We start from the raw sequence: 72,089 nt of genomic DNA, 5'->3' as shown, positions 1-72,089 counted from the left end.
TGGTTGCTCGTGAATATCAAAAACATCATTCTCAACACACACATTGGATTTAGAATTTTTACAAGCAAGTCTCAAGAGTGATATTTAGCGTTCTAGCTCTTCTCTCCTCCATTAGAGCTTCCCAATTAGCATTAAGAGATTCAAAAGTTGTATGAGAATGAGGCTCAACAAAAGAAGAAGAAGTACAACCAAGATTGGAAGAATCAACATTAAAAGAATGAGCATATACATCACATTAGGGGATAGGGCCACAATCAAATTTATGAGATTTGTTAACTTGAGAATGCACATCATTATTATGAATAAAAGGAGAAATAAAATCGAAAGCATTTGTACTATGTTCAACTATTGGATCATGTGACATATCATGGGAAATCATGCTAGTATTAGAAGAATTAAAACATTGCACATCAAAATTAGAAGCACGATTACCCCTATTATATACTTCCCAAGAAAACCAAACATAAAATTCCCAAGCATCATCAATTGAAAATGCTCTAAATCTACCATTATGCATTCCTTCAACTATATCCCTAGTTTGCTCATTTAAACCAAAATAACAAATCTCACAAGGCTCCCAAAGACTACAACGATGAAAGTCAACAAATCTCTCAACTCTATGGAAATAATCACAAAAAGGCTCATTGTCAAATTGAGGAAAAGATAGACATGCCATTTTTTATACAAATCAAACAAAAATCAAATGAAAGAAAAGTATATACAAAGACCTAGACTCAAGCAATAAAAAACACTCAAACATAGACACCGCTCCCCGGCAACGGCGCCATTTTGACGAGGGGTGAAACTAGGTCGTTGAAACTAATCCTCCCTTGGTCAAACTAAATTTATATACACTTAACAAACCTATATACAAGTATAGAGGCAAGTCAAGGGTCAAACCCAAAGGAAAGGTAATGTTCAAGCACTCTCAATTATGCGCCTAAGATAGGTCAAAGTCTAAGGATTAAAGGTAAACACTAACCAACTAACAAAACTAAGAACCAAAAAAAATAAACACTTGGAACGAGGATCAACAAGTAATCATGACAATTGTAGCAACTCGAGAACAATATGCAAATCAATGGTTGTAAACACTAATGGCAAGCACAATCAAAAGAGCCAACAAGCTATCTCCTAGAGGTTAAACTAGCGCCAACTACGAGAGACTATAACTAGGAGCATCACTAATTAAGCTCAATCGACAATTACAATTCCTAAATCAATGGTCCATATCATTAGAAACTACAATGCAATCTAGCATAATTCTCAAGGCCTAATCGAATTACACACATGCAAACTTCCATTAATCACTTTAAACAATTAATCAACACAATCCCAAAAATTAAGCATAATCAATCAATAATACAAGTTTCACCCAATTCCTAGCAAGCAACTACTCTAACATCATCATCTAATCAACTAACAACTAAAGAAATTAAGAATCAATTAACAATATATGAAGAACAACTACACTAATAAACAATCAAACATCAAATACAAAACAAACAAATATGAAATCAAACAAAGCAATAAAATGAGATAGAGTTAAGAATGCTCATTGATAATAGAGAAGACCTTCAACACAAATGTCACCATTGAATCTTAAATCTCTCAATCATCATTGAAATTCCTCAATTTCTCTCTCTAAAATCTACTCCTAAACTAACCCTAAAACAAGAGAGAGAAGCTCTCAACTTATCTAAGAATATGATCTAAAATGTGAAATGAAGCTTATTCTAAACTTGCCCCAAAAATGTGAAATGAAGCTTTCTTATTGCCATGAGCTTGCTCCAAAGGCTTCCTCCACCTTAGTAAATCACCAATATCAAGACCCAAACCTCGTACAATACCTACAACCACGAAAAAAGGGCAAATAAAGGAGAAAAGACTAGAAAAACCATAGAAATGCAGAAAAGCTACAAAATAAGAGAGAAAAGGTAAAACCAAGACCAAATGCATAAAACTAAGCGTTTATTAAGCATGAAAGCTATAAAAAGAGGAAGAAAATAACCTAAACGCTCATCAAATGGGTGCCATTTATGACACCCATCAAACTTACATTGGATTATGGAAAATATTAATAAGGGATGAGATCTACTTCCTTTAGCTTCGAAAAACAAGAAAAACTGAGCTTTCTAGAGATAGAAAGGGTCAAAAATGGTGAAGCAAGAAGAGAGAAAATGCAAACTGAAAAACGCTCAACCAAATCTGTTGCGCGTGACAGACCTGTGCAACTCTGAATAATGCGCGCGCCTGGCCAGCGCGACCTACTGAGTTGCGCGCGGATACTGGTCACTAAAATAACCGGTATCTAGATTTTGATTCGTTTGATCATTTTTCAACGGCTTTTGCTCGTTATTAGACGTAATGGCGAGCAAATTATCAAAATCATTTAACTGCTTTGCATTTTGTAGTTTATCTTCTTCTTTATTAGTTTTTTTATCATTTTTCATGCGCACTGTGATTTGTGCCTTCCTAAGCATACGTTTTGAACATTTTTCGTAAATAAGTCTTAAGACATTCCGTAGTGGGGCTTTACATGAAAGCTGACATAGACAGGTTTGTCATTTTTACTGTACTGACGTTATAAATGTCCGAATTTTCTTCTATTTTCACGTCCAAACAAAAACGGAAGGCGTCATCATGCAGCTTAAAAATGCAAGGCGTATCGTACAGCGTAAAATTGTATGGCGTAGGTGTTGCAGAAAATTTCTCTTCAGCCCAAGCTTTGCGAGATCTACCTCTCGGAACTACAAGGTATAGGATTACATTACGCGTTAGCTCACGAGTCGAAAAGCGCGCCAAACCATTAGGAACAAACACTTCTTGATTGGAAGCAAATACAGTAATTAGTGAGCGTACTAGCTTACTGGACAGTTAGGGTGTCCGTCCACCCCCTGTATAAAGAGCGACGACACGATGTCGCACCTATATAGTCACGTGCCCCCAGTCCTGAGACACGTGTACTCATCTTGTGGACAAAAGTGCTGAGAGAGTTGCTGACTTTCTTCTCTCTCACTTGATTTGGATATGTGCCTCCAGTCTTGAGACATATATTTATATCTTGTGGACATCTGGCTCGAATTCCGAAACATTTAGGCTCGAATGCCGAAAATGTCTAGGCTCAAATGCCGAAAACACATTTTTCATATTTTTACTTTGTTAAAGTCAGGATAAAGTTTCAATGACATATCGAGGGTCTTTAGACCAACAATGACATGATTGAAAAGAAATCATCCCCTTTACTCCCTTTTTTAAACCGATCTCTTCTCATGATTTGACATCACCCAAAACACCTTTAGTTGTAAATGTCATATACAAAAGCAAAGGATCAATCTAGCTTCTTTAGCGAGTTAAGACTAGATATAACTTTTTCTGGCCTTAATAGCTACTTGTTTCATACACTTAGCGAATCAAGGATCATTTTTACGTCCTTAACATTTCTGAAAGATTCTATGCTCTTTGAGAACTTCGCAGAATGAGTCTCGGATTTATTTCCTTGACTACTTTGATCCTTGTCTATTCTAGATTCAATCAAAGTGGGGGCTAACTGTAGACATCTACTTTTGGCCTCCTATCCCGATAGGAAGTGCAATGACAATAAATAAAACCATCTTCGTGTTGGATCGAAGTGAAGAATGCTTACGGATAACTTGTTAAACCAAAAACACAAAAGACTAGCCAAAACCAAGAAACAAAGTCCAATTAACTAAATCCGATCATAAATAGGCTTAAGCCCGTGCTTAAAACCAAATAATTACAGATTTAGGAGCGCCTACCTTCCCTTTATGTTAAGCCAAAACTGAGCGCCTAGGTTAAAATAAGCGCTGCCACAGAAAATAACGCGCGCATCTCAAGGAGTCGCCCTGGGCTAGCGTGCGCAACCAATTTAGTTGCGCGTGACACTCAACGCAACTGCCAGAGTTCCGCACGTGAAAGATTAAAAATTTAAAAAAAATTGGAAAATCGAATCTTGCCAAAAAGTCGCGCGTAAGACCATTAGTTGCGCAGCCTATAGCAACGCAGCTTAATCACTTGTGCTGGGTTTCCGCACGCAACTCATCCAATTGCGCGCGAAACCTGCTGTGGTAGAACGTTCAAAACCCTAAACCTACCCATTCCCTATAAATAGAGGCTTAATCCGAGGCTTAAACAGACAGAAATTAACCCTAAACTCTGGCGAAAAACTTGTGAACTTGTGCTACCTAACCCCTCTTGTCCTAAACACTTACCTCTTTTGATATTTTGTTACTACGGTGGAGGTTCTTGAACAAGATGGAGTCCATAAGTATTCTAAACGGAGATCTAGCAAAGAGAAGTGTTAAATTCCCGAGCATTTAGATCAATCACTTTTACTTTCTTGTTTAAAAGAACTTTAAATTAATTAACTAGTGTTGCTTAATCACTTTAAAAGGTTTAATTGATCAATTACACATAGTATCTTGCGTTAAATAAGATTGGAATTGAATAATTAATTGTTGGTTAATCACTTAAGCCAAGGCGAATATTGTTTTTTTCTTGTCCCATTCACGAATTTTATTAAATAAATAATAACGACGTTGCAATGTAATTCCTACTTGAATTGATGTGTGTAAATAAAATCAATAAACTTAGTTTTAGGTATCGCGTTGCATATATTGTTTGGTGATGAAATTTAAAAAAGGAAGAGCTAGTAGAGGTCGCACTAGGGCTAGGATAGCGATTCCCCCCTAAAGGAAACGTTATTTTAGTACCCTCGCTCCCGAACTCATTTCTTGTTTATGTAGACCAATTTTGGCATGGGTAAACTTAAGATTCGTGCTAATTATTCCATGAACTCCAGAAGGAAGAAAGGCGTGAACGAGGTTTATGAGTTTTCCTAAAACTCATTGGCGACTCCTACTTGTTTCTTATAAAAAAGCGTAAAGATATAATCAAATCTAATTCAAGGTCCCCTAAACAGTCAGGAATTCAAATCCTACTACACCTTAACAAGTGTAAAGTCCTAGGATTTTAAGTGGCCATGGGCATCTAAGGAAGGACCCCCTTATGATGGGATCACCCTCCTTACAGGTAATTCTGGTGGTGCAGGCAATGTTATTAAAATCGCGATTCGGATCGTAAAATCTTATGATTCTACGATCTTAATTCACCTAAACAATGTAAATCGCCAGTGGAATCGTTATGTCGTAGAATCGCTCATAGAATCGGTAGAATCGGTTAGAATCGGTGGAATCGGTACCGATGCTACGATTCCATACTGATTCTACTCCTGCAAAAAACCTGATTTTTCGAAACCCAAAACTTTTGATTCCAAAGTCAGAAATAGGCTTATAGTATGTCATTGGAAAGCTCTTGAAGTCTACATTCTAATAGAATTGGTTTCGTACATATATCATTTATATAATTTATGTTAGAGACTAAAGAGTGTAAGGGTGTCATAGTTGAACCTAACTTTAGTCTATGACTTACATATTATTCAATCTAAATCATAATAAAGCTTATGAAACATCAATTTAAATAAACTTTAAGATTCTATGCAACCATATAAATTTTGTGGGCATAAGAATGTATTCATGAGTCTCATGCACTCAACTTTGGGCATATAAAAAACACTTTGATAACATGAGTTTGTTGTAGTTGTCATTCTTTAGCTATCTTGCTAAATGAACTAACTTGACACTTAGTTTTCTATCTTTATTGGATTTTTTTTTTATCATGCATGGGTCTAGGGAAAATAACTTTACGAGTCAACAACGTTATTTTTTTCATAATTTAACAACAACTGTTGTGTACTCTCATGGTTAAGAATGTGTACCAATAATCCGACTTTATAGTTTATAGTGTATTGTTTGAGTTATGCGCATGCGAAATTACTTGAAAAACTATTTTATGTTTCTATGTCAATATTATGTTATTAACAATATATATTATTATCATTCTCATTGATATAAAATTATGTATGTAGTCATTTATTACATTTTGAAGCCCAATTTTACATTTTGGTAGAATCGTACAATTCTACGATTCGATTCAAATCCACTCATCGATTCAAAGTAGAATCTTGATTCTGATTACTTTGGGTTCAGGTGGTAGCGGCGGTGGTTTAGGCTTCCAGAATGATGAGGCGGATGATTAACCATGTTGAGCTAGTTCCCGAGCCAATGAGGACATTGTCTAATCTTGGCTTGGGGGAGATTTTTTTATTTTTGTATCTTTCTTCTTCTCTTTCTTTTATTTTAGGTGTGTGTTAGTATAGTTTTATTGCTTTCTAGTATAGCTTTATTGCTTTGATAAAAATGAAAAAAATACAAAAAAAAATTGAAAAATAAAAAAAATACAAAAATACATTCCAATGAATTGTAAATTATGCTTCCCTGTGCCCCATACTTGAAAATTGTTTTGATTCTTTGTCTATGATGATGAGCATTGTGGATAGGTTAGCCATAATTTGATACTTGATTGCGTGCATACCTTAACATGCGTCAATTTTTCCCAACTATTTGTGAATATAGTCCTTGACTAGTTGATTCGATTCGGTTAGGAATTGTGTGTTAGTTCCAGGTATGTCAATGAATTTGAGTACTGGTTTGCAACTTTGAGTAACGTATGTATGGCTCAATATTATGCACATTGAGGAGGACGAAGGCATTTTTTCTTTAAGGTTACCTTCAGATGACTGTAGATACATTTGTTCCCTTCTTGCTATCCATGTTTTTGCCTTTACTTTTTGTTGTTTATTAGCAACCTTACAAGCCGATTTGCCCCATTGAATTGGTTACTATTCCCAAGCTTGGCTCAGGGGACCTATTAGTGACTGAGGTGAGGGAGTTTTGTGGTGTGCATATTATTTGCACAATTTGAATGGATATGAAAAGTTGTTTTTGTTCTTGATTGTGTTTTATTTTTGATGATCTTGAAAGTTAAATTTCTTTGAAAAAAAAGTGTGATGATATGAAAAAAAAGAATTTAAAAAAATAGAAAAAAGGTGAAAGAAAATGAGTGAACTTCAAAAAAAATAGAAAAAGAAAGAAAAAGAGTGTAGACACCCATTTATGTCTCCCCAAAACCAAACCCGATGAAGAATGCCTTTCGTGACGAATCATAATCGAATGAAATGAAAGTATGGAAAGTCTAATGTTGTGGTTAGTTTTTATTAAAAATATTTCTTTCTGTTTTCAAAAACCTGCTCTATTTTATGAAAATATCTAATCCAGTTTAGTTTGGTCCATGACGAGGGTCCAATAATGGTGTAGTTGGATGGGGTTCGAAAATAGATTTCCAACGATAAATTATAAGCCCAATTCCAATGAATAATGAGGAAGTTATGGCAAAAATAATAAACTGGGTCCGGTTTGGTTCTTATATGCGGCCCAATGATCTAGAGGAGAGCCTATTATAAATTATCATTCCTAATGCAATTAGGATTGATTATAGTTTTCTAAAATCTTCTAGAAGGTTCTTTTAAATCCTAATGGGATTAGGATTGATAATTATGTTTTATAAGTTTTACTTGAAATAAAAGAATTATTTGTTATAAAATTACGATTTTACCCTTCGTACGGATTTTACGAACTGAGTTTATCAAAAAGTAGATTCCGTGTTGAAAACGCGTGGAAAACCTTCTACATCGTAAAACGACAGGTTTGTCGCCTGGCGACAGAAGCGTGTTTTATTCCTTTTCAAACTCTAATTCGTTTTTATCAATTCCGGACTATTTTCTTATAAATGGGGTCCCTGGATCTCTCCAATTCTTCTCTCTCTCTACGCTAAAGCTTATTCTCTCTCTCCCTCTTTCTAGTCTAGCCTTTTACAAACATAATTCCTCATACATTAGCATTAGAAACACCTAGCCAAGTTCAAAGTTGTCTTTGCCCTAGACGTGAAAGGTTTGGTATTTCTGAGGGTTTGGTCTCAAATCTCTATTTCAATTAATTAATTTAATTCTTAGATTTTATTGTTTTCCTTGAAGTTACTAACGCGTGTATTTTGTTATTAGAAAGAGATACAAGGCATCCAAGTAAGTACTTTAATTTTTTTATTGATCTTTGATATAGAAATTATGTTTAGGTTGTTATTTTGATTCCTAGTGTTATGTTAGGATCCTTTTCCTAGTATCATGTTTAGGGTAATGAATAAGTTTCTTATATCAGTTATGATTTCTATGATCCTTCTTATTTTCTTTCCTAGTATCATGTTAGGGCTAAAACTTTGATTTTTTATGTTTAGTGACATGCTGCGATTTGTTATAATCTTGTTACTATCATGCCTAGGATCTTGCTATTATTATTATGCTTTATTTTTAACATGAACACAATTATTCTTAATTATAATTGTTATGATAATTATTTTGATGATGATTATTATGATTATTGTTATGATTATTATGTTGCTTGATATTTATTATTGTTATTGCTTGATCATGCCTTTTATGCATGTTTAAAGGGAATTTGTACTTGTAATCACTCTTAATAAGATAATTAATAATCTTGTTAGGGTTTATTTGATTATAATTCAAGTTATCGCCAATAATAGTTTTTTTTGTGCATTAATATTCAACCAACATAGATAAACAGGATTATGGTTAACCTATTGATTGCATGTTAGTAAAAAAGCGCACATGAATACGAGAAGAATAAAGTATTTGCCTATTATTAGGGCGGGTTCTTTCTCTTTTAGATTTGATTTTTACCTTCATCCCCGAACTTCCAGTCTTGGTTACAGACCTATTGGAGTTGACGTTCTCATGGATCGTTAAGGGGTGTAACCTTCACCCTGTGAACGGCTTACAAGTTCCTATAACTTTTTGGCGACTCTTTTGCTTTAGATTCTTTCCCTTTGGACGCCACCATGCTTAAGTGTATGATCACAGTGGGGCTCAAGTTTGGGATAGTGCTTGAAATATTCCCTACAGTTTTTGGCGACTCCACTGGGGAGAATTTCTATGTTAATTCCTTAAATTTATTTTGGCAATGATTTAGAATGAGTGGATGAGACTTTAAATCTAAGTATTTTATGTGTGCAACTTTGTTTGTTATTATTGGCATAAGCATAAAAAAGGTTCTCATTAGAAAGACCATCCGTGATTAGTAAAAAACATAGGATTTTTACACGTAGGAAGTTTAAGAAATATCTTTCACAACTATAACTGAAATAATACTGCGAAAATCGGAAAATTCTAAGAACACAAAAAGCAGCTGAGGCATGTAAGAACTAGCGTCTAGAAAACAGAGTGATGATCCGTGCCCTTTATGGCACCTTTAGGCTATGTTTTCTTTATATTTCTATGCTAGTTTTTAGTCGTTTATGTCGTGTTTTAGGGAATAATGCTTGATTTGCGTGTTTGTGTGTTAGTTTAGAGAAATGCGTGCTTTTAATGGTTTTCTTATTATTTTATTCATTTCTCGACTATTTCCCTCGCTTCTCCGTTTGTTTTACTTGTTTTGTAGGTGTGTCGAGCTTCCCGGGATTTAATCATCATGGAGGGAGCTCAAGTGCATTCAAGGAATTTAACGGAGCCAAGTTAGGGAAGCCAAGCACGCAAGTCAAGCCAATCCAAGAAACAAAGGAATATGAAGGCTTGCAAAGTATCAAAAAGGACTTTTGTGCATTGTTTCGACCATATCTTGAGTTCTACAGATCTGATTGAGATAATTCAAGTTGGGTTAGAAACTAGACTTGAAGAAATTTCCAATGATAGGTTGCACACCTTCATACAATTCATAGATTGTGAGTTACAGTCTTCCAAATTTGGCCCTCAAAATCTGTCGCAACCTATTTCTGCCGATTTTAGGCAGTAAGTCCCCGAGGGCTGGCTGATAAGCCGTCTTATCAAGGGTTGAGAGAAGAGTTTTAGGGTGTGTTTTGATGTTGTGCATGAGTTTTTAATAGCTTTTGTGAGTTTCGGGGCGGTGATCTCACTTGTGTGCAAAAGCCGGGATTTATAGGTGTTAGTGAGTGAGTTCGGGAACTAATGAGGAGGATTATAGAGTATGGACCTTAGCTCGTGATTTGAGAAGCGTGATGGAGCTTGGAAGAGCAAGGGAGAAAGCTTGAGTAAAGGTGAAGCAAAGCTAGAAGAAAGAGCAAAGAAGACAGCAGAAGACAGCAGAACCGCTGCCAGGGCCGCTGGCAGCTGGCCAGAGCCGCTGGCAGCTGGCCAGAGCCGCTGGCAGCGGGTCAGCCAGAGAGGACGAAGTGTTTTGCTGCTTTAGCCGCTGCCAGCGGGTCCCGAGCAGCTGGCAGCGGGTCTTCCAGATTTCGGGGCCTGTTTTGGTTATTTTTCAGCAGTTTGCTTTGTCTTGGCTCGTGTTTTGTATTTATTTATTATTTTTATTATTGTTTTATGTTATTTAAGTATGGAAACATATATATAGTCTATTTTTTATGAAGAGTTAAAGAAATTAATTAGTGAGAATTAAGTTAGAGAGAAGTAAAAGTTTTCTAGGGTTCTTGGCAAATTTCAGAAATCTTTGTTTTTGAATTAGAATCCATGGAAGCTTAATCTTCCGGATTCTTGGTTAAAGATTGAAGCTTTTGGCTACGAATTGTGAGATTTCTCTTCTCTTTATTATCTATTGAATGTTTATTATTCCTTTGAATTATTTCATGATTTGCTTTAATCAATTGCTAGGTTAGAATTGTTAGATTCGCTTGCATCTAATTAATCTTTCCAAAGTAGCAACTTTGGGTTATGAATGCATGCTTTTGATTGATAACTTAAAGAGGGAATAATATTATTGAAGAAATTAGACCACTTGTGTTAATTTATTCAATCCTTGTTGATTTCTCCGTTTATGTTCTTCTTGTGGATGATTTAGAGCGCTTGTCTTAAATTATACATTAGAAAGGGTTAGAAAGGAGCGCTTTGCTATTTCTAATTAGCTTATGAGAATTTAGAATTTAGAATTCTACAACAAGGTGTTCAATAGTGTTTGATTGAAGAGGCTTCTATGATCAATTTGTATGTTCAATTGTGGATTTCGCATAACCAAGACCGTTATTCTCATTGATTGCATACTATTTACGTTCATTATTCTGATTTAGTTTAATTGTCACCATTGCTTGTCAAAACCCCCTTGTTACTTAGATTACTACGTTCCTAGAGTAATTCCACTTAGGTTTGCAGTTATTAGTCCCTTTTTCCCTGTGGATTCGAACTCGACTCCCCTAACTACGTTTATTTGCAGTTAGCTTAGTTGTGATATTTTTGGTTGCATACGACTGAGGCACACCACTGGCCGTGGGCTCCCCGCGGGCGCGGGCATTGGCTGCGGGCGCGGATTCCGAGGTGTTTGTTCCCCTCCGCGGTCGCGACCGATTTCTCTGAGGGCGCGGGCGGTGCGGGCTTCCGGGTCTTTTACTATTTTAAGCTTCTTTTCTCCTTTTGTTTATAGATAGTTTTTTGGGTTTTGACATAATTCATTCATGTAATTCTTAGTTTTGAGAATATTTTTCTCTCTTTTAGGTTGAGATATTCTCTCTCTAGATTTGGCTAGATTAGGAGTAGTTTTAGAGAGAGAAAGTGAAGGATTTCAATGGTGATTGAGATATTGAAGATACAAGGGTGAAAATTGTGTTCAAGATCTTCTCTATTATCAATGAGCATTCTTAACTCTATCTCACCTTAATGCTTTGTTTAATTTCATTTTTGTTTGGATTGATTTTGATGGTTGATGCTTGATTAGTGTAGTTATTCTTGATATTTTGTTGATTCTTGATTTCCTTAGTTGTTAGTTGATAGATGATGATTCTTGAATAGTTGTTTGGCTAGGAATTGGGTGAAACTTGTATGATTGATTAATTGTGACTAATTTGGGAATTGTGTTGATTGATTGTTGAGATTAAACTGATTAATGTAGGTTTGCATGTGTGTAATTTGATTAGGCCTCGAGAATTATGCTAGATTGCATTGTAATTGCTAATGACACGAACAATTGATTTAGTAATTGCAATTATTGACTGGTTTTGATTTGATTCTCTTAGTTTTTTATTCATAGTGAACCCTAGCTTAACAATTAGGAGATAGCTCTTTGATTCCAATTGATTACTCTTATCATTAGTTTTTTACAACCTTTGATTGGCATGCTCTTCTCAAGTTGTTGCAATTGACATGATTACTTGTTGATCCCCGTTCCTAGTGTTTTATTACCTTGGTTACTTGTATCGTTAGTTGTTAGTATTCACTCTTACCTTCGTCTTCGACCTAGCTTAGGCGCATAATTGAAAGTGCTTGAACATTACCGTTCCTTTGAGTTCGACCCTTAACTTGCCTCTATACTCGTATTTTGGTTTGTTAAGCGTTTATAAATTTTAGTTTGACCGAGGGAAGATTAGATAACGAACTAGTTTTCCCCTCATCAAGTGCGTCGCCTCAAAAATGGCCTCATTGCCTGGCGAAAATTTTGTTGTCTGGCGACGAAGCTATTTTCTGGCGACAGACTCTGTTGTCTAGCGCCGAGTTCTTCCAATACCGAGCCAGAACTCTATCTTCTTGTTTTTACTGGTTCTAGCACTGTTGGCTCGATTCTACTTCCTGATTAAGATTTTCTCTCTTTTCTGAAAACCATATGTGTTCTACATATGCACATAACCATCTGGGAATTCATTCTCCATCTACCCAATCGAACGATCTTGGAAACGAAGGGTACATCCGAGAATGTTGAATTCACCAAACCATGGAAGCGATTTTAACTTGCGGGGTCCCATCCACACGCGCCAAACCTTCCAAAGGTAAGGCTTCCGCGCGGTGCATCAGGACTCATAACCACAGACCCTCTTTAACTAACCCAAATCCTGAACTTTAGAGAACTGGATCCATGGTTAGGTTACAAACTCATTGCATCATGTTGTGACTATTTGACTACTTGTGCATTATTTGCTTGTGCATACTTACATGTGATTAAGCTAACCGTTTGGTTTGACTTGTGTTTGTAAATAAGTCTTAATAAACTAACCAATGACTAAAGGACTGTTCTTAATTAATTGATTAATTAATTTGAACTAATGAATAAACCTAAAATCGAGTCATAGTTCCTTTAAGTCAACCTACACAAGCGTCAACCTGTTTTGGTTATATCCGGAGTTCTAGGAAGTGTTATGAGTCGTACAACCTACGGATCTGTAGCCCCGAGTTTTATCTTTAACTTGGAGTTCGTTGGTTTCATCCCAATCAGAGTCACATATCAAAAGTTATGACTAAAATATTACAGTCTGTCCAGTTTAATGTATATACATGAAGTCTTAACTTAGTCTTTGTTCGAGTCTAGTCACATTGTCTAGCCACATGGTTATGACATAAGTCTTAACATATCACCTACACTCACAAGTCTTAGCACACACTTTGTACATACTCTTTTCACACCATGACCATGTCTTAGGTTCATGCATGAGTCGGTTTTTTCCGTCATTTGAGTTGGGGGTACATTCTATTCCTAATTTTTTCATATCTCTCCATTTATATCATCTTTCCATTCTCTACATGCTTTCTCTATATCACCAACTTCATTCTTCCTACCTTCTTCCATCCATGCATGTTGAATCGAGTTTGAGTCATGTGATTGACATAAAAAAATGAGGGTAATGATGAAACAAATGCACAAGGCAAGCTTCTCACCAAGATTTCATGCTTTCTTCTTCTTTTTTCAAACCCTTCTCCAATAAGTCTAGCATAATCACCCTTCATCCTCCTTGAATTTATTTCTTAGAGTTTGATTTTTACCCTTCACTTTTTAAATAAAATGAACATTTATTTCCTTGAATATGACCATTGCATATATATATATATATATATATATATATATATATATATATATATATATATATATATATATATATATATATATATATATATATATATATATATATATATATATATATATATATATATATATGTATGTATGTATGTATGTATGTATGTATATAACCATGCCTAACTAAGAACAAGGTACACCAATGATTAGAGGCACCCCTTGTAGCCTATCATATCATCTTCCCCCTTTCAAATACACAATCCTTTCTTGATAAACCACTTTGAGCATCGTCTAACGATAGACCTTTCTTTCTTCAACCCACATCTACTTAACCTTGGGATGTGAAACTCATGTAATTTTCAAAGAACAAAAGCTTGAATGATTCAAAAGATTAAAATAGCAAAAATAGAAACAATAAAAGTGTACAAAAGGGCAAGTGTTCCAATGTTTTTGATATAAAAATGTCTTTGACATGAACACGTCTCAGATTGCGTATCTTATTGAGCGCTCAGTACCGTGTCTGAGAAACATGAATGCCATGTGAATGATAGACCGCATGATCGGGATTGCCCACAATTATAAAAAAAGACTCAAACATGAAAAATGCAAAAGCAAAAAAAATAAGAGAGCAAAAATATAAAAGTGCTCATTTTCTATATAGTAATCCTTTTTTTTCACTTTTCTACATTGTGCTCCAACATATATCACTTTCAACACTATAACCCCAATATATTTTTTGTTTCTATACGGTAACCTTGTCGTTATCCTGCCGTTAAAAAATTCTGTTAGTGGGGCCCACTCTCTATTATTAATATTTTTTTATCGATTTGTGCGTTGAAAATTATTCCGTCAAAGGTTTTAGGGTCTATTTTGGCCTTTAGGGGTCCAAATTGAGCTCAGATTTGGCAAAATAATAACGTAAATGCCTCATTTTGCTTATTAAGAAATGTCTCGATTTACGTGTTCACATTTTAACACACAAAACAAGGCATTTACGTTATTTTCTTTTTTGTGAAATCTGAGTTCAATTTGGAGTCCTAAACAGCCCCCGAAACCTTTGATGGAATATTTTTAAACGCTCAAATCGACGAAAAATTATTAATAAATGGAGAGTGGGCCCCACTAGCAGAATTTTATAACGAGAGGATAACGACAAGGTTACCTTATGTAATCAAAAAGTATATTGGGGTTACAGTATAGAAAGTGATATATGTTGGGGCACAACGTAGAAAAGTGAAAAAAACAGGGTTACTATATAGAAAAACCCAAAGAGAATTTAAAAGTGAGAAACCTCAAGCATAATAATACAAAGAATCAAAAGCAAGGTTGCACACCTTTGGGGCTAGTCTAGGGTCTTGAGCTTTTAGCCCTTCTTCTTCAAACCTTTATGCTAACCACGTTACAACCCTTAAAAATAAATTTTTGAGGTGTACACACACTTGTGTGAGGTTCGGCTAGAGCTACATTTGGCCTGATTCCTAACGGATACGTAGGCAACCTCACATCGAGGTGCAGCCGTAATAAAAATGCATTCATATTCACATTCACACACTAACACCATGATCATATCAAGGGATCCCTTGTTCTCATCCCTATTCATGTAGAGATAGACTTGGGGGCTTGATCCTTACATTATTAGCCTACCCAGCCTAAGAGTCACCAGCATTTGACTCTTTTCAATATATTTTTTTCACACACTTAGCCCTTGCGGCCTAGCCTTAGTGTCACTTTGACACACTGCAGAGATATATGACCAAATAGTCCTTCCCTTAGGAACCCTTTGTCGTGAAATCTTAACACAACGTTGAAGCACACTTTGTCATAACAAAATCACTCATCACCCATCATTGCACCACAAAGTATGAAGTACTTAGCCTCCGCGCCTAAGTCACCTAAATACTTTCATTATCAAGTCAACTAGGATAGTCTAAGATGCTACAATCCTTGTACTATCAGAGACAACGTTAATGGATTAAGCCCATTCAACATGCACCTTAAAAAACTTCGCTTCTTTCTTTTTTCGCGTCTTTCTTTTTCAGGAGAAAGTCGAAACCCTCCACAAAAATGACGGAAATTTTTGTTTTTTTTTCTGCATTTTGAGTCATGTACATATCGAGCTTCATGAGTCAACACTATGCACACACGAGTCACACAAAGTAAGTCATCATTCAAGTTTATACCTTGAGTCATGTCAAGTCAGTGAGTCAAGCAACACTAAGTCATAGGTCAACCCTAAAGAAAGTTAAGCAAAGTCCTATAGTCCAAAATATAAATGCAGGTATATTCAGGTGAGCTAGAACATTCCCGGATTTTTTTCGAAAAGCCGCGAATGAAAACCTGACTCCAGCGTCAGACGACAAGGCTGTCGCCTGGCGACAGAGTGAGAACGCGGCAACAATATGTTCTTGCGAGCGCCGGTGCAGTGACCAGATGCGTAGTCCCATATTGGATTATGCGGACCTCATAAAGCAATTTTGGGTTCCTTGGTACGCCAATTAGCCCCTATAAGGAAATTGACAAGATTAGCCCCTATAATCTTTCTTTCTGTATTCGAAAACCTGCTCTATTTTATGAAAATATCAAATCCAGTTTAGTTTGGTCCATTATGAGGGTCAAATAATGGTGTAGTTGGATATGGTTCGAAAAGATCTTTCCAACGATATATTATAAGCCCAATTCCGATGAATAATGAGGAAGTTATGGCCAAAATACTAAACTAGGCCTGGTTTGGTTCTTATATGCGGCCCAATGATCTAGAGGAGGGCCCATTATGAATTATCATTCCTAATGCAATTAGGATTGATTATAGTCTTCTAGAATCGTCTAGAAGGTTCTTTTAAATCCTAATGAGATTATAATTAATAATTATGTTTATGAGTTTTACTTGGAATAAAAGAAGTGTTTTTTATGAAATTACGATTTTAACCTTCGTACGGATTTTACAACCTGATTTTATCAAAAAGTACATTCCGCGTTGAAAACGCGTGGAAAATCTTCTGCATCGCCAAACAACAGGTTTGTCACCTAGCGACAATTTCGTCGCCTGGCGACAAGCCCTGTTGTTGGCGACAGAAGCGTGTTTTATTCCTTTTCGAACTCTGATTCGTTTATATCAATTTCACACTATTTTCTTATAAATAGGGTCCCTGGATCTCCATTTTCAATAACCAATTCTCAACTAGAATTCTCTGATTCTTCTCTCTCTCTCTAAGCTAAAGCTTATTCTCTCTCTCCCTCTTTCTAGTCTAGCCTTTTACAAACATAATTCCTCATACATTAGCACTAGACACACCTAACCAGGTTCGAAGTTGCCTTCTCCCTAGACGTGAAAGGTTTGGTATTTTTGAGGGTTTGGTCTCACATCTCTATTTCAATTATTTAATTTAATTGTTTGATTTTATTGTTTCCTTGAAGTCACTAACGCGTGTATTTTGTTATTAGAAAGAGATACTTGGCATCCAAGTAAGTACTTTAATTTTTTATTGATCTTTGATATAGAAATCATGTTTAGGTTGTTATTTTGATTCCTAGTGCCATTTTAGGATGCTTTTCCTAGTATCATGTTTAGGGTAATGAATAAATTTCTTATATCAGTTATGATTTCTATGATACTTCTTATTTTCTTTCCTAAAATCATGTTAGAATCATGTTAGGGCTAAAGCTATGATTTTTTATGTTTAGTGACATGCTAGGAAATGTTATAATCTTGTTAGTATCATGCCTAGGATCTTGTATTATTATTATGCTTTATTTTTAACATGAACACGATTATTCTTTATTATAATTGTTATGATAATTATTTTGATGATGATTATTATGATTATTGTTATGATTATTATGTTGCTTGATATTTATTATTGTTATTGCTTGATCATGCCTTTTATGCATGTTTAAAGGGAATTTGTACTTGTAATCACTCTTAATAAGATAATTAATAATCTTGTTAGGGTTTATTTGATTATAATTCAAGTTATCGCCAATAATAGGTTTTTTTGTGCATTAATATTCAACCAACATAGATAAACAGGATTATGGTTAACCTATTGATTGCATGTTAGTAAAAAAGCGCACATGAATACGAGAAGAATAAAGTATTTGCCTATTATTAGGGCGGGTTCTTTCTCTTTTAGATTTGATTTTTACCTTCATCCCCGAACTTCCAATCTTGGTTACAGACCTATTGGAGTTGACGTTCTCATGGATCGTTAAGGGGTGTAACCTTCACCCTGTGAACGGCTTACAAGTTCCTATAACTTTTTGGCGACTCTTTTGCTTTAGATTCTTTCCCTTTGGACGCCACCATGCTTAAGTGTATGATCACAGTGGGGCTCAAGTTTGGGATAGTGCTTGAAATATTCCTAACAAAGAGAAAAAAGGAAAAATGTGTTATATGTTCAAATGTCCTAATTGGAGGTTGATCAAAAGAAGAAAATTTAATATTGTGTTTCAATGGAAAATAAAGTTTGTTATTCACTCAAGTTTACATTGTTATATGTTTGTGAGTGAAATTGTAAGTGTTGGGATTTGTTTTTTATGATTGGAGTTGTTTGGTGAATTTTTGGTGGAGTTGAGTTATGTTGGAGATGATTGGTCATTATTTATTTTTAACCTTGGTTTTATTAGGAATTTGGCTCCCTTAAGCACGTCTTTACTCTCACATTTTCCCAAATTTATCCTACCTTTTACCCTTACCTTACATTACAAACTTTGAAGACCTTTCGACCTTTGTGCATAGAGTTGTGTGAATGTGAAATTAGTTATTTATCAATGCAAAGAATGACTTGAAATATTCCTATTCGACTATTAAGGTTGAGTTTAGGTTTTCTTAAACATGCAAGAGTGTGAGTTGGGTTGGTATGGAGAGCGATCGAGTCCATCTTTTACTCGCCACATAAATAAGAGTTGAGTGTGTGAGCACTAGTCTTGAATTCTATATGCTCTTGTGGTTTGTTCTATTTGACAGTTGGTAGGGAAGATGAGTGATTGGATGGATGATATTGGTTGATGTTGATGCATGCTTGTTGGATTTGCCTTGAATTGGTTGCTCTTGATTTTGACTATTTGGGGTGAGGCATGTATTTATTTATTCATTGATGAGCTCTTTGCTTAGGAACAAGCAAAGGTTGGATTGGGGGAGTTTTATATGTCTGTTTTATATAGTACTTTATCCCCGTCCCTTGGTCATAATTGGTAGTGTTTTTGGCACTTTAGAGCCACTTTTATTACAATTGGTGTTATCTGGTGTTTTCGTAGTTTTGTTGGGAATTTCACTTTTGGAGCATTTTCCCGGGATTTTATGGAGTGACTACGAGCATTGGATGAGCACGACCACTTTTCGTAACCCAAGGCCGGTTAAATTCATCAAACCTATGATTAAGGGCTCGACTTTAAAGATACCAAGGCATTGGACCGAGTGAATAAAGCCCTAAGGAGGATATTTGATTTGGGCCAAGTCACGAGCCCAATCAAGAAGCTCAATGTGCCTAAGTGCCCTTGCCCGACCAAAGAGATCTCGCCCGAAGGCACGCCTGACCGGGCGGGGCGAAAGAAGAAAAGAAGTCATTGACCCGAGCTTGCGCTTGACCTAGCGCGAGAGAAGACTTCTGATTGAAAAGGCGTGCCTGATCGGGTGGTGTGGCGCCAGACCGGGCGCGTGTCTCTGAAGAAGGTTTAGGCATCGTTTAGTTTGTTTAAGTTTAGGATTTTCTAGCTTAATATAAATACTTTTTTGTTAAGCAAGTTTAGGACTTCTTTTAGCTCTTCTCTTAGACTTTCTCTCTCTACTTAGTTTTATTTCATCTCTTACTTTCTCTCTCTTCAACTTTACACTTTGTTCTTGATTCAACTCATTATTTCCATTAACTTCGGTAACGATTTCTTCCTTATTAATTTCAGTAATTTTATTTCTTTAATTTATCATGACTTGTTTAATTGCTTTGATTAGTTTAGATTTAATTATGTATGAGTAGTTTTGTTTCTAGGGTTTATGGGGATCCATAAATAATATGAAGGGGTAATTTATTGTTGGTAATTATCAATGCTTAATTAATTTCCTATTGATTGATTTAATGCTATGCAACTAGACTTGCGCATTTCTTTTATGTACGAGTTCAACAATGTTAATTCGAGATTCGAGAGATGAGAATTGATATTTAGGCTTAGTTTTAATAGGCGGACTAATTTATAAATGGTTAAGTCGAGATTCGAGAGATGAGATTTATTACCGGTAAATTAACTATATTGTTGTAATACGTAGAGAAAGCTCTTTATGATCTGATTAATTGATGCATTGATGATTGATTATTATGTTTTACCTTGGAATATTATTTATTGGAGAACGTATGCCTTAGGTCTTTTATTCATTGATTTCCCCCTACTTTTATTTCTCCCTACTTTTATTCTTCGTAGTATAGTTTCTTTATATAACAACAAATTTGTAACTTAATAATTTAGATTACTCTTAATTAATTAGGAATAAATTGACTTGTTTTCCTATGGTTCGACCCTTCTTCCCTATCTGCATAGTTAGTGGACTTAGGAATTATATTTGATAAGGTAATACCACTTTAGCGTGTCAGTTGCACTTAGATTTTTTTAGTGTGATTCATCATCAATAAATTGGATAAATAATTATGTGAAAAATTGTATTCAACAAATCCATTAGAACATTGGGAAAAGGATTAGGCATTTGCTAAGATAACTCTAACAAATCCTGATAAAGATTATTAGAGTAAGACAAATGGTCTATACCTACCATGATATACAGGAATTTGATGAACAAATAAAAGAATTTCTAAATAAAAAGCTAATTAGAAATAGCAAGAGTCCTCATAATATTCCAGCTTTCATGGTAAGAAATCATGTGAAAGAGAAAAAAGGTAAAGCTAGAATTGTCATTAATTATAAACAGCTAAATGACAAAACTATTTTTGATGGATATTACATTCCTAATAAAATTGTGTTATTTTATAGAATACAAATAGCCACATGATTTTTTAAAATGGATTGTAAGTGTGGCTATTGGCAAATTAAAATGGAAGAAGAAAGTATTCCATTAACTGGGTTAGTGCCCCTCAAGGGTAGGGTGAGCATGGGACGGGTACCAGTACCGTTAGTACTAACGGTTTGGGTACCCGATAAACAAAATTCCTAAAATTGATATCCATAACCCGAACCAATAAGTTTGGGTATCCAGACTTCGAGTACCCGGATTTTCGGATCGATTATCGGGTACCCAATAAGATATCCAATAATAATAATTAAACTTAATTATGTAGTTATTATGATATAATTTACCACTAATTAACAACAATATCATATTATTTTTGCCAAATTATTAATAATATTACTAATCATTGATATTGTAAGGTAATGATAATGTAAAGTTAGAGTTTAGATTTTTAAAAATAGATTTTAGTAAGGAAAAATAAAACAAAAAAAATGTTTATCGGAACGGATCGGATCGGGTAACAGTTAATTAATTTTAAAATGATACCCAATAACCATACCTGATAACAAATTATCGGAACGGGTACCCAAACCGTTATGGTTATCGGATCGGGTACCCTAATTTCAGAACGGTTATGAATCGGTTTTTCGGGTTTTCGGTTTTTTGGGTAGTTTTGCTCAGCCCTACTCAAGGGCATTATGAATGGTTAGTAATGTCTTTTGGATTAAAAAATGATCCACAAATATTTAAGAGAAGAATGGATAATACTTTTAGAGAACTTAATCATTGTTGTTTGATCTATATAGATGATATTTTAATATTCTCAAAAGGATTAGAGCAACATGAGAATGATCTTAAAGCGGTAACTCAAAAATGTGCTGAGCATGGTATCTTGGAAAGGATAAATGTGTCTACGCTAAACAAGAAATTGAGTTTCTAGGATTAGAAATTAAAGCAGGAAAAATAATATTGCAAAAGCATATTTTAGAAAAGATTGAAAATTTCCTAGATAAAAATGAAGATAGAAAACAACTAGAAAGGTTTCTAGGATGTTTAACCTATGCTTCTGATTTCATAGAAAATCTTGCTCTATTAAGAAAACCATTACAACAAAAACTCAAGAAAGAAATAAGGTGGAACTAGAAGGAAAGTGATTCAAAAAAATTATTTAATATTTAAAATCCATGTGTAAAGGTCTTCGTGTACTAACACTACCTACTAGTAAAGATTATTTAATCCTTGAAACAGATGCTAGTAATAAGCACTGGAATGTTAAATATCAAAGAAGAAGAAAAACTTTCCAGTTACAGTAGTGGAAGTTGTAATATAGCTGAGTTAAATTATCGTACAATGCAAAAGGATATTCTTGCAGTAATTAGAGGGATCAAGAAGTTATTAATCTTATTAGCCCCTAAACAATTCTTAATAAGAGCAGATTACAAATGCATACTTGGTTTTGTTAAAAAGAATTTGTCTAATATGTAAGCGCAAGGGAGACTCCTGCGTTGGCAATTATGCCTTAACCAATTCTCTTTTACTGTTGAACGTATACAGGGAACAAAGAGTTCTCTGGCAGACAGCTTGACCAGAGAATGAGCTAATGTTGTCAAAGAACCTCAAGACAACACAAAAATCTCCTACATACTAAGTCAAAAGATGGATGTAGAGAGAAAAACTCTCATTGATGAATCAAAAAAAGCCATGAAGCGGGTTTCACCCTCTAGTTAGGCCTCAGTGCAAGGCTTGATCATATTAGAAAAATAATGTTCACAAGATGGTTTAATCAAGGGTTTCCATCGGGCAGTCCAAATTGCCCAAATTATGCCTTAACCAATTAATATGGAATTCCCCGTCTAATAGTGGATTCTTTCCCATTGATCTAAGCATTACATTCTAACTACCCCCTTTTGCCTTCATAAATAAAGAGGATCACAATTTGCAATGATTCTTTACCGCTAATGCTTTCCCATCGATTCAAGACCTCTAGTGGTAAACACACACCGATCACATCATAATTATGTTGGAAATAAAGAAAGGAAATTCAAAGGGTCATATATGGGCGCCTGATCAGTCGGGCGATCGAGAAGAGTCGTTAAAATCTGGAGTTTCGAGCCCGACCGGGCGCGAGAAGAGTTATAAAATTCTAGAGTTCCGCAGCCCGATCGGGCGAGCTCCGCCCGACCATGCGCGTGTTTATCTGTTGGACTCCAACGGTTCCCTTGTATTCCTTTTCTTGTTGATTTCTTGTCCATTTAAGAGGTTGATTATGGTGTTTTAATCACCATAATATTTCTGATTTCATTTCCTTTTCATAGAAGATTCCTCAATGATCTTTCATCTTCTTCAATAATTCATTTCTATAAATTGGAGGATGTTTTTCTGATTTTTAGACATAAAAGAAATATATACAAAACACAATAGCTTAAACACATCTCTCTTTTTGACATACGATACTTGACTCCAACCTTCCACCCAAAAGTGCCTTTGTGTGGAAGTGGTGTATTAACCTTAGGGAACGTGCTGGCGAATACAATTAAGCACCGTGGTTGCGCCGGAATTTCGTTTTCAAGTCAGTGATTTGCATTACGACACACTTGTTTTGTTCTTTTGTTTGTAAGTTCATCTTTTCGATCTTGCTTAATATTTCAATACTATTTGTTCTAGACTTCTTTCTTATTTACAACAAATTATACTGATTAACTATCCATATCTGTATCCTTGGTCACTTAACAGTATAGCCGTCATAATCATAGGTGAGATTGCATTGCTGCATCTCAGCTCAAGGGAATTTTCCCTAGCAAGGAAGAACCTTAAACCAATTTCATTTTTCCTTTTACATGAACCTTGTGTCGACTGTTCTTTTTCTGGTGTTGACCCTTTAAGTGACAAAATTAGTGCAACATTTGTGAGCATCACATATATTTTTTACTCATCAGGGCTAAATTCAGAACAAGTATAACTTCCTGCTAATAAACATGCAAATCTGAAGTCAGAATTTGTTTCATTGAAAATATCATTGTCTCAGATTACTTGAACAATACACTTACAGAGTACAAACCTTCCAGTATCAAATGAGTTCACAGTTAATAAAACATTTGTACATTAACACCCTCCACAATTACAGAAGATAAATCAATCAATCCTCGATCATTTTCATGTATACATCTACCAAAAACTGATGGAGATATTACCAACAACTAACTAAATCCATGTAATGTAGTACATTATACTAGGAATTAAGTATTCAGGCTTGAGCACGTTGTTCATTGTTGATGACCTTGTTGTTGTTATTGCTGCTGCTGTTATTGTTGAGGTTCAGCAATCACAAGGACACAATTAATTTGGGCTCGAACATTGTGCCATTCGTGTTCAGACCAATTCAACTCAGTGAAGTTCTGACCACCATCAACATTTCCGAAGACAGTCCTACTTCCAGGCCAACAATGGTCAGGTGGTGTTGGTACTATCGCTGCTTCAGCTAGCTGCTCAGCATTGACAAGGCCGGCAACAGTCAGCCAATATTGATACACCACGCCAGCAAATTCGGACCAACTATCAAAATCGTCTGCAACTACATTGGTGTTGTGAACCAATTTCAATTCTGAATTCGCATCATACTCATAAATCTTAAGTCTATGTCTCTCCACCAAATACCCATTATTAATGTTTTCGTTGTCATGTCCTCCAACATTTCTATTGTTAGCAGCCGCTGCTCCGTTATTATTCCCAGCATTTGGTTGTGATTCCGGTACACCATTATCATAACCCGTGTTACCATTACCATTCGCATTCTGGTAGCCCGGCAAATTACCATTTTCTGGTGCTACATCAGCTGTTTTCCGAACCTGAAATCATGAACATATATAAGTTCATTCATTCAGTCAGTTTTTCAGTTTAATTAAATGATTTCAATACACTAATCTTAATTAAATAGAGCATCAAAAGACTAACTGAAATAACATAATTTTCCACTTTCACTCTCATAGGAACTAATGAAGCTAAAGCACCAAAACTTCCAATTTCATCTAATACTAAAAATTAGATCAAATCCCCATCATTAGTTGAAATATATTGATCGAAAATATTATCAACAATTATTAAATCTAATGAACTACTTAAACCATTAATCTTTAATAACAAGAGACAACATTTATTTATTTATGTGAAAGCAAGACTTACTACTGTTAGCTCCCATCTTTTTGGCAAGTCCAATCGAATTTCGAGAGCAGCAATCATCGAAATTTGCAGTAGTGTAATCAAAGATTATCCAAGAAACCATCATATCTTTGCTACTTTCAATTGCATTATTGTTTGAAGAAGCAGCAGCAACCATTTCTATTAAACAAATTAAAAACATCAAATCTATTACTGATTTAAAAACCATAAATAGGCAATGCAGTTGAACGATGTAGGATGAAATTCTACCCAACAATATAGATCAACTGACATAACAAACTTTAGTTACCAGAAATCAATCACAAAATCACTTCATAATTTTAACTTGTGATCAAGTTCATCTATTTAATATGTAACATATATAAATGTTGCGCTTAAAATGGTTTTGGTACTAAACTACTGAATGTTGAAAACAATTATAGAAACAAACAAGCATATCATCATAAGAATAGACTAACCGAATATGAAGAGTTTCGTAGAATTATCGTCATCAATTTGCGAAATGCGATAAAAGTTGATGATCATCAATTCAGAGGACTTCAAGAATGAATAATACACATCAGAATCTTGAGCTTTTTGGGTAATCTGAGAACGTTTTTCAGCAACATTTACGATTTGTGGGTTGAATTCAGAGTAGCAGAAAGAGGGAATCATTGAGTGATTCATATTTTTTGGGGTTTGAATTTGGGAATGAATTCTGGGTTAATGCTTGAAGGTTCAGTCATGGTTGAGGAAGTTGATTGAAGAAGAAAAAACAGATTATAGAAGAATGAAACAATAATTTTCAAGAATCTTTGTTAACTCTTAATGCAAACGACGAAGTTAATTTGATAAGAGAACAGAGTAAAGAGAGTAGAATGAAAAGTTGATAAGAGGGGAATTTTTATAGTTACATGTTAGTTACTTTTACCGCCTAATTGCATTTTAGTTAGAGTTTGAAAAGTTTTCTCCACATAATAATTTACTTAAATTTGTCACAATACATATACAATTAGGGAACAATAGAATAGGCGAAATCCCTGTTGCTCATCGTGAGAAACAAGGCTTGTTTCTCATGGGGGTAGAAACGACATTTCGCCTATTATAAGTCACTTGTTGGACAACTGAGCTGACCTAATTAAACTGACGTGTTTATTGTTGGTGTGCCCGCTGTAATACTTGCTGGCATACGCCGTTATTCTTTAACGGAAATTTGAAATGGTTACTGGGCGAATTCATGGGTAAAAATACAAATTCGAATCTAGGCGACTTCACGGGTAAAAATACTAATTCGAATCTGGGCCACCTGAATTTCAAACTTTCTCACGACCGAATTAAAGTGGAAGACAAAGAGGAGAATCTCCAATTGAGCAGAAACATTGTATCCAGGTTCTCTCTGATTTCAATTTAAATTTTTTTATTTCAATTTCAATTCGACTGGCTTCTTGGTTTTCCTCAACTCGTACTGGATTCTTGTTTCTTCGAATGATGTAGGGTTGAGGGTCACTTTTCGGTGATTGTTTCAATTGACAGAATTAGGGTTGCAGCTCAAGGATTTTATAGGGTTGCAGATGCAGAACCAAAGCTACAAAAGGTATTAATTTATATGAAACTTTATAATGGAATTATTGCGATTATGTTGCTATTAGGTGAATGGAGTGAATAAGGTGAATTATACTGTTGAAATGTTCATTTGATTTGATTGAATGAGGTGAAGTATGCTTTCATTAGTGTTATGGTGGACTGTTTAGTTGACTGAATGAGGTGAATTATGTAGTTGAAATGTTCATTTGATGGAATGAGGTGAATTATGCATTCATAGGTGCTCATTACCCATTATATCTATGTGATATTGTGTTAATTAAATGAGGTGAATTATGCAGTCATTAATAAGGGTAAATGTACAAACCTGTTATTGCGTTTGTGGGTAGATTGAGTTTTGTGTTTGCGAATTTGATAGAATCGTTCTTGTGACGGGATTATCAAAATGTCAGCGGGGAATGGTAAGAATAAACGTACAATGGTGAGGGGTTTCGGGATGCAGGTTGGAGCTGTGGTTGAAGATGTTGAAGAGGGGTATGGGCTTAGTAAGAAGCGTAAGGTATGTGAGCAGAAGACCATGCATTTGTATCCGGAATTGTTTAAGGTACTATAACACTCAATCTTAGATTGTTATCACTATGTTTTTTCATGATTAATGTTTACGAATGAATTAAGTATACTGTTTTTTGTGTGATTAGGATGACGGATTAAGTTATGGAGAGACTGTCAAAGGTAGAGCGGAGGTGATGGCTTAACAATCAAAGGCTAGAAGTCGGGTAAGTTTGCTTCTCGATTCAGTGGTCAGTGGGTCTAGGAGAGGAACATTAACTTCATTATTGTGATTTCATTGGCAACCTCCTAACATGAATTGCCGCATCGAGTCATTTGGGCGCATATGTCAGAAATTTGATGATAGGAGAAGACGTTGGGTTTGTGAGATGGGATTTGGTAGTCTTTTATATCTTGCGTTAGATATGCATTTACCAAGACAATTGGCATACTGGGTCATGACACGGATGGATCCAATTAGTAAAATGTTTAGAAGTCCAAATGGTATAGAGTTAAAGTTTTCAAAGAATCAGGTTAAGTGGGTACTAGGAATACCAATGGGTTCTAGGACTGTTCCTTGTACAAAAACCATGACCCATCATGAACGTGTAAAGGTTCAGAATATAATTTTGAAGTATGGTAAATCGTGGGAGTCCAAGTCTGGTGGACAGTCTGGTCAGGTCTACACGTCTGTAGGCATACCATTAAGTTCAGATATGATGAGTCGCTTGGAGGGGTACTTTGATGCTGGAGAGGAAGAGGAATTCAAGACGTTGTTCTTGATAATTGCTTTAGAGATGGTGTTGTGTCCCACTCAGTCACCCCGGCTTGCGTCTGACTTATTACCTGCAATAAGCTGTACTATGGAGGCATTTGAGTATGACTGGTGTTCTTTAGTGCTGTCAAAGTTGCTGGAGAGCGTACAAAGTTTTGCTCGACGTTTCTATGCTAATGGGTTTGCCAGTGGATGCGGTGGGTGTATAATATTTGTTGTAGTATGTGTGATTCAGTGTATTATTGCTTGTTTTGTTTTTTCTTTGTGCTTCCTTTCTTAGTAATCTCTTGTTTTCAACATATTGGCAGATATTTTACATGAATCGGTTGGATAGGGATCCTATTCAGTGGGATTTTTTTCCTAGAATTAAAGTGTGGACTATGCAGCAGATTGGGATGGCAGCAAAGTCGGACAAATTGCTGTCTGGCGACTACGGGAAACTTGGGATAAGCACTTTTTTATGTGTTTTAAAATATTGCATAGTCTTTCAATCAAATATGGTGTAGAGAGGAGTAACTAATTTTTTATTTGAATTTCATTTCTGTGGTTTTTCCTTGTGGTGATCAAGTTATTGGATATTGCCTATGGTGAGCAACACCCAAGGGATGCACGGGATAGCGTTGGACCCCAAGCTGGAGTGAATAATGTGAGGTTTGATCTTATAATAGTTCTTTCATTCACATGTTTACGTTGAATCTAAATCTGTTGTGTCGATGCAGATGCATGATTTACCAGTGCTTGGGGTTAACTTCAATACTAGGCAAAGAATGGGCTTAATGCCTGAGGTGATTCTAAACTGGAAGGGAGGTAACAATATGTAGCTCGTGTCGCACACAATTCTCAGTTTAAAATGTGTAATGTATTAAGGGTTCTGGAAAAATGATGATAGTTGTTGGATTTGAATATTCTTCTATTTACTTAATTGGATATTCAATTTTCAGTTTGGTTGATTCGGGACACATATTTTTCAGTTTGGTTTTCATGACAAATAATTTTTAGTTTGTTTTTGACAGATAATTTTCAGTGTTGTTGAATAATCAATTTCCAATTTGGAATGTGTAAGGATAAAGCCCAGAACAAAGGCCTGATATCTGGTTTTTTTGGGCTTATTTTATGTGTAATGGACTTTGTCCCAGTTTTAAGAATGTAATTTATTAAGGGTTCTGGAATAATGATGATAGTTGTTGCATTTTGATATTCTTATTTTTACTTAATTGAATATTCAATTTTCATTTTGGTTATTGCTTGACCCATAATTTTCAGTTTGGTTTTTTAGACAAATTATTTATAGTTTGTTTATGACATAATTTTCAGTTTTGTTAAATACTTAGTTTCCAATTTTGAATGTGTAAGGGTATCTGGTTTGTGGGCTGGTATCTAGTTTGTGGGCTCCCTGTTCCAATTTTATATTTGGGATTATTTTATGTCAAATGGACTTTGTCATGATTTTATGGCATTGTATAATTTATAAGTGTATGTTAAGTACAAAGAGTGCTGAAGTTATAGATTTTAGTGTACTGTATGTTTTACAAGTTTAGTGTTTCAAAGTACACTTTATAGTTATTATAATTTGAGGTATGTGATAATTGCAGGAATAATTGTTAATTCAAAAAAATACATATTAGCTCATAAGCAAGTTAAGCTTCAAGTTCAAAAGCAATACATCATCATCATATTGCCCAAACTAATGGGACTTTCTAATACATAGGTCCTTCGGGCTTCCTACAAAAGGCGATTGCATTCATTGTCTACCCTAGACACTTAATACATGACTTTGTTCACACATGACCTACTTATCTGTGAAGCAAAATATTTCATCCCCATTCCTCATGCCTGCACCCCGAACTTGGTGAATTGGAGTAACCTTTTTGTTCTCATGAATCATCAGGATTTTGTTGGGCCTTACGTTGACCTCCTCACTCCAAGCTCGAAAACAGCCCGTCCAGATAGTCGTCCAGCTTAACCAAAACCTTCTTCCTCACTGACTGTGTTCGAGGCTCTCGAAGAATGACTAGCTTCTTACTAACATCCATGTTGCCTTCAGCATGGTTCTACAAATCAAAGCAGAATTTAACAACTACATTTTAACTGAATTTAATGACATATACTTTATAATTTTTTTAACCACTTTCATTCATGGCTATTTTAACTTTTAGGTAAATGAACAACTCCGTTTTAACTCAAAATAACGACATTAATAACTACAAATTTAACGACATTAAGAACTACAATTAAGAACTACAATTTACCAAAATTAACAACTAAAATCCATAACCGTGTTTTATTTATTTAATTCAGATTTACAATGGATTCAATCGACTAGAGTTGTTCACAATAAAAGTACATCAATAATTAACAACTAAATAATAGTTGCCCAAATTTAAAGATATTAAGATCTACAAAGTTTATCGAGGTTAAGAACTAAAATTTAGCTAAATTAACACCTTAAATTTACTCGTTTTTAATTATTAAATTTGAACGAATAAGTAAAATATAAGACTTTAAAAATTAAATTTTAACAGGTTTAAAAATTAAATTAATTTGAACGTGTTTAGCAGGCAAAACTTATCGACTTTAAAAATTAAATTTTAACAACATTATCACCGAAAATGACTTAAAATTTTAACTTAAATGAAAACAAAAGCAAAATAAAGGCAAATTCTGATTAAGTTACTCGGTGGCCACTGATATGTCCATTTTATATAGTGTTTTACCCCCGTCCCTTGGTCGTTATTAGTAGTTTTTTTGGCTCTTTCGGGCCACTTCTTTTACTAATTTGTGTGTTCTAGTGTTTTCGTAGTTTTAGTTGTATTTTACAGGAAATTGCACTCTTGAAGCATTTTTCCGGGCTTTATGGATCAACTACAGAAGCTAGAAGGACGCGACCACTTTTGGAGCCCAGGATTGGTGAGAGCCGGTGATTAAGGGCTCGGTAATTGGGATCCCGAGGCATTTGGACCAAGTATTCGCGACCCTAGAGGAAACCCAGATTGGGCCGAGAAATCTAGCCCAATCGAAGTCCAAGCCTCAAGAGGAGCAAAGACCCGATCGGGCAACCTCTAGCCCGATCGGGCGCAGCAAACCATAGTGTTGTGCATCTAGCACGATCGAGCGATGCTGCTTGGGAAGAACGCGAAGAAAAAGGCGCGCCCGATCGGGCGGCCCTTCACCCGATCGGGCGCGCGTTTCTGGAAGGCCTGATTCAGTTTAGTTTTAATTCTTATTTTAAAAAACGTTTAAATACGATTTTGTAGGGAATTATTAGATTACCTTCTTTCTTAGACTTTCTCTCTACTTAGTATTTTTCTCTCTCTTAAATTCTCTCTAAACTTTTGTTCTAAATACTTCCTTTAATTCCAGATTTATTTTTGGTAACAATTTCTTCCCTTTTAATTTCAGTTATTTTATTTGTTTTCTTGATTATGCTTTTATTTATTTACTTGATTAGTTTACTCATGATGATTTGTGAGTAGTTTAATTTCTAGGGTTTATGGGGATCTAATAAATGATATGAAGGGGTAGTTTTGTGTTTGTTAATTATCAATGCTTGGTTGATTTCCTACTGATTGATTAAATGCTATGTAATTAGGTTTGACCAGATTTAATTGTATGAGTTTAGCAATATTAATTCAAGATTCGACATACGAGAATTGATGTTTAGGCTTAGTTTCAATAGGCGGATTAATTTATAAATGGTTAAGTCGAGATTCGACAGATGAGATTTAATACCGGTAAATTAACTCTGTGATTATAATACGTAGCGAAAGCCCTTTATAATCTGATTAACCAATGACTGATGATTGCTTATTATGATTTGCCCTGGAATATTGTTTATTTGTGAACCTATGCCCTAGGCCTTTTAATATTTGATTTTCTCCTTACTTTATTTCTTTCAACCTTATTCTCCGTAGTTTAGATTTTATTCATAAAAATATTGGTTACTTAGATAATTTAGATTATAATAATTAATTAGAAGTAAAAAGACATGTTTCCCTATGGAGTTCGACCCTACTTCCCTATCTACTTTAGTTGAAGGATTTAGGTAATTATTTTTTATTAGGGGATACGACTTTATCCTGTAAAATTTGGCGCCGTTGCCGGGGAAACGGTTTTATTTTTGTTTTCTGATTATATTTTTGTAGTCTAGATTATCCCCCTTTTTGCCTCAGAGAACATTAGTTCTTTGAGGAAATTCTCATATTTGTCTTTAGTTCTTTGTTTATGCCCAAGTGTTCCAGATCAGGTTACATCCCTTTTGACCCTGAGATCGAGCGTTCTTTTCATAGGCAAAGGAGACTCTATAGACAAATTCTGGCGGGTTCTAAGGAGGACAACGATCGAAGAGATCCTTCCCCTGATTCTAGTGACACAGATATTCCTTCAGATTCAGAATCAGAGATGACGGCCCAGAAGAAACTTAGTGACTACTGGCAACCGAAGCTCACAGATTTCCCGCACCTTACTCCCACTCCGGCTCTAGATGGAGTTCAATTTGAGATCAAGCCCCAATTTATCACTATGATAAAGAGGAAGCAGTTCAGCGGAGCTAAGGGTGAAGATCCTAATCTTCACATCGCAGATTTCTGCCAATATTGTAACACCATTAGACAGGCCGGGGTCACGCAAGACCAAATCAGGGAGATTCTTTTTCCCTTTTCATTATGTGGCAAAGCAAAATTATGGTTTAATGGTTTGAATAAAACTGCACTTGGTATTACTGACATGGAAACTCTTGCTTTGAATTTCTATTATAAATATTATCCTGCAGAGAGAACAGCGGTGCTAAGGAGTGCTATTCTGAACATCGCTCAAGAGGCCGACGAAACATTATATGAGGCTTGGGAGAGGTTCAAGGATCTACAGAGAGAGTGCCACCACCACAATCTAGCATAATGGCAATTGATCCAAGCATTTTATAATAGACTTGGAAATTCTTCTAGATCAGTGCTAGATTCGGCAGCTAGTGGGAGGTTTATGAATTTAAATGTGGATGACGCAGGACAGGTTATCAAAGACATAGCAATACATAATTCCCAATATGGGAATCCAAGAGGGTTTGCAAATAAAGGAAAACATAGTGTCGATTCCGTATCCTTTTTGCAAGCTCAATTAACATCTATTTGTCAAAAATTAGATAATCTTACTGCTGCTCCTAACTCTGTAGCTAATGTTTCTGCTGTTGCTAACCATGAAGCTTTTTGTGAAAATTTTGGAATTGTAGGTCATTGGGAGCAAGATTGTAAGAGCTCTATGGAACAAGTTAATGCCTTTCAAACCTATAGGCAAAATAACCCCTATTCCAATTCCTACAACGCCGGTTATAAAAATCATCCTTACCTTTCATACCGAGCACCAATGTACAAAATCCTCCACTTCCACAACAACCACAACAGCAAACACCACCATAGCAAAAATATTATCATCCTAATTCCGGCCAGAAAAGCCAAGCATCACCCTCATCATCTTCCGACCCTGCCATGACAGAAATTAGAGTAATGCTTGCCCACATGCAAAAGCATATGGAGAGTAGGGATGCGCAAATTGATTCTATCCTAGCCCATAATAAAATCATGGACAATCAAATTGCACAACTTTCATCTACCCTACAATCCCGTCAGCAGAGAGCTCTACCATCACAACCTATCTATCCTACAGATCATGCTAATGCAATCACTCTAAGGAGTGGTTCAAATTATGATGGACCTCATATGCCAAAGGAAGATAGACCAGTTCCTGATCTAGATTCCTCTATACCAAACGCTAATCCTACTAGCCTTGCAGGGCTACAAATAGATACTAACCCTACTAATGTTTCTGTGAAGGGTAAATCGCAGGATAAGGGAGGAGATGTGCAGAGCCCGGTTATCAAACTTCCATTCCCTAATAGACAACTGAAGAGTAAGTTTGATAAACAATTCGGTAAGTTTTTAGAGGTTGTGAAAAACCTGCAGGTAACAGTTCCTTTCACTGATTTAATCACTCAAGTTCCTGCTTATGCTAAATTTATGAAAGACATTCTGACTAGAAAAAGGGCCTTTGATGAAGTAGAAACTGTAGCTTTCACGGAGGAATGTAGCGCTTTATTGCAAAACAAATCCCCTCCTAAATTAAAGGATCTCGGTAGTTTTTCTATCCCTTGTCACATTGGGAATGTTTTTATTGATAAAGCTTTGTGTGATTTGGGTGCTAGTGTCAGTGTCATGACATCGTCTATCTACGCTAAATTAAATATGGGAGAATTAAAAATTACTAATATAACTTTGCAAATGGCAGATCGTTCGGTAATACCCCTTAAGTATTTTAGAGGACGTACCTGTCAGAGTTGGTAAATTTTTCATTCCTGTTGATTTTGTTGTTTTAGACATGGCAGAGGACACACAAATACCCATTATATTAGGTAGGCCTTTCCTCCATAATGCAGGAGCGATTATTGATGTTAAAAATGGTAAACTAACCCTTTCTGTAGGTGCCGATAATATTACTTTCAACTTAGGGAAGGTTTTAAAAGGGCCTATGTTAGAGGAGAATTGTTGCTACATTGATATAATTGATATAATGGATGATATTTGTGATGATAGCTTGCCACAGGTTTTTGCGAAGGATCCCTTAGAGGAAGTTCTCTGCGGGAATTTATCTAGCGACAATGCAAGCGTTTGGGGTAATGAGGTACAGGGTATTGAAAAGGCTCTTTCCTTAAAAGAGTTAAGCCCCAAGGAAACAATGAAGGTAGTAAATTTAGTTCAGGAATCAAAACCTACAGAGGTCAAGAAACCTGAGCTAAAACCTCTCCCTTCTCATTTAAAATATGTTTTTCTGGATGAACAGGAACTACACCCCGTGATCATCAGTACTGCACTCACTGACCTACAATCTTCCTAACTTCTAGGGGTTCTAAAACCCCATAAGAAGGCAATAGGGTACAGTATTAATGATCTCAAGGGTATTAGCCCTGACTTTTGTATGCACAGGATACATTTAGAGGAAAATTACAAGCCCTGCATTCAACCCCAACGAAGATTAAATCCCAACATGCAGGAAGTAGTCAAGAAGGAGGTGATGAAATTACTTGATGCAGGTATTATCTATCCTATTTCTGACTCCAAATGGGTAAGTCCTGTGCAGGTAGTACCAAAGAAGGGTGGGATGACTGTGATAACAAATGAAAAATATGAATTAATTACCACTAGAACTGTAACAGGGTGGCGTATGTGCATAGACTATCGTAGATTAAATATCGCCACTAAAAAGGATCACTTCCCTCTTCCCTTTATAGATCAAATGCTTGAGAGGTTAGCCAATCACAAATTCTTTTTCTATTTGGATGGGTATTCGGGATTTTTCCAAATTCCGATTCACCCTGAAGATCAGGAAAAGACTACCTTTACATGCCCTTATGGCACTTTTGCATATCGTAGAATGCCCTTTGGTTTATGTAATGCACCCGCTACCTTTCAACGTTGTATGATGAGCATTTTTTCTGATTTCATAGAGTCTATTATGGAGGTCTTTATGGATGATTTTAGCGTATATGGTTCTTCATTTGATTCATGTTTAATTAATCTCGCTAAATTTTTGAAAAGATGTGAAGAGTGCAACTTAGTCCTTAATTGGGAAAAATGTCACTTTATGGTGACAGAGGGAGTAGTCCTAGGTCACATTGTATCTGATAAGGGATACAAGTAGACAAGGCTAAAATAACAGTGATTGAGCAATTACCTCCCCCATTTAATGTTAAGGGAGTTAGAAGTTTCTTGGGTCATGCGGGGTTTTATCGCCGCTTTATAAAAGATTTTTCTAAAATTGCTAAACCACTAACACAGCTTTTGCTCAAGGATGCCCCATTTATTTTTACTGACGAGTGTCTTGAGGCTTTTAACAGGATTAAGCAGGCTTTGATATCGGCACCCATCATATGTGCTCCCGATTGGAACCTTCCTTTTGAGATCATGTGTGATGCAAGTGACTTTGCACTAGGAGTCGTGCTCGGACAGAGGAAGGACAAGGTTTTGCATGCTATTTATTATGCTAGCAAAAGCTTGTATGAAGCCCAAGTCAACTATACCACCACGAAAAAGGAGTTTCTTGCTATTATTATGCTTTAGAAAAATTTAGATCATATCTTGTTGGTTCTAAATATTGTTTTTACTGATCATACAGCTTTGAAATATTTGATAGCTAAGGCGGAATCAAAGCCAAGGCTACTCCGGTGGGTTCTCTTGCTCCAAGATTTCAACATCGAAATAAAAGATAAAAAGGGAGCAAAGAACGTAATGGCAGACCACTTGTCACGTATCAGGTATGATGAGGGTAAGGATTCTCTACCTATAGATGATTCTTTCCCTGATGACAACCTATATGCAGTTGCAGAGCAACACCCATGGTATGCAGACTTCGCCAATTATTTAGTGGGTGGTACTCTACCTCTTAACTTGTCCTACCAACAAAAAAAGAAATTCCTTTCTGATGTTAAACATTATTTTTGGGATGATCCTTTTTTGTTTCGTGAGTGTGCAGATGGCTTATTTCGCAGGTGTGTTCCCGAATGGGAAGTCCACGGTATGCTTACTAGTTGCCACACCTCACCATATGGAGGTCATCATGGCCCCACTAAAACGGTGGCCAAGATTAATGAGTCAGGATTTTACTGGCCTACAATGTTTAAAGATGCTAACATGTTTGTGCAGGCTTGTGACTCTTGCCAGAGGACTGGCAACATCTCACGGAGGCATGAGATTCCCCAAACTGGAATTCTAGAAGTTGAGATTTTTGACGTTTGGGGTGTCGATTACATGGGACCGTTCCCTTCTTCAAAAGGGAACCGTTATATTCTTGTCGCCGTAGATTATGTATCCAAGTGGGTTGAAGCCATCACCACTCCTACCAATGACGCCAAGGTCGTCCACAAACTTTTTAAGAAGACAATATTTCCAAGATTTGGTGTACCTAGAGCTATAATAAGTGACGGAGGATCTCACTTTCATGAACGGAAGTTGGACACCCTCCTCAAAAAGTATGGTGTCTACCATAGGACAGGTTTAGCCTACCACCCCCAAACTAATGGCCAAGTCGAGGTTTCCAACCGCGAGATCAAGGCCATTCTAGAGAAGGTGGTGTCAAAATCAAGGAAAGATTGGAGTGACAAGTTGGACGACACTCTTTGGGCATACAGAACTGCATTCAAGACCCCTATAGGTACTACTCCGTATAGACTCGTGTATGGAAAAGCATGTCATCTCCCGGTTGAATTGGAATATAAGGCATATTGGGCTATTAAGGAGCTCAATCTAGATGCCAAACTAGCGGGGGAAAAGAGGTTACTTCAACTTAATCAACTCGATGAGTTTAGGTTGACGGCCTATGATAGTGCTCGAGTCTACAAAGAGAAGACGAAGAAGTGGCACGACAAGATGATCCTTCCGAGAGAATTCAAAGAGGGTGATAAAGTGTTACTATTCAACTCACGACTTAAACTTTTCCCAGGAAAGTTAAGGTCAAGGTAGTCGGGTCCTTTTATCGTAAAAAGGGCCAACAAATTCAGTTCTGTGGAAGTTTTCGACGAATATGGTAACGAGTTCAAGGTTAATGGCCAAAGACTCAAGCAATATCATGAGGGGGCTACAATCGGTGCGGTTGATATACTTCCCCTAAGTAGTTCCAATTCACTCTGAGTTTCACTGTGGTAAGAGGGTCGTGCGGGACCTAGATAAACCAGCGCTTTGCGGGAGGCAACCCGTATTTCTTGCTTTCTAGACTAGTTTTATTTTTATTTTATTTTTACTTTAGAGAGGCGAGGAGAGTGAAATTTTACCGTTTATAAGTGTTTTTGTACAGGTTAAGGTTTAAGAGGTCAAAAGACTTAGAAGAATTTGAAGACGTAGAAAAGCAAAGGAAACGACTGGGCACGGGCCCGATCAGGCGCGCAAGGGAGGTTAAAATTCATGCCTCCTCTCGCCCGATAGGGCGTGGCTGCCCGATTGGGCGCGAGAAAAGAGCTGGAATCGAGCCTTATTTCGCCCGATCGGGCGCGCAAGTTCAGTCACAAACTCGAGCAAATTTCGCCCGATCGGGCAAGGTTGCCCGACCGGGCGCAAATCGAGTGAAGGAAAAGATATATCGGGCGATGCTCGCCCGATCGGGCGAGCCATAGGGCGAATTTTTCGTTCGTGTTCGCGCCCGATCGGGCGCGCAACTTCAATTCTGGAATTCCAAATGATCCGCCTGATCAGGCGAGGCTCGCCCGATCGGGCGCGCCTACTTTTGGCCGTCCCCTTATATTTTTCTTCTTCTTTCTTTCCTCATTTCCTTCTTACTCCATCTTCTTCTCCTTTACTTTCTCTCTCTAAAACCTCCATTTTTATACCTTCAAACTCACTTATTCTTCAAGATCCTCTCCAATCCTTCCATCAAAACTCAAAATTTTTTACATATTTCTAATCCTTTCACCTTTCTCTACAATCTAAACCCAATTTCTACCATTTTCTCTCAACTTTTTCTAAACCCTAAGAGAGAGAAACCACTCAATTCCTATTCTTTCCACCATCAATGGCTTTCAAGAGGTCAAGAACGGTGAGGGGGGAAGGCTCAAGGAACCAAGAGGCGAGAATTGACCCGGACTTGCAAATTCCGGGATGGGAGAGGGTGGCCATCACCACCCAAGAGCAAAAATAGAGGATGCTTAACCTCATCACGAGGCAGATAATTCCCACTCGTTTCATTCATCACCCTACCCTTATTAGACTGGGAATTGATAAGCATGTAGAAAAATTATTCAAAGGAGTTGGCATGAGCGGTTTCTTTAACATGCATTACGATACTTATGATTATTTAACCTTAGAATTCGTTTCTAGTTTTAATTTCATAAAATCAAATGCCTTAATTTCTCATGTTCAATTTTGGTTATTCAATAATGATATTAAATTGACATTGAAAGAGTTTGGTAAAATTTTTGAGTTGAAATCGGATAGGCCTCTTGAACCACCCCAAGACAACATTGTCGTTGTCTATCAATCCCTTATGGGGGATCCTAACTTGAACCTCTAACACGCTAAAGGTACTTGGATACAACATCCCGTGCCAAAGATTTGGCAATGGTTTGTTGGCCTTACCATTTTTGGAAGGCATGAACCCGCCAATGTTAGGCGGGATGATCTTGAATTACTAGGGTCATACATGATCCCTAGGAGTGAAAAGCTCAATATAGTCCATAAAATGGCCAACCACTTCCAACGGGTGGCCAACGCGGCCGAGGCGGGTAGGTCTAGGGTACCCATTTATTTTGGTGGCCTAGTTACACAAATAGCGGTCAAACACCTTAGCTTTGTCCCTAACGATGATGGTAAGGTAGCCGGCCCAACTATTATGGATCTACCCTACCTAGGTTGCCTTAATTGGGTTAATGTCATGGGAGGGGAGACTTGGTGGATGATTCAATGGGAATCGGGTAGGAGGGATAATGCTTTCACTTTACCCCACCCCACCTTGACCAAATTTGAGAAGGGGAAGCCTTCTTACACTTTTGAGCTTAACGGTCAAGGTGAGGTGCAACCACCTCACCCTTCACCTCAACCCCATCACTCTTCCATTGACCACTCACCTCCTCACCATTCACCACATTATCCACCACCTCAACCCTTTACATACAATATCCCCACTTCCTCTACCAACTACAACATAGACCCTAACGCCCCTTATGACTTCTCGGCTTTTAGGAGCCAATTGGATAGGATTGAGATGGGGCAAGGGAGAGTTGAGGGTTTGGTTAGGGATTTGGATGCTAGAGTAGGGTCTCTAGATAGAAGGGTAGGTCATGTGGAGAGGAACCTAGGGAGGGGTTTATACCCCATGTATGATGACTACGCCCGTCGGGGGGCTATTCCCCCCGTTCACTTGTCCCTGATTGGTTCCAATATCCGCAGGGTGGATATACGAACCCAAGTGCCTTTGGTACCTACATCGACTACTCATCGGTCCATGGTTATGGGACCGATGTACCTTTTGGTGGGCTTGGGGGAATGTGGACCCTAACTACTTTGCAGGTGGTTCGGGGTATGGAGGTGGTGGCTCTAGCCATGGAGGAGCCGGTTCTAGCCACGGCGGGGGCTATTCGAGGATGGATGAGGATGAGGAGTAGGCTACTCTCCCAAGTCAATGAGGGCATTGCTTGATTTGGCTTGGAGGGTGTTCTTTCACTTGGTAATTCTCTTCCCTTTCTCTTTTTATTTTCTTTCCTAGTGTAGTTTTTATTGCTTTCTTATATATGAAAAATACAAAAAAATTGAAAAATAAAAAAATTCAAAAATACGTTCCAATGAATTATGAATCATACGTCCCTGTGCCCCGTACTTGAGAAAAATTTGTTTTGATTCTTGGTTATTGATAATGAGCATTGTGAATTTGTTGGTCATGATTTGAAGTTTAATTGCTTGGATTCCTAAACATGAGTCAATCTTGCCCAACTACTTGTGAATATAGTGCTTGACTAGTTGATTTGGTTAGGAAATGTGTGATAGTTCCATAATTCCTGGTATGACAATGAATTTGAGTATTGATTTGCAACTATGAGTAGTGTTTCATGACTTATTATTATGCACATGAGGAGGACGAAGACGTTCATTCTTTTAGGTAGCCTTCAGAGTATTTAGATACATTTGTTCCCTTCTTGTTACCCATGTTGTTGCTTGTGCCCTTTTATTGATTATTTAGCCACATTACAAGCCTATTTGAGCCTCATTGGTTACTAGTCCCAAGCTTGGCTTGGGGGAGCTTTTAGTTAGTGAGGTGAGGGAGTTGTGGTGTGCATATTATTTACACAATGTGGGAATAAAAGAAGAGTGATTGTTCTTTGATTTTTTATTAAAAAATATTGATGTTGTGTTTCAAAGTTGAAATTTCCAATATGAGTTAAAAAGAAAAAAAATAGCAAAAGAAAAAAAATTAATGCTCAAGTATTCTATTTGAAGGTTGTTCAAGAAATGAAAAAAAAAAGAAAAAAAAGAATGAGTTCAAGGTTTGTTTTTCACTCAAAGTTCTACATTATCATATTTTTATGAGTGATTATTGTGAGTGTTGGGATTGTTTATGATGATTAGAGTTGTATTTGGTGGTTTTTGTTGGATTTGGTTATGTTTATGGAGATGTATGATCATCATTATTTTGATCATGGGTTTTGTTGTTTTAATGAATACTACAAGAAGGGGGGGTTGAATTGTAGTATGAGAATTTAGCCTAACTTTTTCAGGAATTAAACTTAAGTTAGCTAAAGGAACTGAGAGATTAATCTAAAGGAACTAAAGAATGCAAGAGAGATTTTACGTGGAAAACTCCTTGGCCCTAACAAGGAGAAAAACCACGACCACTTGGGATTTTGGGAAAAGAATCTTCTCACTCAAGTTAAAGACTCAAACTCAAGTTCCTCTACGAACTTGAGACCCTCAGGAACAAGTCACCCAACTTGTTACTCTTCTCTTCTCTATCTCTCTTCTCACTTCTCTCTTCTCTCTTCTCTTTCTCTTCTCTTTCTCTTCTCTCTCTCTCTCTTCTCTTTCTCATACACAAACGTTCACTCGAACTTCCCCATTCCCAATTACAACTCGAAAGAAAAACAAACTCTAGTATAAGAACATTTTGAACACTCTAATAGACTTGTATGGAATTGGACTCTTAACTCGAATAAAAGATGAAAACTTATGTGAGCAAAGGGTGAGTTTTTCCATCTGAAATCAACAACTATTTATAGACCAAAATTTGTTTAGGAAAAACTTCTTTGTGCAGCAAATCCATTACGCCACTTCTCATACCCACTAAGAAGATCATGTCCCTAAAATTAAGGGACCATGAACACCTCAATGTGCAAGACCATGTCTAGAAGAAGAACATGGGAGAGTAGGCCGCAAGTTTAGAGAAAACGTGGAGATTTTATTTTGTCAAAAACATTTTCCGAAACTCAGAAAAAGAAAACAAAATCTTTTTAATTTAAGAAAAAGATAAAATTTAAATTGCAACAGTTTTCCTAAAAACTAGCATGCACAATATTTTATCCTAAGACCAATTCCATACTGATTTTTCGAGTGTAACTAACTTTCTTATACTTACATAAATCCTAAGATATATAAAATATTTAGTCTTCATGTTTCTCTGATGAAGCTTCTACTCCGAGGCTTCTGTTACTCGGAAGGAACTTCTCTTCTCCAGTCTTCATTTCTGAAGCGCCAGTCCCTGTGAGGGAACTCTTCTCTATGGCTAGCTCTGCTTCTGGCCTTCTTGTTCCTCATGGTATTTTTACAAGACACTTCATTCTCCTAGTCTTCGTAACTGAGTACACACTTAAACAATCAAGCTCTTATTAGTTTGTAAGTAAGTGAGGTTGTGTCATCATCAAAATTATTAAGTCCAACAGGTTTATTAGGATTTGGCTCCCTTAATGCATAGTTTTTCTCTCATATAATCCCAAATTTATCCTACCTTTACCTTAGCCTTACATTACAAGCTTTAAAGACCTTCCGACCTTGTGCATAGAAGTTATGTAAATGTGAAAGTGTTGTTTATCAATGCAAGTTATGACTTGGCATATTTCGAGTCGACTAGTAGGATGAGCGTTCAATGTTTTTATACACACGAGAGTTTGAGTTGGGAGGGCATTGTTCACATTAAAGGGGTTGGTTGGAGAGCGATCGACTACATCCTTTACTCTCCACATAAATGAGAGTTGAGTGTGTGAGCACTAGTCTTGAATTCTATATGCTCTTGTGGTTTGCTCTACTTGACAATTGTTGGGGAGGAAGGGTGATTAGATGAATAAGATTGATTGATGTTGAAGCATGTTCATTAGATTTGCCTTGAATCGTTGGTTTTTGATTTGATTATTGGGGTGAAGTATGTTTTATATGTTCATTGATGAGCTCATTGCTTAGGGACAAGCAAAGGTTTGGCTTGGGGGAGTTTGATATTTCCATTTTATATAGTGTTTTACCCCCGTCCCTTGGTCGTTATTAGTAGTGTTTTTGGCTCTTTTGGGCCACTTTTATTACTAATTTGTGTGTTCTAGTTTTTTCGTAGTTTTAGTTGTATTTTACAGGAAATTGCACTCTTGGAGTATTTTCCCGGGCTTTATGGATCAACTACGGAAGCTAGAAGGACGGGACCACTTTTGGAGCCCAGGATCGGTGAGAGCTGGTGATTAAGGGCTCGGTAATTGGGATCCCGAGGCTTTTGGACCAAGTATTCGAGACCCGAGAGGGAAACCCAGATTGGGCCGAGAAATCTAGCCCAATCAAAGTCCAAGCCTCAAGAGGAGCAAAGACCCGATCGGGCAACCTCTAGCCCGATCGGGCGCGGCAAACCATAGTGTTGTGCATGCTAAGGCGCGCCTGATCGTGCGAGCATCTAGCACGATCGGGCGATGCTGCTTGGGAAGAACGCAAAGAAAAAGGCGCGCCCGATCGGGCGGCCCTTCGCCTGATCGGGCGCGCGTTTCTGGAAGGCCTTATTAAGTTTAGTTTTAATTCTTGTTTTAGAAAACGTTTAAATACGATTTTGTACGGAATTATTAGATTACCTTCTTTCTTAGACTTTCTCTCTCTACTTAGTATTTTTCTCTCTCTTAAATTCTCTCTATACTTTTGTTCTTAATACTTCCTTTAATTCCAGATTTATTTTTGGTAACAATTTCTTCCCTTTTAATTTCAGTTATTTTATTTGTTTTCTTGATTATGATTTTATTTATTTACTTGATTAGTTTAGTCATGATGATTTGTGAGTAGTTTAATTTCTAGGGTTTATGGGGATCTAATAAATGATATGAAGGGGTAGTTTTGTGTTTATTAATTATCAATGCTTGGTTGATTTCCTATTGATTGATTAAATGCTATGCAATTAGGTTTGGCTAGATTTAATTGTATGAGTTTAGCAATATTAATTCAAGATTCGACAGATGAGAATTGATGTTTAGGCTTAGTTTCAATAGGCGGATTAATTTATAAATGGTTCAGGCGAGATTCGACAGATGAGATTTAATACCGGTAAATTAACTTTGTGATTATAATACGTAGCGAAACCCCTTTATAATCTAATTAACCAATGCCTGATGATTGCTTATTATGATTTGCCCTGGAATATTGTTTATTAGTGAACCTATGCCCTACGCCTTTTAATATTTGATTTTCTCCCTACTTTATTTATTTCAACCTTATTCTCCGTAGTTTAGATTTTATTCATAAAAATATTGGTTACTTAGATAATTTAGATTATAATAATTAATTAGAAGTAAAAAGACCTGTTTCCCTGTGGAGTTCGACCCTACTTCCCTATCTACTTTAGTTAGAGGATTTAGGTAATTATTTTTTATTAGGGGATACGACTTTACCCTGTCAGCCACGAACCCACAAGACAGCCCCATTCACAATCCCAGCCACAATTGGATTGTGAGTACAATAAACGATCCCACGAGCATTTCTTATAGTAATATCATCCGAATGACAGTCCACCCTCCTAGCATAGTCATAGTAAATTTTCAAGAAAGTTTCATTAATCCTAAGCTCATACTCGAGCCCTGGATCGTAGTCGTTTAGGCTGCGAATCCTGAACGAGATCTTTAGAGTATACACTCCGAGCCTTTCCTTCCTAAACTTTGGCCCTTTCTTATCAACAGGCTCTGGCTTAGCATTACTAGTAGAAAAAGTTCTATTTGTAACTAGCGAAATTGACTTTTTATAACTGGCATTGTTGGTTGCGAATGCCACCGTTACAACTAGTAAAAATTATTCGTAACTGACTAATGTTAGTTACAAATAATGTACTATTCGTAACTGGCTTACCCTAACGCCAATTACAAAAAGTCTATTTTCCAAGGTAGAAAGCATATTATTTGTAACTGGCATTAAGTTACGCTAGTTATAATTAGGGTATTATAAGTAACTGACAAATCTTAACGCCGATTACAAATATATATTTTTATTTTTTAAAAAAACATATTATTAGTAACTAGCATTAGATTATGCCAGTTACAAATAAATAAATAATTTTTTTTAATAAATATTTGATTCGAATATAAGAATGGTAATATATCCTACCAAACATCCTATCGTCAAATGGGTTCAACCTGTTACAATTCAACCAACAAAACACGTACTCCGAATACACTCATATAACTTAAAATCACCCACAACATACAATACAAACACTCCAAATAATTCCACAGATGTTGAATTATTCATCCACAACAGTACAGTGCAACAAAATTAACTGTACTTTCCAAAAAACAATTAAAACTTGAATAAAAAAAAAGAACATTGATTTATAATTTAAAAATGTAATGACAATCAATAAGCTAAATAAAAGTAGATATATAGAAAAGTGTTACATTGTTTTATTAAGCTAAACGCGACTAATCATAACAGTGATTAATAAGATAACTAGTCTTTCAACAACAAATTAAGCCTAAAAAACTTAGCGCATTGTTCTCAAATCTCATCTAATTCAACATCGTTGTAGGCTGCAAGTCTTGCCAAATACTCCTTCAAATATTAAAAAAAATACGTGTCTATAATACTTTATTAAAATAAAACATCAACCAAAACTCATATAAAGCATTTTAGCTTGCAAAGAAAGGTAAATTAATCACTAACCTCTTTCAAATTTCCCTTGCAATCGCTATGAAAGGTATTATCTCATACATATATATCTCATTACATAATTAGCACATTCGGTGCGCAACTATTAGCTTTCTCTTTGGTTTGCACCAACTCATTATCCGCATTTTTTGCAAAAGTCATAACCTTCAAGAAAAGATAAATATTAATATAATTAAGTTACAAATATCTTAGATCATTACGTGTGATCAATGTATTACCTCATCAGTAAAGAAGACTAAATCTGCAGGCCACCCCAAATCACAATCCAAGAAAGTTTCTAGTAATGCATATTCAAATACAAACCAGCATCTGGAAAGGAGCATCAAGATTCGCTGTGTTATCAAGCAAATTCGACATATTCTTAGCTTCTTCAGCGGGGATCTTGGTGTACTCTGATGATGCCCATCCTTCTTTTGCAGAAGCATAGAGAATAGGAAAATCCAACTGTTCCTCTAGTACTATATAGAACCCTTCAATTTGAAAATAAAAACACACTTATATGAAAAGTATAGTACTATATAGAACCCCTCAATTAAAATACAAACAAAACTAATAAGTAAAACAAGCTACACATATAGCAAATAGCTAGCTACAACTATATAAAGTATGGACAATAAGAAGTCATCTGCCCCCTGAGTCAAGATTAATGGCCCAACCTTGTCTAATCAATATAAATATGAGGCCCATGTCCTGAGCTTTCTGGTATATATCAAGCAGTTTTGATGCTAGGATTTACCATTTGACTTAGCCATACCCGTGTTGATACAACCTGACCAAAGTGCAGACAGGTCGACCCTGAAAGGGAGTATATGGACTCTACGTTACACTTCCTAACCCTGAAAGGGAGTTGAGATCCACATGAACAATATATATATATATATATATCGAAACGCACATGAAAATTAGAAAGAAAAACGCACAATCACCCCTATATGACCTACTGCACTACTTATTTCATACATATTTATCAGCGGGAGCAGCAGACAGAAGGCTATCAACTTGTGGCTGATAAACAGATTTCCCTTTATATTGTTTAGTCCTTTTTTCTTTCACCTTTGTTCTCTCTTTCATGTATTCATTACAATAAGATGTATCTAGTACTTAATAAAACGTGTTCCGGGAATCACAGCAACCACATTTATTAATAAAGGGATTCAAATTTCTGAATTTCGGGTCTAAGCTTCTGTTCTGAAGTTAAGACTAATTTCAGTTCTAAGCTTCAGTTCTGAATTTCAAACTAATTTTAGTTCTGAATTTCAGTTCTAAACTTTAATTCTGAATTTCAGACTGATTTTAGTTCTGAGTTTCAGACTTGTCTCAGTTCTGAATTTCGGTTTTGAGCTTTAGTTCTGAATTTCAAACTGATTTCAGTTCTGAATTTCAGTTTTGAGCTTCAGTTCTGAATTTCAAACTTATCTCAGTTCTGAATTTCAGTTTTAAATTCAATTCTGAGCTTCAGTTATGAATTTTAGATTTGATTTCTAAGATGTTGCAGTTTAGGCTTTATGGTTACCACTTAATATACAGCCAAGTTCACGGTCATAGTGAACTCATACACCTGTACAAGGTAGTTCTATTTACTTGCAGAGGTATTGATGCACATGCATATGTTTTATCGCTATAATACTACTACCTATGGCTATTATAGAAAACTTCCCCACATAATAGCTCAATGAATAACTTCATCACTAGCTGACTCTAATATGGTCAAGTCATAGCTGGCGTACACACTTGAAAATGTCTCAGACAAAAGCAAGATAATATCTTGGCCGGGGAGAAAACAGAGCTGGAAAAACCCTCATAGGAATATCATACACAAAAACAAAGAGTGCACATGCCAAGAGCACCTACGGTAAAAAAGCAGCAGATGAAAAATACCAAAGGAAAGCATTATACTTGGCAACTCAATGTCTTTTTGCCTCTTCCACTTAATAATGCATGATGAGTACGAAAAAGTGAAACTAAAGTTTGCTCAGAAAAAAATAAAATAAAAGCATACCTGCTTCAAAAAGTATGCTAGCCTTTTCACCTCCTCCTTTTCATGAAGCAATTCTCCTTCCCTTTTGGCTAACTGAATAGCTAAAGCCTCAAACTGGATTACGATAAAGGGTCAATTACACATAGGTTCAGTTATATGTAACATATGATACCAACTGATCTTTATACTCCAGAATCTAGGTGTAGGTTGACTGGTAAATTCATTTAATGTAACAAAAACATATTATTACAGAGTTGCTGGATCTACTCACCACCACTCAGGCATTCACAGACACCAACTATACATTAATTTTTAGTTACTAGACTTACTACCCAACAAACACTCAAAATATCACAAAAGAACTCTTAGGCGTCTTCGCTTAACAGCATCATAGCATCAAAAGAATTAACGATAAATTGATAAATCATCGGAAGGTCTGAACTAGACAACAACATTATTAAAACAAATCAAAGGTAGCAACAACAACATAAAATCGAGTGTCAAACTCAATTAAACCCTAAATAGAAACATTTCAATAAATGTAAAGTAACCCATATTTAAAATATAAAAAAAAAACCCAAATTACAAAACCCCAAAAAACAATTATATACCTGCGGCTGCTTTTGATGGAAAACCGGATTCCATGAACCCAATTTTTATAAATCCTAAGATCTGAAGCATCAAATCCAACCACGGAGTTTTCAGGATCCTTCTCTATTGCTCGCTGCTAATTTAAGAGAAAAATTAAGAGGAAACGGTGGAGAGAGTTCTAGGGCAGGTGACGGTAGTGACGGAGGGGGTTCCGGTGCAGGTGGCTTGAGCTTCTCGCAGCAGTGACGGAGGGAAATCTAGGCAGGAAGTTCTCATGGTTGTGAAGCTAATTTAAGATAATAATGTAGAGAGAACGGTGGCGGTTGCAGTGACGAAAGTGATGGAGGAGTGAAAGTGGGAACCATAGTCGACGTTATAGGTGACAGCGGTGGTAGAGGCCTGGAGGATGATGATGAGAGGTTTCGAAAGAGGAGGAGTTTCGAAAGAGTGTGAATGGTCAAAAATGAAAAAAGAAAGGAGAAATAGAAGTAAAAGGTAGGGTGGTTTTTTTTAATTGCCACCGGTTCAAACGAGAAATTGTTTCCTTTCTTTAAAAAAATAAATAAATAATTGTTTCTAATAACTTAATATTTATAACTAGCGTTTATAAGTTAGTTACAAACTTTTTGGTCAAAGTTTCTTTGATATAATATTTGTAACTGGCGTTTGTAAGCTAGTTACGAGTGTTTTGGTCAACGTTTCTTTGACTTAATATTTGTAACTGGTGTTTGTAAGCTAGTTACAAACTTTTAAGTCAAATTTTCTTTGACTTAATATTTGTAACTGACAGTTATTTAGTCAGTTACTAATAAAACTTCAAACAATGATAAACACGTATTAGTAACTGACATTTACTACGCCGGTTACTATTGTCATGAATTTTGTAACTGGCATTATCTTAGTCGGTTACTATTAATGCTTTCGTAACTAGCATAACATGCACCAGTTACTAATAAGGCGTTACAAATAACATTTTTTCTATAGGAGTTTCCATGACAACCACAACATCAAGTTCGTCATCTTCTATCTCAACAATAACACCTTAAGAAGCAACATGCTTCTTTTGTTCAGCACCAGCGACGTCCTTCTTCTCCTAATCAGCAACATCGTCCTTGTTTTCTACGGCATCAATAGCGTCCTTGTTCTTTTCAGCATCAGCAAGGACGTCCTTGTTTTCTTCAACAGCAGCAACGACGTCCTTGTTCTCTTCGGCAACATCAACCATCTCTTCGGCAACAATTCCTTTTGGTTTCGTAAGGTCATGTACAGGATCTTCAATGAGGTCAGGAACAGAACGATGAGACGGCAGTCTAGCGCGGCTTTTTCTTCCACCGACCCTCATGCCACGCGCTAACTGCTCCAAGAGGTTGTGACGCCCGAAAGCCTTCCTTTTCCTACGTGGTGGACCGAGTATGGAAGGGATACCATTAGGGTTAAGATTTGAAGGGGCAAGGGAACTCATTTTGGATGAATATCTATGTGTGGATGATGTTGGTGAACAAGTTATTTGTGAAGTCTGTTTTTATATAACCCCCATGCGTAGGAATATACCCTTTCAATTAAAATATTTATTGAATATTGCAAATGAGAATGAGAGTGCAAAGCAACAGTTCCATAATATAAATAATATTTGTTTCATAATTATACCACGGTCGATGACTGTCTCAATTGGTTTACACCTACTCACTACCTTTGGTTCTATGTTCGATTCCCAACAGCTGCATTTCCCATCCCCCAATTTTTTTTTTTTTTTTTTTTTTTTTTTTGCTTTTTACACTACTCCAATATTTTTTTTGGTTTTATTTATAGGTAGTCCAATTTTATCTTTACATATGCAATTACACTAAATGTATCTTTTTTTAAAAAGATAATTAGTATGTATTAGTATAAACAGTTTTATTAAAGATAATTACAAATAACGGGATGATAGATTTTGATTTTTATCTGATATAATTATAACATATAATTTTGTGTTGCAAAATTCTTCGAATGTTAATAATAATAATAATAATAATAATAATAATAATAATAATAATAATAACAATAACAATAACAATAACAATAACAATAATAATAATAATAATAACATATAATTTTGTACTAGTTAAGGAGTTGTCCTTTACCCGCAAGGTATTAACCAAAGGACATAGCAACACATATATACACCAAAAGGGATGACTGAACTGCCTGTCAAAAAGTGTTTAACAGGAAAAGGGAAACATGTATCTTCCTTTCTAAAACGTCCCAAAATCATAAGTAGTTATCCTAGCTTTAGCTTAGGCCAAATCTTATCCTAACACTTAACATTTTACCATTTTACCACGGTGAATCCATTTCTTTTTACCTCTCCACTCATACATCCAAATATCTCACACACGAAATTGGAAATCATATATGTACTTGCACTAATCAAAATTTTCACATTGTGGTAAATCAATCAACGGATACAATTTAAAACATCAACGCTTATAAACAAGGAAATTACTTGATTAATCTACTCGAATTCGATTTCATAGTATTTATTGTAGGTTTTTGGAATTATTTGATATGATAATCACATGAAAATGTAGGGTTATACTGATGATCACACATTTGAAAAATAAAAAAATCAACGTTCAAATATTAATATTGGGTCAGTTTTTCAATCCAGATTTCAATTATGGTGTTATTATTTTTTTTACATATAAAGGGATAGTTGAAGATTGTTTCTATACAAAGATAAAAGATATTACCACATAGTACAACAATGATAAGACCCCTATATGACAGACCTATACTCAACAATGGCTTAAGCATAGTCACTTCGTAAGTCAATTTCAATAACACAATTTTGACAACAAATAAATTTACTAAAATTTCATATACTTTTGACAGCATATAAAATTTAATAACCTATAAATTTACTAACTTCGTATAATTTAAGTAATACAATATGGAATAAGTTCAATACAGTTGTTTTAATTTGGCTTTTAATTACATTAGTTATTTTATTATTAACTCGACAAGATATTTATTATACAATTTAAATCAAATATTGCATAACCTTACACCTAAAAGTATGCTTTAACATGGTTTGAAAAACAAAATATGCTTTAACAATACAATTAGTAACTGTCAATTTATTAGATGGTACAATTCTTTTATTTAATATAATGGGGATTTTTATTACAAAAAATCGTTAGAGATTACTAGAGTTGAGTAACAATTTAATACAACTGATTAAGTCATAATTACGATTTAAAAGGTACAAGGGTTAAATAACATCATATCTAAGGATTCTAAAGGGTTTAGCTTCAGAGGGTCTGGGGTTTGAAGGGTTAAAGGTTTGAAGGGTTTAGGGTTTCTAGGGTTTAGGGTTTTTAGGGTTTAAGGTTTGAAGGGTTTAGTGTTTAGGGTATGTGTATAGTGATACATGAAATAAAATTATCAAAGTTGTTACGTTTATTGACATAATTACAAGTTCGTTTCGATCAAACTAAATTGTTTAAGGTTCAGATCAAGCTGATCAACATGATTAACTACATCATTAATACACGTAACAACGTATCTTCAATAGAGGAACATTAAATACAACAACGTTACTAAGACCGGACTTGGTTTAATAAATCTCACAAACAAGAATCCAAAAAATATTCACCCACACCCTTTCCAATGTTTAAGAATCATACCTACAACCTACCTAGCCCTAATCATAGCTACCCTACTCCTGACTTACCATAGTGAAACAATATCCTTTTACCAAACTAAACAATGTCCTTTATACCAAACTCATAATTTCAAAAATCTCACACAAACATTTAAAAATCGTATATGTATTCCTACTAATGCAACTATCACATATTCATAAATCAACGGCATTAAATTTGGATCGATTATTCAACGGTTGTAATATGTTTGTGAACTTTAAATTTTGTTGTTATTGGTTATATATATATATATATATATATATATATATATATATATATATATATATTTATATATATATATATATATATATATATATATATATATATATATGTATATGTATAAATAAATATGGACACTTTACAGCAATTTTTAGCTAAATATAATGAAACAAAAAGTAATCAACTTTATTTTAGGTCTAAAAAAGTATATAAAAGTTTTACGTCATTTGAGGTACATAAGAATTTAAATAGTTTGATGATTGATCATATATAATGTATGGGGTTGGGGGAGGGTTTATGGTTTGGAGGGTTTAGGGTTTTGAAGGGTTTGGAGGGTTTAGGGTTTGAAGGGTTTGGAGGGTTTAGGGCATGATTTCAAATTTGTCTTTTACTACATTAGTTTTTTATTTGAAATAATTGAAACAACGTTACTACGATCAACTATTTTTAATAAATTTCACAATCAAAAGATCAATTGAGCTTCAAAGATAACCTATACACCGAACATTATTACTTCGATCAATTACATAGAAGAATTAGATCACCAAGCAAACTCTGATACACACGACATACCGTCAATTATAATATATACAATTCCATTTAAATTGTAATGTGGATTTAGATTTTTTTTAAAAAAAATGATAGATTTGAATAAGAATTTAATCCAAATTAGTATGGATCATATTTAAGGATTTCATAGTTTGAAGGGTTGCGGGGTTGTTTAGGGTTTGAAGGGTTTAGGGTTCAGGATTTAGGATTTAGGGTTTAGGGTTCGAAGAGTTTAGGGTTTGAAGGGTTTATGATTTGGAGGGTTTAATTTCCAAATTGATCATTTATATGACAATTTGGGGTGTCCATTATTCGGATAAAAAACGAAATTCAGTCCAATCTAAACCGAAATATTAATTCGGATCGGATCGGCTAATTTTAAATCGAATCGGATAGGATTGCCCTTTTTGAGAAATCAGATTTTGCGGAGCGGATCGGATTGGATTGACCTTAATTGATTGGATCCAAAAAACTAATTTCATGTGAAATTATGTTGATGATTACGTTGACTGTTTATAACAATTTGTATATATAAATTGTTACAATTTAATTTATGATTGTAATAGCACTTTTTCAAATATATCTTCTGAATTTGAAATATTGGGATATATTTTAAGAAACAAGATAAAGTGTGAATATTGTAAAATATATCCTATAATATTTTGTGAATCTTAGGTTACTTGACCTTGCCCTCCAAGTATACCTATATATATTATACATGGCCGAATAGATGAATGTGATTGACAGAGCTAATTTATTGAATACAATTTGTCATGAAATGTTGTTAAAAAATTTAATTACAAATTATTGGATATTACCAATTTTTTTATAATAAAAAGGGTTAACATTCCATCAATTTGTTTGGGGTGTCGTTGTTTGGTGCCCAAACAAAGGATGAACTTCATGATGGTAATGGCTACTTTATTTCACAAAGTACAATAGGAGGTTGCTTGTGAAAACAGTGCAAGTTGCAGACCTTCACAAAAGCAAGTGTTATCGTAAAAATGGAAACAAGAATCCAAAAAAGAAGCACCGACACCCTTCCAAAATCATACCTACCCACCCTAGCCCGAATCATAGCTACCCTACACATGATTTCCAATAGTGAAACAGTGTCCTTTTTCCCAAACTCAAACTGTCAAAAATCTCAAACACCCATTTGAAATTCGTATATGTAGTCCTACTAATGCAAGTGTCACAAATTGATAAATCAACGGCTGTAATTTGTTTGTGGAATTCTAAAATTTTGGGAGTATATTATTTTTTGCTATGGTTTTACTTAAAACCATAACAACTAACAACATCATATTTAATCTACAAAGCTATAAGGCAACTAAAGGTAGAAGGCAATTAAATCTACAAACATTTAAGGCAACTAAATCATATTCATTCACATAGTTATTGTTATATAAATATTTATGATGATATGAATACGTTCGGATTTTGTAATGATCGACATTTTAAAGCATGTCAATGTTATCGATTATACTAGGGGTCTAAATAATTAAGTTGGATTAAAACTGAAATTCAATCCAATCAATTCAGATCAGAACACTTTACAGATCGGATCGGGGTTGGATTGTGACTTTTTTAAAGTTCAGATTACGGTGTGGATGGATTTATTGACCCTAACTGGACCGAATCCAAACCGAAAACCAATTCACGTTAAATTAAGCTTGTTTAAATATGGATTTATTTATTTTTATATTTTATCTCAAACACTAACAATCGACTAGAGTAAATGGAACAAACGTTAATTTCGAGAAGCTAGGAGGAAAAACAAGATCAATAAAAATGAACCACATGATTAATATATTTAACAACGTTCAGTAGATCGACGGAACACAATTGAATTATGATGATCGACTTGATTGAGGAATTATACATACTTCCTCCGTTTTTTTATTATTGCACCATAAGGATTGGGTACAAATATTTTTGTAGTTGAAAAAAGTAAGAGAGAGAAAGGTAAAAATACAAAATTGTCCATGTGACATATTGATAAATTAAAAAGTATGTGAAAAAAGCAAGGTTATGATGGGTATTTGTAATGTGAACACAAACAATTTTTTTTCCTAAAAAGGAAATGGTGTAATATTTGTGAAACTTCCTAAACAGGCAAGTGGTACAATAATAAAAGAACGGAGGAAGTATTAAATATTCAATTTGCGGAGTATAAGTATAGCATTTTTATATTTATACGAGTACATAAGAATGTAATTATTATGCTCAAATTTAAGTGTTTAGAGTTTGGAAGGGTTTAGGGTTTGGAGGGTTTAGGGTTTAGGGTTTGGAGGGTTTAGGGTTTGAATGGTTTGGAGGGTTTGAAGGGTTTAGGGTTTGGAAGGGTTTAGGGTTTAGGGTTTAGGGTTTGGAGGGTTTAGGGTTTGAATGGTTTGGAGGGTTTGAAGGGTTTAGGGTTTGGAGGGTTTAGGGTTTAGGGTTTGAAGGGTTTGGAGGATTTAAGAATTGAAGGGTTTAGGGTATAGGCTTTGGAATATTTTAGGGTTTAAAGGGTTTGGAGGGTTTAGGGTTTGATTTCTTTTTGTCTTTTAGTGCAGTATATTTTATTCTTCAAAATTTTATATTGGACACCATTTGTCTTTGGCCTTACAACCATAAATCATTTCAATTGACTTTATACTTTATCACTTTCTCAAATGCAAATATTATTGACAATTACTACAAAATGGCAAAGTTCATGGGAAACAAGCATGAAATCTCTGTCAACATTATGATTTTTGTTTAAATTTTTTTTTTTTTTTTTTTTTTTTGTGTGTGTGTTTGCTAACTATAATGCTTAACCCATAATTGTAGCAGTTGTATTTGAACTAATAATATCAACTAGACATGTGCCACTTTACTTACCTTACCTAGGTTGTACTTTTGAGTGGACTTAACTAGAGTTAGCTACTTTTGTCATGATATGAACTTACTTGTTTTTATTATCATAAGTTAAAGTTATCAGACAGAAAAGAAACACACTAGTAGCAAGCAAAATACTTTCCTCTTCTCTTCCCCAAGCAATATTTTCACTTCCCACCATGGAAACTAACCAAGAAGTGCCTTACCCCCCTGGGTTCTTCCCGGCTACGGCCACTAATAACGCCAAACACTGTTTCAAGTACAACACGAACACTGAACAAGAAATAAACTTCAATCATTTTGTCTATTTTTATAGTCAAAATGGAAAGTTGACCTTACATCAGGTGGAATATGATATTCTAAGGAAAATTGTAGTCAATCCTAAAGAAGAGCAACACCGTATGGACAAATTGATGATGGTCAATGAGGCTGGTCAGATTTTTTCGGTGCACTTACCCAACATTGTTGACGTTGTTGGTAAGCCAGAGGTGCAAGCTGCCATTCGTGAGCTGGAAAAGGATGATGTTGTGGTGTACGAGGGTACAACCAAAATAATTTCGAAATTGTTGGTAGACAAGATGGACCCGAAGCCAATTATACCAAAAAGTAGCCCTATTTACTCCCTTGGATTGGCTGGTTTCACCACGGAATTCGGGAGCTACACCGATGATGTTCTTTTCCTGCAGGTACCCTCTCTTTTAATTTTTAATGTTTTTTTAAATTTTTTTTTTCATGTTGCCTGCTATTTGATTGAGTTGAATTTAAGTTTAGGTAATTTATGTGCCATATAATGGTTGAAATTAAAGCAATTTAAAGTGTTAGAGTCGGATGATTGATTATTTAATAGAAATGTTTGATCGGTGAATGGTAATTTAAATTTGGTATGTAATTTGCTAATATATATAGATGATGGTTTAATTTTGACAAATCTTGTTCATTTGTAATTGCTTTGAGTCATGATAATTAATTAAGTGTAACATAACTATTTTAATCATGGTAATTAAGCATGTTCATTATATTATTTAAGAAATCATGTTTTTGTTTAAATTAATTTAATTGTGATAATTTATGCTTTTAAAGTTTCGGTAATTGTAGGTAATCATGTTTTAGTGTTTAAATTAAGTTTACCATGCTTTTTATTTTTATTATTCACTTAATTTTTAAAGTCCAATATATCTAGTTAATTCTTAAAGTTCAGTATATGAAGTTAATTGAGTAGTTAATTATGAATATATATGACATTTGCACACAATATATATAATATGTGTTTTCTAATTATAACACGGTTGATGTCTATCCAAAATTATTTACATGCTATATATCTAAACACTACATTGGTCCTAGATCTAGCCCCATCCCCCAAATCTTTTTGTTTTTAATATTTTTTTTAAAAAAAAATTGGTTAAAAAATTTGATCCAATAAAATAAGTTGGTTTGAGTAGCTTATAATCTCCTATACGTGTAGGTGAAATCTCCTGTCACAGAGATCAAATACTCGGTTGTCAGGGACCAGTTCATCGAAGATGATCTCACAAGTTGTTACCAATCTGTCATACCTCACCCATTGCTAGAAGGTAACAAGAAAAGAGTGGAGATTGGATCTTCTTTTGTGTTATGGAATGGCTGTAGGATCACCCGGCCTTCCTTTGTCGACCACTTTAAAGAAATTGTTGCAACCCATTACCCAATTCTGATGATAGTGACTGAGGTGGGAGAAACAACCACCAATTGTGAAAGGATTCTTGCCAAACTAGGCAAACCTATGTCTTGGAGGTTCGATGCGGGTGGAGGTGTGCTTGGAGGGACTGTGGTTTTCTTCGACAATCATAGGGTAGAGTCAGTCATGCTTATAGCTGCAGATGAGTCGAATGATGAGTGTAGACATCTACTTTTAGCCTCCTGTCCCGACAGAAAGTGCAATGACGATAAATAAAACCATCTTCGTGTTGGATCAAAGTAAAGAATGCTTATGGATAACTGGTTAAGCCACAAAACACAAAAGACTAGCCCAGATAAAATAACAAAGGACAACACAAGGTCCAAATTAACTAAACCCGATCATAATTAGGCTTAAGCCCGTGCTTAAAACCCAATAATGATGGATTTAGGAGCGTCTAGGTTAAAATAAAAGCTGCCGGGAAAAATATCGCGCGCATCTCACAAAGTCGCGCTCAGCAGTCGCGCGCAACGTATAAAGTTGCGCGCGGAAGCCGCGCAACTTTCAGATATGCTCGCGTAAGATTCAGAATATTAAAATATTGGAAAATCGAATCTTACCATAGAGCTACGCGCAAGACAAATAGTTGCCCGCGTATACCGCGCGCGACCTATTCACTTGTGCGCGACAGCCGCGCGCAACCTACTCAGTTGCGCGCGACACCTGCTGCGGCAAAATGCTCTAAACCCTAAACCTAATCATTCCCTATAAATAAGACCCTAATCCGAGGCTTCAAGACATAGAAAATTAACCTAAATGCTAGCAGATTACTTGTGAACTTGTGCATCTAAACCCTCTTGTCCTAAACACTCACCTTTTTTGATATTTTGTTACTACGGTGGAGGTTCCCTAACAAGAAGGATTCCATAAGTGTTCCAAATGGAGATCTAGCAAAGAGAAGTGGTAAATTCCCAAGCACTTAGTTAAATCACCATTATTTTTATTGTTTAAAAGAACTTTAATTAATTAATTAGTGTTGTTTGATCGCCTTAAAATAATAAATTAATTGATTTCACATAGAATTCTTTCGTTAATCAAGATTAGAATTGAATAAAATAATTGTTGGTTGATCACCTAAGTCAAGGCGAATATTATTTATTTTATTGTTCTTTTCACGAATTTGATTAAATAAGAATAACGACCTTACGATGTAATTCCTATGTGAATTAATGTGTGTAAATAAAATCAATTAACATAGTTTTTAGGTATCACGTTGCATATATTGTTTGGAAATGAAATTGTGCAAAGGAAGAGCTAGTAGAGGCCGCACTAGGGCTAGGATCGCGATTCCCCTCTAAAGGGAACGTTATCTTGGTACCCTCGCTCCTGAACTCATTTCTGGTTTTCTAGACCAATTTAGGCATGGGTAAACTTATGATTCATGCTAAATATCCCTTGAACTCTACTTGGGAGAAAGGCATGAACAAGGTTTATGGGTTTTTCCTAAAACTCATTGGCGACTCCTACTTGTTTCTTACAAAAAAGCGTATATGATAGAATCATCTCTAATTCAAAAGTCTCCGAAACATTCATGAATTCAAATCCTAATACACCCTAACAAGTGTAATGTCCTAGGCTTTAAGGGGCCATGGGCATCAAAGGAGAAGGATCCCCTACGATGGGAACACCCTCCTTACAGTGGCGACTCCACTGGGGACTTAGAGGTTATATGATTAGTTCGTAGTTATGGTCCAAGCTATCCAACACCAGGTTACCTAAGGGTTGTAACGAGAGCTAACTTGAACAATCGCTAGTTAGAGATCAAGACTTGAACGCATAATATCTTCCTTTTGCACAAAACTAAAAGTCAAACAAACAACATTGCATCATGCATAAGTATAGCACACTTAAACCATGGGGATTGGCTCATTGACTAGGGGTTGCCAACACCAGGCTTCTATCCCGAAATCAATAACAATCATCCACCCAAATCACCAACAAAATGTTGGGAGAGCGATGTCATGAGTCAACTCGTTGAGTGATTGATTTGTGCGGCGTTTCTTAAGATATGGTACCTTGGACACCTAAGCCTTTTCGACCTTAGAATGACAATATGTGGATTATAACCTTTGGCATGCTTATGTGATTACATGACTATATTCAACGTGTTAGGATAGATTTCTTTCTTCTTTTTAGCCTGGTCTAGGTTCCCAATTACGAAGTCGTCTCTTCGTAATTTAAAGTCATATTCAACGGGTAACATAAAAAAAAAACAAAAAACAAAACAAAAAAAAGAACGATGTAAAAAAAAGGGAAAATAAAAAAAAAACGCTCGAACAAAAAAAAGACATACGAGCAGGTGGCGCACGCAACTCAAAGATTTGCGCGCCCATACCCAGCGCAAGAAAATTAGTTGCGCGCGACATCTGCGCGTAACTCGATTACTTGCGCGCTGATGCGGATGCATTCAACGTTTCCTTTCTTAGTCCGTTTCTTTAATGTTTCTTAGATTAGATTTTGGCTTACAAGTTTTTACCTTTCACTTGAAAGGGTTTTTCTTGTTTTAAGCGTTAGGATTTTTATTTTGATTAGGAATTGTTTTGGTCTAGTGAGTTCCTATTTGAATTAGGACTTGTCTTTAGCAAAAGAGATTCCTAATTGGATTAGGACTTGTCTTTAGCAAAAGAGATTCCTAATTGGATTAGGACTTGTTTTTAGCAAAGTAAATTCCTAAGTGGATTAGGACTTGACTTTGGTTTTTAGGCGTGTCTAGGTGTTTTAGGAGGATTGAATAACCTAATCTAAGTTGAATTAAACTTAGTTAGTTTAGTCATATCCGAATTAGGAACTTGGGGATCAAGTTTCAGTTTTCTTAGGTTTTCTAGGTCAAATGGGATTCTAATTCAATTAGGATTAGTTTTCTAATTTGATTAGGTTTAGAATTAGTTTTGAGTCTATAAATAAAGGTTGTAAACTTCAAATTATACAAGTTTGTTTTGTTGATTAAAGCTTTATTGCTTGTTAATTTGGAACGTTTCTTTCCAAGTTTTCTTTGTGTTTGACGAGTGAAGTTAAACATAAAAACCCTTAGATTAGGCGAGTGAAACCTGATTTAAGAGAGGTTAGATTAATTAGTGAGTGAAGCTAATTCAAACTATCCTCAAAAAAAAACCCCTAAATCACGAGATTAAGGTGAGTGAAGCCTTGAAATCAGATTTAGAACCCTTAGGCGAAAACAAACGAGTGAAGCTTGTTTAAACCTAAGACCAAACGAATCAAGAAACGCATCAAATGGTATCAGAGCTGTTGGTGTGATTATTGAGTCGTTATATCCTTATTCTTGAGCAATCAAGAATCAATTCGTGCTAGTTTCTTGGTTCTTGTTCTTCTCGGCGCAGATCTGGACCAGTTGGAAGTTTTAGGTTACTGCGAACTATATACTTGGTATTTTTCGGTGATTTTTTTTGGGTTGGATTCCTATTGGACTAAAATTATAGACTGTAAAATTTCGTGGTCATTGGATAAGTGACGCAAAATCTACAGCAACAAACTTTCGAGGGAAAATTACTGATTGTGCGCAAACATGGAGAATAAATCAACGATCACTCACTTGCTTGAACAGATGACTGTTTTGATGGAACGACACATTACGTTCATGCATCATAGGAAGAGTCTTGAAGAGGAGATCAAGTGTTTCAAGTGTCAAGGTAGAGGTCACTACAAGTCCGAGTGTCCTAATAGAAGGGTCATGACATTAACAAGATACCAAGCCTTAGAAGAGGAGGATGCTAAACTTGCTTTACTTCTAAAAGAGCAACGTGAAGGAGAGGAGAATGAATATGACTTTGAGGAAGAGTGTGAAGAGCAACCATTGTGTGAGGCAGCCCCGGATCACAACACACTTGTTTTGAGAAAGCTTCTCCATGCTCAATCTACTCCTTTGACTGATATGGCACAAAGGGAGAACTTGTTTCACACTAGATGCTTAGTGAATGGGCGTAGTTGTTCAGTTATTGTGGATAATGGTTCTTGTACTAATGCATGCTCTAAGAAGATGACGGATACATTGCAGCTTGAGACTAGGAACCATCCTAATCCTTACAAACTTAATTGGCTCACAAATGTTGGAGGAGTACATGTTTCGAAACAAGCATTGGTTTCTTTTACAATTGGTGAGTTTGAAGACAAAGTGTGGTGTGATGTTGTTCCTATGGATGCATGTGCTTTGTTGCTAGGCCGTCCTTGGCAATTTGATCGTGATGTGATCTACCTTGCAAAGAAGAATGTGGTTTCAGTTCTACATAAAGGGAAAAGGATTGGATTAAAACCTTTACCTCCTAAATTCGAACCTATGCAACATGATGGCAGCAAGGTTATTTCTCTTTCTACATGTGATGAAGGTGGTTCAAGTAAAAGGAAGAAGAAAGACAAGCAGCAAGATAGAGTGCTTCAACTTGTTCGTAAGTCTCCATTTGAGATAGGTGACTATGTGTGGCTTTCTTTGAGTGCACAGAAGTTATACAACAACCGCAAAGACAAGCATGAATCCTTTGATGAAGGGCCTTTTAAAATCGTGCATAGGGAGAATTATGATACATTTCAAGTGCTACTTGGTGAAGGCGTTTGTGCTTCTCTTAGTGCAAATGATCTTGTTCCTTGTTATGATGTAACTTGAGGACAAGTTAGTTTTCAAGAGGAGGAGTATGATGCGGATGCATTCAACGTTTCCTTTCTTAGTCCGTTTCTTTAATGTTTCTTAGATTAGATTTTGGCTTACAAGTTTTTACCTTTCACTTGAAAGGGTTTTTCTTGTTTTAAGCGTTAGGATTTTTATTTTGATTAGGAATTGTTTTGGTCTAGTGAGTTCCTATTTGAATTAGGACTTGTCTTTAGCAAAAGAGATTCCTAATTGGATTAGGACTTGTCTTTAGCAAAAGAGATTCCTAATTGGATTAGGACTTGTTTTTAGCAAAGTAAATTCCTAAGTGGATTAGGACTTGACTTTGGTTTTTAGGCGTGTCTAGGTGTTTTAGGAGGATTGAATAACCTAATCTAAGTTGAATTAAACTTAGTTAGTTTAGTCATATCCGAATTAGGAACTTGGGGATCAAGTTTCAGTTTTCTTAGGTTTTCTAGGTCAAATGGGATTCTAATTCAATTAGGATTAGTTTTCTAATTTGATTAGGTTTAGAATTAGTTTTGAGTCTATAAATAAAGGTTGTAAACTTCAAATTATACAAGTTTGTTTTGTTGATTAAAGCTTTATTGCTTGTTAATTTGGAACGTTTCTTTCCAAGTTTTCTTTGTGTTTGACGAGTGAAGTTAAACATAAAAACCCTTAGATTAGGCGAGTGAAACCTGATTTAAGAGAGGTTAGATTAATTAGTGAGTGAAGCTAATTCAAACTATCCTCAAAAAAAAAACCCCTAAATCACGAGATTAAGGTGAGTGAAGCCTTGAAATCAGATTTAGAACCCTTAGGCGAAAACAAACGAGTGAAGCTTGTTTAAACCTAAGACCAAACGAATCAAGAAACGCATCACGCGCACCCACTGTACGAGCCAGTTTTGATTTTGCAAAAAACAAGTTCATCCGTTAAAACGATATCTTTATTCAAGAATTGTTGGGGGCAATGTTATCCGTTCAAATATATCTTGCGTCATTTTCTTTTTTCTTTTTCTTTTTCTTTTTCTTTTTCTTTTCCTTCTTCCCCTTCTAAGCAAGCATATTGATTTACTTATCCTTTCGTACTTCTTTAGGGCCGGTTTCCAATCTTGGGAAAGAAGAATCCCGGGTGCTTGCCTTCTACGTTTACCACCTAAAGATCCAACCCTTTCAAACCATTTTCCTTCGACAACTAGTCCTAGTCCAATAATGATGTCTACCATTCAAGAACTTTAAGATGAGATTCTTCGTTTGAAAGAAGAAAAGGCTCAAGAAGCCGAGGAAAAGAGAATTAAGAAAATTGAAAAGGCTAGTAAGAAAAATGCTGAAACTTTAGCCTTACAAGAAAAGATGGAACAATTATCCATCAAAGAAAATTCGTTAGAGAAGCTAGTTCTTCGTTCTACAATGGGGAACAAGTACTTTGACGCAGAAAATTTTGCTCCTCCCGCAGGACTTGCTTTACCGGAAAAGTTCTTAGCTACGGACTTACCAATATTCAAGGTGACCAATAATCCACAAAATCATTTAATGTGTTTTACTGGCACCATGGCACTAAAGGGGGTTGATCCTAAGCTTTACGCTTTGACTTTCCCCTTGTCTCTAGACCCAACCGCAAGAGAGTGGTACTATGGGCTAGACCCAAAATTCAAAGCAACATGGGAATATGTAGTCTCGGCTTTCATTACCCAATATGAGAGTAACGTAGAGTTCAAGTCCACTCTACGTGAACTCAAAATGCTTAAGCAAGGCGACGATGAAGGTTTCCTTTCTTTCTATGGTAGATGGCGAGAAAAGGCGGCCCACCTTGCCCAAAGGCCGCCCGAACTCGAGCTAGTACAAAATTTTATTGACAATTGTCATGAAAAGTACAACAAGAATCTACGTTACATTGGTTTAGACACTTTCCAAAAGGTCTATTCCGTGGCTACTAGGATTGAAGATGATCTTGCTAAAGAAAAAGCAAATAAGCCTCATCATCATCAACCTAAAAATAACTACAAGAAGGGGAATGATGGCTCATCATCCTTTATTGATGTATTTGCGACCTTCACGCAATACCACAACACAAATCAATATAATTATCCTAGGAAAAGATGGACAAAAGAAAGAAAATTTACTTCATTTCCTGTAAGCTATAAAGAATTGTTGGAAAAATTAAATGAAAAAGGCTTGGGTTTTTCTAAGCTATAACCCTAAGGTATTCGAGTTTCTAAGGTGTATCCATGTTTTTTCAAGTTTATAAGTTGTGCCCCTCAACTCACTACCATTAATGAATGACACCCTCCTTGGGACTTCCACGTCACCTAAAGTTAACTATAAATTTAATAGAAAGATGATAAAAGGTAAGGAAATGGTAGGAGAAAGCAATCTTAGCCACCGCAACCCTAATAATGAAAATTGAAGCCACGAAATCACACATTCAAATAACTTTTAAACAACTAATAAGGGTACATTTTAGTATTGATAAGGAGTTGAAGGACACAGCTTAGAAACTTGAAAAAGCACGGGTACACCTTAGAAACTCGAATACTTTAGGGGTATAGCTTAGAAAAACCCAAAAGGCTTACTTGCACCAACAGGACCAACACGACCCACTCCACCAGAAAGAAGGTTTCCTAATCGGGATGGTAATGCTTATTGTGCTTATCATAGAGGCAATGGACACGACACTGAACGTTGCTTTGTCTTAAAACATAAAATACAAGATTTGGTAGATGATGGGAGAATTCCCACGCCTAAACCAAACAATAATGCGTCCCCCTTGGTGGTGTTTCACATTGATGAGGACCATATGGGAAGCGATACGTTCAATCCATTGAACTACATCACACCTATAGGAGAACCTCTACCCACAATACTCATAGGGGCAACTAATGAAGTATGTGGGCTATGGGACGACGACTTTCAAGACTTATATATCTCTAAATATGCCGACGTCCCACCTCCATCTTGTTTACAAAATGAAACAAATGGAGCGCTTAATTGGGATCATTTCTTAGGGAAGTCACAAGACTTATCAAATCTCTCCTTGGATGAACAATGGAATCAAGCTCAACTCATGGAACATCTTGAAATGGAGGCACGCTCAAAGCCTCTAGAAGAAAGTTGGTTTATAAGTCCTACAACTAATCCAAACGAGATAGATCATTTAACTCGTTCTGGACGAATTTACCAGGCACCACCACCAAATGGGTCTTCGACCACGCAAAATCAAGGTCAAGTACAAAATACAATATCACCTCCTCTTGAGGTGGAAGATCCATTGGTCAAACAACTTCGCCAATCCAAGGCGAATGTTAGCATTTGGGAACTCCTAAGTACTTCTAAAGAACATAGGAATTCCCTTATGAACGCTATAACGGCTTGGTCTGTAAGCATGGACACAACCCCTCAAGATCTCGTTAGATTACTTATAAGCGAGAAATCTGACAAGTCAATCATTTTCACTAATGATGATTTGCCTTCAAAAGACACTACCCACAACAATGCATTATACTTAACTGTGGGGTGCAAAGGATATAAAATTATAGACAATGGGTCAGCCGTAAACATATGCCTATTGCGAACTGCAAAATATTTAGGCCTTAATCCAGAAAAAGATTTTCAATCAACAACACAAAGCATTAGGGCCTATGACAACTCGAGAAGATCGATTTGTGGAACTGTTAAGCTGCCAACTACCACAGGCCCAATACAAAAGATGGTTGAATTCAATGTTATGGACATAAAACCTACATTCAACCTTCTACTTGGACTTCCTTGGATACATGAGCTTGGTGCAATACCATCCTCACTTCATCAAATGATTAGGTTGAACTATCAAGGGCTTCCTATGACTATACATGCTTCTCCACTAAAAATAGCAATAAACGATCAATCACTCCTAGAAATAAACCATGAAAATGATGAAGAGGACATGTGGGGATTCGCCGTGGAGCTAATCTGCACAATAGAAATGGAAGAAGACTTGGAAGAACCTTTCAAGCTTGATCCATATTCCACCGAGATAGTAAACAACATCTTATTTAAGAGTAGTTACTTTCCTGGTATGCCTTTGGGATTAGGAATGAAGAAATCTTTCTTACTTCCTATCCCAAAGAAAAGTTTCTCCTTTGGATTGGGATACAAACTAACTAAAGAAGAATTGAAGTCTCACGATGAGAAAAGAAAGGCACGTAGAGATGACAACAACAAGGGGATAGTCACTTTACTCCCATCCTATCAACAAACCCTTAATGGAAAATTCATTAGGGAGGGAGAAGACTACCCATGCTATGACTTTCCAGAACCATTGGTTTTGGAAGGAATCAAGAAGTCTGGATTCGAAATATTTCATGATTGCTACTTCTTGGATGACGATTTTAGTATCATTAATCAAAGTACCCAAATCCAGGGTGCTATGATAGGCAAGAATTCAACTTGCTATTTGGACTAGATCAAAATCATGTCACTACAATGACCAATTAAAATGCCATCCGGGGTGAAGCTTTTGACCCAAATTCATTGATCACCCCTTCTAATGAAACCTTGGAGCATGGATGGAGGAAATCTTTCAAATGGATCAATCACAAAGGCGATAGGCTGGAAATCGTCATAGGCGAAGGGAAGATGTTTGAAGAATCGGACGACGAATCTATTACAGACTCTAGGGAAGCTGAAAATTTATGCCTTGTGGCCATTACTGAGTCTTTATTTTCTAGTTCTAAGGAAGAAGATCCCAAAAAGGATTCTTCTCTTAATGTACTTTCTTTTGATTCTAATAATATGAGCTCTATTTCCGAGTATATGCCTTCTTTTGAATCTTTTGAATGCTATAATAATCAATCTAAAACATTAATAAGTTGGTCGAACTAATGAATGAAAGAGAACAAAAGAACCCTATCATTGAAGAAAATGAAACAATCAATATAGGAACTAATAAAAACAAAAGAGAACTCAAAATTGGCTTAACTCTAAATCCGGAAGAGCGATCGACCCTCATATCGACGCTCAAAGAATTCGAAGACGTGTTTGCTTGGTCATACAAGGACATGCCTGGAATAGATAGGGAAATTGCGGAACATACCATTCCCTTGAACCCTACCTTTAAACCAGTAAAACAAAAACTTAGACGAATGAAACCTAACGTCGCACTAAAAATAAAAGAAGTACAAAAACAATTGGACGCAGGTTTCATTCGCGTATGTAATTACCCAGAATGGGTAGCGAACATTGTCCCAGTCCCTAAAAAGGATGGACGAGTTCGCATGTGTGTCTACTTTAAGGACCTTAATCAGGCTAGCCCTAAAGACGATTTTCCTCTACCACATATTGATATATTGATAGATAACACGGCTGAACATGCGATGTTATCCTTTATGGATGGATACGCAGGTTACAACCAAATTTTAATGGCAAAAGAAGACGAATAAAAGACATGCTTTATTACCCCTTGGGGGACGTATTGCTATACAGTCATGCCATTTGGTTTAAAAAATGCAGGAGCTACATACCAAAGAACGGCTACGAATCTCTTGCATGATATGATGCATAAAGAAATAGAAGTGTATGTGGATGATATGATCGTAAAGTTCAAAGATAGAATGGGACATATAAAAGCTTTACGCAAATTTTTCACTCGCATTAAAGATTATAACATGCGATTAAATCCACAAAAATGCGCCTTCGGGGTAACTTCTGGCAAGTTACTCGGATACGTAGTAAGCACTCGCAGTATTGAGATTGATCCCTCTAAAATAAAGGCAATTGTTAACATGCCTCCCCCTCAAACAGAAAAAGAAATTAGGGGGTTCCTTGGCAAATTGCATTACATTAGTCGATTTATTAACAAATTGACTATGACTTGTGAGCCGATATTCAAAAAGTTGAAAAAAGAAGAAAAACATGAATGGGACTATCAATGCCAAAAGGCCTTTGAGAAAATCAAAGATTATCTCAAAAGTCCACCAATTTTAGCACCACCAGTACCCAAACTACCTCTTAAGCTATACATAACAATTACAGACACGACCACAGGAGCCATGTTAGCACAAGAGGTAGAAAAAGTCGAGCGTGCAATATATTACATAAGTAAAAATTTCATCTAATATGAAACAAAATATAGCACTCTAGAAAAGACGAGTATAGCATTAGTGTGGGCAACTAAAAAATTACGACATTGTATGCTACCACACACCACTCATGTGATTTCTCAACAAAATCCGATAAAGTATTTTTTTGAACGACCACCTATACAAGGAAGAATATCCAAATGGTTGGTGATGTTGGCCGAATTTGAGTTAAAATATATTCCAGAAAAATCAATGAAAGGAAAAGTAATTTCCGACTTTCTAGCTCAACATCCAATTCAAACAAGTCATGTAGAAACTACTCATCTTCTGGATGAAGAGATTCTCATGACACAAGTTGACAAATGGGTAATGTACTTCGACGGTGCATTGCATCCAACCAAAAAGGATGTGGCGTAGGAGTGTTATTCATAAGTACAGAGGGAGCACATACTCCATTCTCTGTAAAATTAGACTTTGAGGTTACTAATAATGCCGCGGAATGTGAAGCGTGCATTATTGGATTAGAAGGAGCAGCTTGTATAGGTGTGCAAAAATTAGAGGTGTGTGGAGATTCCAGTTTGATTATCAATCACATACTGAGAAAATGGAAAATAAAGAACTCCACAATTAGATTATACCAAGCACACCGAGAGCAACTCATCGAGCATTTTGAACATATTGACTTCAAATATCTCCCTACGGATGATAACCAATTTGCCGATGCGCTAGCAAAATTAGCCTTAATGATCAACATTCCCGATCACTTAAATATGATGCCATTATGCGTTGATAGAAGAGAAGAACCATCATATTGCAACGCAATAGAGGAAATAAATGACATCGAAGGAAACAATCCGTGGTATGATCATATCCTCCAATATATTACTCATGGCACATATCCCAAAAATACTTCATCGAAAGACCAACGAGCCTTATAGACACTTGAGGCTCAATACGGTATATTAAATGGTCAATTATTCAAAAAAGGACCTAATGGTCAAAGTTTGTTGTGTATAGACCAACCCGAAACCACACGCCTTATGGAAAATGCTCACAAAGGTGTTTGTGGACCTCACATGAATGGTAAAATGCTCGCAAAAATAATTTCACGACAAGGGTATTATTGGTCCACTATGGAACATGATTGCATACAATATGTCAAGAAATGTCTAGGGTGCCAAATGTTTGCTAATTTACAACACCTTCCACCAACTGAACTATGTAATCTCACTTCCCCTTGGCCTTTTTCAACTTGGGGAATTGACATAATTGGAAAGGTCTCTCCAACAGGAACAGGAGGGCACGAGTATGTATTAGTAGCCATCGACTACTTCACTAAGTGGATTGAGGCTGATTCTTACGTTAATATCACTTCTAAACATATCGCAAAGTTTATCGAACGAAACATATTTTGTAGATATGGAGTTCCACACGAACTAATTAGTGATGAGGGATCACAATTCAAAGCTGAAGTTGAGACCCTCTTAACTCGTTATAAAGTAAAACATCATCACTCATCCCCATACAGACCTCAAACGAATGGAACTGTAGAATCGACAAATAAAAATATAACAGTCATCATTAAGAAAATGGCAAAAAATTATAAAGACTGGCCGAATAAACTACACTTTGCACTATGGGGTTATAGAATGTCTATACGAACATCAATAGGGGTAACTCCATACTCCTTAGTTTTCGGAATGGACGCAGTTCAACCAGTCGAACTGGAAATACTATCCCTACGCATCGTACTCGAAAGTAAGCTGCCGGAAGCTGAATGGGTAAGAGCGAGGTATGAAGAGCTCTTATTGCTCGATGAACGATGATTAAGAGCTTTGCATCATGTATAAGTCTACCAAAGGCGCATTGCACGTCATTTTAATAAAAGGGTAAAACCTAGAAACATAAAAGAAGGTGACTTTGTACTAAAGGAGGTTAGGGGTCCACCTACAGATCCAAGAGGAAAATTTAAACCTAATTGGATCGGTCCCAACCGCGTGATTGAAATCTTATCAGGAAGAGCCGTCAGATTAATGGACAAAGGAGGAGATGAAATTCGCCAATTAATAAACATTGATCGACTTAAAAAATATTACATATGAAATTTGGATTACTCGTTCATTCATACAACCACCTTTAAATTAGCATTCAACTAAAAGATTCTAAGTGTTATGCATTTTATCGAACAACATGATAAAATACATAACACTTGGGGGGGGGGGTAATTCAAGAATAATAAACCATTCTATGTGTTCAGATTTTCTTCGAACTTCACGAAAAAAAATCTTCACACTTGGGGGGGGGGGGGTAAATAGCACAAAAATAAAAATAAATTTTTTTTTCTTCAAAACACTCGTAGTACAGGTGTCGCGCGCAACTGGAATAGTTGCGCACGGATACCATGCACAACTGATTAAGTTGCGCGCGACATGCCCGCGCAACCTCAGATGTTGCTCGCGCCACTTGACTGTTAAACTGCGAACCCAAACTTTTTTGTTTGAACGAAATTGTAACATCTACTTACATTGAAAGAAGGGCGTTTCATAAACATAAACTCGGAAAATAAAAAATTTAACTTTGATTTAACTCTCTATTAAACAAAGTTTGTTAAATTTTTTCATTTAACTTTTACCTCAGGAGTTAAAGAAAAAAATAAAAAAATATATATAAAGAAAAAAGAACTACGCAATGACCTGATTTTGTGATGCGAATACGTAGACAATCTATAAGATTCGGTCATATCAAAATATCGAAACATTAAGCTCATTTATTTCATTCAAAAAAATAAATAGAAAGGACATTGTTGAACTAAATTGTAAAGCAAAAAAAAAAAAAAGAGGCATAGTAGTGATTACACTTTATTCAAAAAAAAAACATAATAAAAATGTGTAACATTCTAAGGCTTCACTATATCCTCGATTGTCACAAATAATGGAGGAGTAGTTTACATTGCAGTATTTTCAGAAACCTTAGAACTCTCCCCTACATTCTTCTTCTTGACCCATACATTGTTCTTCAATTTGGGAATAGGAGCCTTTTCAACCCTTTTTCCTTTTTCCGAAGCATTTGTTAGAGTCCTTTTTTGGGTTTGTTGCGAAGGTTCCTTGATTATCACGCCTTTTTGTACGGGTTTGGAAGGAGCTTTCCTTTTGAATTCCTTCGAACGCCTTAGAAGATGAGAAGTCCAATTTTCTTCTCACTCCTTTCTTTTGACCAATAGGAGGAGTAGCGGTGGTCAAATGCATTAGAGGCTTAGGTGGATTGCGAGTTGTGGCAATTTGATATTGAGAACGGGCTTTGTTTAACTCGCACTTGTCCGCCGCATTCATCCAAGCCTTATAAAAAGAAGATAATACAATGCTCGCACTAGGATTTTATACTACCCATCTTGGAAGACTTGACCAATACTCTATCCAACGGAAAATTCGCTCAGGTCTAAAAGACACATCCTTGGGCGCGTCACAATCTTGCGGGGGTATAATCTGTTTCATCCCATATTGTCTCATTACCCTACAAGGAAAGATGTAAGTAGCGCTAGATAGGCCTAAAAGCCTAATGTAAGGGCAATTGTGACTACTCCCAACCATACTATTTATGTTCCACCAAGGAATCACGAAGTGTATGTTAGGAACCCCGTGACAAAAGAATGACGTCCACTCCTCTTCATTCTTATGCTTGTAAAGGATTCGACGTCCAGTGAATGTCCGCACTCCGTTGGCCTCAATGTTTTGTGGCTGGTCGACTATTCGCAAACGCTCCACGAGCCAAATCTGAAAAAAAAAACAGTTTGCGATTTTACACGAGCAGGTGGCGCGCGCATCTTGAGAAATTATGCGCGCCATCCACGCGCAGCATAGGAGATTGCGCTGGCAGTGCCAGCGCAACTCCTTAACATGCGCTCAAAATACGAAAAATAAAATAAAAATAAAAAAAATAATAAACTTACGTGTAATGGGAGTCCCCGTGGAGTGGACTCCCTGTGAAGCCATTTTCGTTAGGATCTCCTCTAAGGCGATTTAAGCATAGAATGGTTTCCGCCAAAGCCAAAGGAGCGGGTGAATGACATCCCTCTATTTGCTCAACTACAGACACCATGGAATAGTCGCCATATTCTTTGCCTGTCCTAAGTAAACAGTTGACAACAAGAGAATAACATAAACCACGAATTTTAAAGCGTTGTTTAGTCATGTTGTCACGAGGGGCGACGAAATGTTCAATAAATTTAATTAAATTCACGCCTTCATCAGTTCCAATATTAGTCATGTCATTGTCAGACAAGCCGAAAAATCTTTGGAATACAGGTTTGGGATCTGACAATGGAGGCGAATAAGTCACGGGGAGAGTATTTGTAGGGAAGCCTAGCAAGGCCTCAAACTCACCAGGAAGGGGAATAATTTCGTCCCCTTTAAATAAGAAAAGATGGTGGTTGGAATACCAATGGTTAACCGCGACATGAAGGAAGTCAAAATTAATCACTAATTGCATATAGTTTAATAGAG

The 72,089-nt window shown here is 36.0% G+C and overlaps 1 long non-coding RNA gene across 2 annotated transcripts; it reads right to left on the bottom strand.

The window, feature by feature from the left end:
- Nucleotides 1-45,000: 45,000 nt before the first annotated feature.
- LOC110706245 lies at nt 45,001-48,492 on the bottom strand. 2 transcript variants are annotated; one of them, XR_002508290.1, is made up of 6 exons: nt 47,917-48,492; nt 47,327-47,419; nt 45,984-46,163; nt 45,546-45,797; nt 45,322-45,471; nt 45,001-45,210 (listed from the first exon to the last, which is right to left on the bottom strand). It is a non-coding gene; the product is annotated as an uncharacterized LOC110706245 (long non-coding RNA). The 2 variants fall into 2 exon arrangements; XR_002508285.1 differs by lacking the exon at nt 45,984-46,163 and having other exon boundaries at nt 45,004-45,210; nt 47,917-48,484.
- Nucleotides 48,493-72,089: the final 23,597 nt, after the last annotated feature.

The sequence above is a fragment of the Chenopodium quinoa genome, unplaced genomic scaffold (assembly GCF_001683475.1).
Source record: "Chenopodium quinoa cultivar QQ74 unplaced genomic scaffold, ASM168347v1, whole genome shotgun sequence".
NCBI lineage: Eukaryota > Viridiplantae > Streptophyta > Magnoliopsida > Caryophyllales > Amaranthaceae > Chenopodium > Chenopodium quinoa.
Note: the sequence above shows the minus strand (reverse complement) of the source record. Positions and strands in the feature narration are given on the sequence as shown.